Source organism: Nicotiana tabacum, chromosome 10 (assembly GCF_000715075.1).
Source record: "Nicotiana tabacum cultivar K326 chromosome 10, ASM71507v2, whole genome shotgun sequence".
Taxonomy (NCBI): Eukaryota; Viridiplantae; Streptophyta; class Magnoliopsida; order Solanales; family Solanaceae; genus Nicotiana; species Nicotiana tabacum.
Window position 1 is genome coordinate 87,060,399 of NC_134089.1, and position 72,089 is coordinate 87,132,487.

Genomic DNA, 72,089 nt, shown 5'->3' on the forward strand with positions numbered 1-72,089 from the left:
TGACCAATAGACTCAAATCCCTAGCTCATAAGACCAGTATAGTAAGTCTGAATCCAACAGCCAAACCCAACGTCATATAGAATCAAATACCAAGCCCAAACGAATGACTTACACTCGAACATGATCACACAAGCAACTGGCTATATGTTAAGTTAATTAAGCAGAGCAGGAAGCCCATCCACTTAGTTCTTAGGACTATAAAACTAATTATCACTAAGACATGTAGACAAATTCGTGTGGCATGCTAGAAGGGCACACATAAGACAAGTTCATGTTTGTATTTTAAAGGTTTAGGGGACATGATTGATCATCATAGAATGGCAGACTCTTTCAAGAGAAGTTTCAAACACTAATATGGTCAAGAACAGCTTAAGGCAATTTTCAAACAAGAGATCTAATCGTGAAAGCTAAGGGATCAACATAGAACAACCTTAATATAGTAGGTTTAACATAAGGGCTGACAATATAAATTCATGGTCGAGTAATTACTTAACAGGAGAAAGTTATCATACTGAAAATTAATCAAAGTATAAGAGATGATATCAAACTTCAATAGTAAGAGAAAGCAATCATTAAATCTAATACTATTGGCCATGTGTGGTGAAAGGATGTCAACTCTAAGATTTACTCCTAAGGTCTTGACTAGTCCTAAGGAATGCGGGGTTGAGCAAGTTAGTAGATACATAATAGTTTCACAAACACATAATAACAGGTCCTCATGAACAACAGGATCAGAAGAGTAACAAGTTAAGCATGGACTTCCTAAGCATTAGTTTGGTTGACATAACAATCTAGGACAAGGTAGGAAAGCAAACAACAAACATCAGCATAGCATAGCAGATTAAACATGTTTAGTAGAGCCAAACCTCTCAATAGTCAAGGGCACATCAAGGACTAGATTGCCACATAAAGGCTGGAAATTACATTTCACCTTATAGACTATAAGTATAACATAGGATTGAATTAAGCATGGAACACACAGTAAAGCTCACAATTGGCTAACACCACAATTAAAAATTGGTCGCAGTAGTGTATCAGATACATTAGAACATATGAGTTGGTCTATTGTAAGGATGCAGAACAAAGTAGGGAATAAACTCAGGGAGAGTAGCAGGTAACATGCATTCGAACACACATATTAGGGTAAACATGATCAAGAGGGTCAAAAATCATTCATACTGAGCACATGTAATAGACAGATATCAAAGTTGGGAGTTGTAGGCAAGTTCAAATGCTAGAAAAAGAGTTCAGAGTCACAAAACAATGTCAGAGCTAATAAGGTTGCAAACATAGACGGCATAGGAACATATTGATTCACAAAAGTTTCAATGGCATGAATATACTTAGTATGAACACAAACGAAAGAGGATGAACTGCTAAGGTCAAAGAACTTACCAGATATCAATTGACAGACAAATAAATCGGCATAACAGTCTCAGTGGTAATTCAAACGTCAATAGAGTAGTAGAACCAAAAATAATCTTAGAGATTCAGAGTTCCCAAGGGTTTTAGATGAACACCGGGCAGTGCTCCCACTAAGAAAGGTTAACTAGTCAAATTTTAGTGGCCTTGACTTTTAGCCAGCCAAGAGCTAAAGTTCAGAACAATATAGAATGAGGGAATAAGAGACTAATAGTGGTTAATTTCAGTGACTAAGGTCTTAACTAGGGAATTAGGGGAGGGATTTATATAGTGTTGAATCAGGCGAGTAAACAAGGAAAGAAATCAAGCAAACATAAATAAGAAAAAGTAAAACATCACATGCAATCAGTAGAGTAATTGGAAAGGAAAGAAATCGAACATCAAAACCCTAGTTAGGGTTCGAAACTCAAAAATCGGCAAACTGGTATGAAAAATCAAGTCTTTCTTTATGTATATAGACAAAATATTGTCCAAATAAGAATGAGGTCGATTCCAGTCCGATTTAGAGATGATACTTGCCAAAATTGTGCAAGTACCTAAGTAATACCATAAACGTGTAACCAGTGACGAAGAAATATAAATATGGTAAGCAAATAATGGTGGAATCCCATTATCAACGGGACTATGAGAGGGAATTAAGGAAGAAGCGGCTAGGGTTCTTCAGAAGAGAGAAGAGAAGAGTAGCAAAGATTTGGGTCGGCTGTCTCAGGAGAAATGGGTAGGGTTTCGTGGGGTTTGTTTAATTAAAGGGGTAGGGTGATCGTGGGCCTGTTGATCTCGAGAGATCAATGGCCAGGATAAAAAAAAATGCGGGGCATGTCGTTTAAATGGGTTTCGATCAGGTTGGTAACATGGATCGTTTGGTTTGGGCTAGAGTTATTAGGCCAAGGATTTTGGGGTATTTGGGCTGCCTATTTGGTCCGAAAATTGGCTTGGGAATTGAGTTGGATTTTAAATACGTGAAATTAAGGGAAAATAATTTAATAAAATAGTTAAATAAATATATACAAAATATTATTTATGCAACTTAGCATTTTAAAATAACAGATGCAGGTAATAAAAATATAAGAAATTATTTTGACTATGAATAAAATGACAAAGTGCAATTAATTGTAAAGTACATGTTATTATTGCAAAAAATGCAATAATAGTTCGAAAAATGCATATGTAATTATATAAAACGAAGTAAAATATTATAAGGCATATATGTATATGCAAAAAATAAATTTGGATGATTAAGTCATTACAAAATAATCTGAAGGAGTAATTAATAAATATTTGAACAATTTAAATATAAGAAAATCAATTTTAAATCTTTAAAAATTATGGAAAATTATAAAAAATATTTATATGACCCTTGTAAATTAGGTAATGATGCAAAATGATATTTTAAAAGTATATAGGACACATTATAAAATATGAGGGCAAAATTGGGTACCAACAGTTAGTTGTTTGGATTGAGTGTTGTTCCGGTTGATTGAAAATATCAAAAGAAGTTCAAAATTTAAATTTGAAGTGATTTGGAGTAGATTTGAGTTTAATTTCAGCAAAGACGCAAGGAAGAAGACGAAGTCATTTTTTTGTATTATTATGTATAATCTTGTATAATAGTGTATATGAGTGTATAAACACATCTTATACACTATTATACACTTTTATACACCTTTGTACAATCGTTTGTAAACGAACTTCTTTCACGACATCCAGTTGCAATTCTTGTTCAAAACCAATCCAAATCTCCATTAAATGACTTCAAATTTTATATACAACCTCCTTATACTATTTCTAACAAGTCTAAATAACACTCACTCCAAATTTCTCACAAATTCAAAATTTAAATTCACATATTTTAGCTTGTTAAATATCTAATTTTCACCACCCAAATAGAGTTAGTTTGTTGAACTAATATTTCAGTCACAGTTTCTGATTCGAAAATTAAATTAAAAGTTTGAACAATCTTTTTTTTTTTAAAATTGAATAGTAATTTCGAGAATCTATTGGAGTTGGATGTTGAATCTTAGCCTATTATTTTTGGGCTGATTTGTTGTAAATTGAAATATGGGCTATAAAATTAAAAAGTAGGGAGCTCAATTATTTTTACGTGAAATTTTCCCAATATACAAATCATCCTTCAAATGCAAGTTATGTGACACATTTGTCTTAATCTATTTATAAAATAAATAAAAAAGATAATAACTTTTTTATATTTAAAATAAATGAATTTTAAAATTTTTATTTTACTTTTAATGAATGAAATTATTTATAGCAACACAAATATTCTTGACTTATTTTAAGTTATAATTTTCAAATATCTTTCTTCCTTGCCTGAACATCATCTCTTCTTTCCATCAAACAAAGCCACAAGAAGTAGGACAGAAAGAATAACAAAAAGAAAAATAATCAAAAAGTCATTTTACTATTCGGAGGTACTAAAAATTTTGTACTTTAATGTATCATTAATCATACATGAAATTAATCATGGCCATCAAAGTTTACCGATCTTTTTTACAAAAAGAATTTACAGAGAAGAAGGTTCTTATGCGCGGTGTTGTGAATATCAGTACATACATACACACATATTATGGTTGATGCTGAAAATGGATGGTTCTCAGTCAGAGGCGAAGCTACCAGAATTTAAGTTCAAGATTCAAGCGCTTCAAGTTACTGAGTTCTAAATTAATATTATATACATATTAAATACAGAAATTTTTAGTTCAAAGTTGTTAGGAAAAAACTATATATTAATAGAGAAAAACGCTCTGGCGGCGGCATGATTCTCTCTCGGCGCAGGTTACTCTAACGTGCACCAGCCATGAGAAGGAGAGCTCGTGTACCATCTCAGAAGGAATTAATGGCAATGTAGGCATCAACACATGCCAAATTCCAAGCAGGAACGAGTACTAACACTAGATCGAAGCAGGAAAGATCAAATTCTCCAAACAATTCCAATGAAACGGTAACCAATGTAACAGTAGAGGACATTGCAAATGGAGAGAAATTGAAGCAAAAGCAAGCGATGAATTTGTGGAATGAAGCTATCCACAACCCAAGGAATGAAGGACCGAGTAATTCTCCTGGTAATGGAAGGAAATCATGGGCAGAAGAAATGGAGGAAGAATTAGGGCTACCGGAAAAGAGGAATTCAATTTGGGATGAATTCAACATTGTGAAGCTTTCAATGCTGGATTCAAATTAGAATATGTTCAACCTAAGCTACATGGTGAGTCTCGTGTAGGTGCAATTGAACTAGAAGATGTTTCTAGTGAAATTCAGTATTGACAGAATGCGATAGTTTGCTACGTACTACGTGCACATTCTCCTTTTACAGTGATTCAGGGATATGTTAAGAAGTTATGGGCTAAGCTTCGTATTAACAAAATCTCAATTCTTAAAAATGGAGTTGTACTTGTTAGGTTTGACTCTACTGTAGCAAAACAAGAGGTATTGAATGTAGGGATATACCATTTTGACAATAAACCTTTTATTGTAAAAGCATGGAGCCCAGATTTAGAATTCACTAGGGAAGAATTGCTCACTGTGCCAATTTGGGTGAAATTCCAGGCCTTGACTTCAAGTATTGGAGTCCTAAAAGAATAAGTATGATAGAAAGCTTGGTAGAGATACCTTTAATGGTGGATCTAAACTGTCACGACCCTAAAACTGACCCGATCGTGATGGCGCCTAACGTGAAATTAGGCCAGCCGACACAAACCCCAAAACCAACCAGAAATTCGTAATAAGTCATTTTAAGCTATAAATTAACTATAATCCCATAATGTAAGTTAAAATAAGCAGTGCGAAAATATAACACAAGCCCGACAACGGGGTGTCACCAATCATGAGCAACTACAACTCATCTAGGAACAAGAAAGGACAACATAGTTCGAAAATAAAATACTAAGACAATCTAAATAAGACAGGAAGGAGAAGCACTGGGCTGCGAACGCCAAACAGCTACCTAGTCAACTCCGGAGACCTGTTGGAAGACTGATCAGCACTCACTATCGCGCCCCGAGACTCCTGGATCGGCACATAAGGTGCAGGGAGTAATGTGAGTACGCCAACTCAGTAAGTAATAAAAGTAAAAGCAACTGAGCAGTAAGAAAATAAGAAATTTCACGTCATAGCACTACAACAAAACAATATATGTGTAGAACAATATAGTAAATCAATAAAACTCGTAAAAACAACTCTATTCAGTAAAACCTTTTTAAAACATCTTTCAATAGTTTCAAACGAGTGATGAAAACAGTGAGTAAAAGGATAGAAACATAAACAACCCCTCGAGCAAAACATGTACCACAACCGCTCCTCGGGCTATCTCACAATCACTCGTAATCATCCTCTCGGGCAACAACATGAAACAACAACAGCCCCTTGGGCAATATCACATCTCTCACACTGGTACCCGCGCTCACTGGGTACCCGCGCTCACTGGGGTGTTTAGACTCCGGAAGGGCTCCTACAACCCAAGCGTTATCACAAGTCATCTCGTGGCATAACAAATCAGGCCTTCGGCCTTTCATATATCACAAATCCGTACAACATGCTGCGGCATACAACCCGATCCCATAATATTCTCACAACACAGGCCCTCAGCCTCACTTAGTCAGAAATCTCTCAAGCCCCCATCGGGCAACAATAAAACATGATGCTCAGCCCAAAATATCATTAAAAATATCAAAACGGAGTAAATACGGCTGAGTTATGAAAACAGTAGGATACAACATGACTGAGTACAGATATTAAGTCAAAACAGTAAGGAATAGCAGTAAAAAAAAAGCCCCTAAGGGTCCAAAACAGTTGGCACGAGGCCCAAATATGGCTTTCAGCCCAAAACGTGGTAATACTTTCCAAAACACGATGATATCAAACAGTTTTCAATCAAATACGCGACTTAACAATCGTACGGGACGGACCAAGTCACAATCCCCAACGGTGCACGACCCCACGCTCGTCATCTAGCATGTGCGTCACCTCAAAGTAACACAACGATGTGAAATCCGGGGTTTCATACCCTCAGGACAACATTTACAATCATTACTTACCTCAATCCAGCCCAAACTCTAGCCCGTGATGCCTTTTCCCCTCGAACCGGCCTCTAAATGCTCCATATCTAACCAAAATCAGTATCATACCATTAATAAGTGCTAAAGGAACCAAGCCTAAGCGAAAATAATCAAATTAACTCAAAAATTCCGAAATTGGCCAAACCTGACCCCCGGGCCCACATCTCGAATTTCGATAAAAATCACATCACTAAAATCCTTATCTTCCCACGAGTCCATACATACCAAGAACATTAAAATCGGACCTCAAGTGGTCCCTCAAATCCCTAATTTATACTCTCTAATTTCAAACTCTAATTCCCCAATTTTAGGCTTTAAATCTCACTAATTTCATGTCTAATTAGGTAAAAATCACCATAGAATCGAGTATTGAGTTCAAAAATCTTACCTCCACGTGTTTCCCTTCGATTCCCTCTTCAATACCTCTCAAAAAGCTTCAAAATCGCCCAACAATGGTGGAAAATAGACTAAAATCCCAAAGGCAACTATTTAAACATTCTGCCCTGGGATTAATTCCTTCTTCGCGAACGTGGTAGCTCCCTCGCATTCGCGAAGCACAAAATTCCACTGACCAAATATTCCTTCTTCGCGAATGCGACATCCTCCACGCGAACACGAAGCTTCAACTGTCCAAGCCTTCGCGAACGCGACCTTACCTACGCGAACGCGATGCACAAAACTCCTAGGGTCCCAGCTGCTCCAATTACCTTACGCGAACGTGACTCCTCTCACGCGTTCGCGATTCACTGGAATCCAAACCTACGCGAATGCAACTCAGGCTCGCGAACACGAAGAACATTTTCTCCTCTAGGCCCAGCTCTTCTTCGCGAACGCAGGACTATCTTCGCGAACGCGAAGAACAATTTCTTCTGCAACAAAAACCAGAAAATCTGCAAATCTCCAAAACCAAGAATTGGTCCGTTAACCACCTGAAACTCACCTGAGGCACTCAGGACCTCAACCAAACATGCCAACACATCCCATAATATCATTCAAACTTATTCCAACCTTCGGAATGCTCAAAACAATATCAAAACATCAAATCACCCTCAGATTCAAGCCTAAGAATTCCAAAAACTTCCAAATTCCGTTTTTGATCAAAAAGTCTATCAAACCTCGTCCAAATGACCTGAAATTTTGCACACACGTCCCAAATGATACAACGGACCTACTCCAATTTCCGGAATTCCATTCCGACCCTTATATCAAAATCTCCACTACCAACCAGAAAACGCCAAAATTCCAATTTCGCCAATTCAAGCTTAAATCTATCCTGGACCTCCAAAATACTTTCCGATCACGCTTCTAAGTCCTAAATCACCTCACAAAGCTATCCGAACCATAAAAATTAAGTTCTGGGATCATTTACTCACAAGTCAACTTTCGGTTGACTTTTCCAACTAAAAGGCCAACTTAAGAGATTAAGTGTCTCATTTCTCTACAAAACCACTTCGAACCCAAACTAACCAACACGATGCAATGAAATACAGCTGAACAACACATAAAGAAGCAAAAATGGAGAAAACGAAGCGGTAACTCATGAGACGACCGGCCGGGGCGTTACATCAACACTGAGAAGAAGGTAGGACTACAGTTTGCAAGGATAATAGTAGAGATGGAGTTGGATGCTCAACTACCTGATACGCTGTTATTTAGAAATGAGAAAGGTCAGCTCATTGAACAAAGAGTGAGCTATAATTGGAAACCAACTATGTGTACCTATTGCCATGCCTATGGGCACGTAGAGGAGGTATGTAAGAAGAAGAATAAGCCAGTTGTGCAACAGGATAGGGCAGTGTCAACAACAGAGTTAGTGCAAAAGAAGTAGTAGGATAATGAAGCAGGGGAGATAAAAAAGGGTAAGGAACAGACAGAAGTGCTTCAGAAACAAGCATCAACTAGTTATGAATGGATCACTCCTCTAAGAACTGGAAGAGGCCCACCTAAACAGATTTGACAAATTGAAAAGTCCAACTCTTATCAAATTTTGGATAAGCCTGCAAATGTCAGCCTTGTACAAACTGCTATCAAAAGTGTCAGTGGGAGAAAGGGGGAGGAGGAACCATGCCCTATACTAGGAATGGTTAACTTATTGTGTTGGAATGTTAGGGGCTTGAATGCCCCAAATAAGCAGAAGGAAGTTAAAATCCTTTGCACTGAAGCTAAGGCTGGTATAGTAGGTTTGTTAGAATAAAAATAAAGAAGAATAAGATTGAACAAATTGATGGTAGTTTGTTTAGAGGTTGGCATTATATTATCAATCTTGAAGCACACTATAATGGTAGAATTTGGTTGACATGGAGACATGATTACTATGATGTAGTTCCTACAAATATTACTGCCCAAAATGTGACTTGTGAGGTGACTTACATTCCACTACAACTGACTTTTCTGCTCACAGTGGTATATGCCTTCAATACAAAGAAGAAAGAAGAGAGTTATGGGATAGTATTATGTAACAACATGGAGTTTGTTCTAGACCTTGGCTCATATTAGGAGATTTTAATGCAGTATTAACATAGGAGGATAGAATATGAGGTAATCAAGTCACTTGGGCAGAAGTGATGGAGTTCAGGAATTGTGTGGATTATTATGGTTTGATTGAGCTTCCTCAACAGGGCAACAGATACACTTGGAATGATAAAAACTCTAAATAGAGAATATTTTTCAAGATTGATTGGGCTTTCATCAATGACAAATGGCTTGATATAATGTCAGCTTGTCAATATAAGTTTCTACTTGAAGGAATAAGTGATCACTGCCCTATGCAGTTAACTTTAGAAGGGATTAAGAAAAGAAGGAAGAAATGTTTTCAGCACTACAATGTATAGGATCAGCATCATTTGTTTGACATCACTGTCAAGGCTGGGTAGGAGGTGCAGATTGAAGGGTGCAAAATGTTGAGAGTTGAAAGAAGATTGAAGCTGTTAAAGAAAGGACTGAAGCAACTAAATTCAAAGTACTTCAAGGACTTAGTAAATGAAGTAGAAGAGATTAGGGAGGAACTCAGGAGGATACAGGAGAAGCTACAAGCAAATCCACTGGATAAGGGCATGCAGCAGAAGGAAAGAGAGGTGTATCAACAGTTTAGAAAGATTTCACATATGGCAGAAATCTACTTACAACAGAAAAGCAAAGCTACTTGGCTAAGATTGGGAGATGACAATACAAGGTAGTTCCATGCTGTGATTAAATACAGGAGAATGAAATTAGCTACAACACAGATAAGGGATGAACAAGGCAATTGGCAGAATGATCCAGATGACATAGCTTAGGTATTTGTAGACTATTATGAGAACTTACTGGGAAAGACCACAAATGCTAGAGTTAGAACTTTCAGCAACTTTATGAAAAGAGGGCCAGTGCTACCCTTAGAGCAATAAGTAAGCTTAATCAGACCTTATTCCGGGAAAGAAGTCAAAGAAGCAATGTTTCAACTTTGACAAAAATAAGAGTCGTAGACCAGATGGCTTTGGTAGTAGGTTCTATAGATCAGCATGAGGAATTGTAGGAGCAGACATCACTGAAGCTGTCCTAGAGTTCTTTGAGAATGGTCAATTCCTGAAACAACTAAACACAACCAACATTGCACTGATTCCTAAGGTGGATAGGCCTGAGTATGCTAGCCATTACAGACCTATTTCTTGTTGCTATGTCTTGTACAAGTGTATATCTAAGATGGTATGCAACAGATTGAAGCAGACCATAAGCCACATTGTGGCTGACAATCAAGCAGCATTTGTTCAGGGTAGATCCATGATATATAATGAGCTAACATTCCATGATCTATTGAGGCATTACAGTAGAAAGACTTCTGCAAGGTGTCTTATGAAAATTTATCTAAGGCAGGCTTATGATATGGTGGACTGGGGATTTTTTGAGGAAGTTCTGATTTGGTTTGGGTTCCCATAGAGATTCATTCACTTGATTATGGTATGTGTAACAACTACCAAATTCTCTATCAAAGTAAATGGTGAAGGACATGGTTATTTTGAGGGGAGAAGGGGACTAAGGCAGGGAGATCCTATGTCTCCTCTACTATTTGTGATAGTAATGGAATACATGTCTAGAGTTCTATCAACTATGAGTGAACTCCTAGATTTTCAATTTCATCCCATGTGCAAACAGTTGAAGCTAACACATTTGATCTTTGCAAATGATATCATGAGCTTCTGCAAAGGTAATCTGGCATCAGTTACTAGGGTGGTTGAAGCTTTAAATCATTGTAGTGAGGCATCAGGACTTATTGCTAATCAGGATAAATCTTATATCTTCATTGCTGGGTGGATGAATTGACAAAGGAGTAGTTGATAGCAAAAACAGCATTCGCCCAAGGTTATTTAACAATTAAATATCTTGGTTTTCTCCTTTCATCAAAGAAATGGAACAAATTGGACTGCATTCAGCTAGTAGACATAATAACCAAGAGGATAAAACTTGGCTACTCAAAGCAACTTTTATATGCAGGCAGACTGCAGGTGGTTAACTCTATGTTATTTTCCATTTATAACTTCTGGAGTGCAGTATTCATTTTGCCTCAAACAGTGTGGATAGAATATATAGGTATTACCTATGGGGGAATACTGAAGACAGAAAAAAGCTGGCACTGGTGGCATGGGAAAGAATATATTTTCCTAATAGGTTTGGAGGGTTGAATGTTAAAGGTAGTAAACTATGGAATGTGGCCTATGTTGAGAAATTATTATGGCAACTTCTCAATAACAAGGAAGCTCTATGGGTGAAGTGGGTGCATATATGAAAACTGATACCAATAACTGGACCCATAAAATCCCGTTCGGCTGTAATTGGTATTGAAGAAAATTAACTCTCCGAAGGAGGACATGCATGAGTGGTTTATACAAGGTGCACTCTGAGTAGGGGTGGTGGCTATTCCATAACGAGGAGCTACATTGCCTTATTAGGGGGAATACAAGGACTGCATATAGCAGATTTGATATGGACAGGTAGCACAACCAAAACACAGGTTGTCACGACCCATTTTCTGAACAAGCCGAGACCGGCACTCGATCACTAAACATGACCGAGCGAACCATCTTTACTTATCAACCCTATTATAACTCCAAACTTTATATGCAACAAAGCAATACTCTAAACAAATACTTTTGATCAATTCAAATATTTAAATAAATCAACTCGAAAGCTTTATTCGTAGTAACTACTGAATTACTGCTAAGTTATTATAAAATAACACCTGAATCTCAACCCAATGACTATGTCTATGAAGCCTCTACTGATAAACTGACGCACTGCTCAGGACATGAGATTTTCTGGCCAATTCTCTAATTAAACAAAAAAATAGCTAAATGAAAATGACTCTAAGAATACTCCACGAACAAAAGCGGAGCTCACCAATATCACTGGAAGGGAAGGAAATCCTAACTCGTAGCCTGCTCGCCTGCAAATCCGGTTCCTACGTTGTACCGCAGACCAACGTAGGTTCCCAAAAGAGAACGTCAGTACCATCCACTGTACTCAGTGAGTCTCAACAACAGGGGGAGAAACCTTTAATAACATATACATTACGAGCAAAGGTTCTAAATGCATGTAAAACATAAAGCTTATAAGAATAATTCTAAAATAATTGCATAATAGCAATTTATGAATATTCTAAAAGAAATTCTCTTTTTTTTCTTTCTTTAAAAAAAATACTTCATTTTATACTTTGGGAGTTCCAACTATCCTGACTTAATTCTGTCTCAGTCACCGTGTGATCAGCACGGGTTCGATCCCAACCTGATCGAATAGGCCCAATCCACGAGGTGTGACTCGCTTCATGGTTCTCAGCACTCATGTATCATACCTTAGCATGGCTAAGTAAATTCTCAGCAATGAGACCCTCAGCTCGTATGCTCCCTACTTTGGCACAAGTAGTCTCAGGAAGTCAACGCTTTGGTCAGGACCCTCGGCCTGGACGATGACCCCTTCTCAGAATAAAGGATACTCCCAAAAATCTTTTCTTTCTAAAACTTCTTCTTGTGACTTTTCAAGTCTAAATCTTTTCTTTATAGAACATTATGTACGTGCTCATATTGGTGTCCTTAAACGTAAAGCATGACATAAGAATGAAATAAACATATAAAAATATTTCCAAAGATTCTCTCTTCTTCATAATTTTCAACATGAAAATAGAATATAAGAACAACACAAAAATCTGAAAATTTAAGCACATATAGCATAATAGATCATCTAAACTTTTGCTAAAACAATTCTAAATTAATGGGTACTCACTCGCTCTAATTAAATAAAGATAAACTCTTTTAAGTAATTCATCAAACACCTTGTATGCGTGCTTTTGTGAGTTAAACCACTTTAGTAAAGGGTTATATCAACTCACCTCAAAATTTCTCGAACCAATACGTAGGTCCCAGTCCAATTGATACCAGTCAAATAATCGATTCTACAACAACCAGTGTATTTTAATCAGTTTTAAAGTACTACACCTAAATATGAAATTTATTGATGATATAGAGGAAGAAGGGAATTAACTACTCAATTCTTAGCTAATACTACTGTAGGGTACTTGACAATAAGGAATTTTATATACCTGAGTTCAAGGATTAGTGGTTTGTAAGGAACCCTTGAATTTTCTATTTCTCTGCTGCGTTTGCTGCGTTTGCTGCGTTAAAAAGCAGCGTTCTGTTTTTTGTTTTTTTAGAAAAAGTGTTCTGTTTCTCTTTTGCTATAAGACTTTGTTTAAGTCTTATATTTCACAACCCTTTTGGGCTAGGTCACGTGCACCGTTTTTTTTTTTGTGTGTGTTAACTTAACTAATAATTAATGATACCCACTTTTAATAATTAATAACACTAAAATTATTAATATTTTCCTAATTGTATATTCAATTATTTAAGTGTGTGTATATATATTTATTCACTTTAGGCAAGAATAATAATAACAATAATAATAGTAATAATAACTTAATTCAATAATTAGCGTATCTTGAAACTTTTATAAATTTAAGGAGTGTTACACAGGTTTTTTCTGTGGCTTGGAGCTCAAAGGCGACTGTTTACAAAGGAGAAGCTAGTGAAGTTGTAGATACATATAGAAAACCTGCACTGCTGTTTATGTGAAGAACAAACAACTGAAACATATCAACATCTATTTGTTGAATGCAATTGGCTAAAAAAAGTTCGAGTTGAGGTTCTGCGATGGCTCGGTGTACAACTGCAAGAAGGGAACATAGCGAGCACACTGGACAACATTAAAAAGAAACGATGGAAACAGTAAAGAAAGAAGTGGTTGCAGCAACTATGGGAGCTGCTTTCTATCATATGTGGAAGGCAAGAAATTGGAATTCAAAGGCGCATGTGTAATGTTACGCGGCGCCTTCCTGAGATTCCTTGGAAGGGCGACGTAAGGCTAAGCAACTGATGTCAGTGCAGTTACTGTCCGCCAGCTGAGGTCCCCTCCGTACGCTAGACTAGATTGTCAGTGCCGTACGGGAAAACCAATGTCAAGAGAAATTGAGAGAACAGGAATGAGAATTGAGAATGAAAGAAAGCTTGATTGCATTAATGAAAGCTATTACAGAAAGGAAATGCGGTGTCGAGGGGGAGAGACACCAGTACAGAGAATTGTTTGCTTGCTAGAAAGTTTTGATTGTTTGGTCCCCCTTAATAATGCTTAAAAAAAATAATCCAAAGCTACAAGACTAGACTTGATTAAGCTAGAGAAACATAATGAAATTACATGGAATAAAACTACTCTATATTTACAATGAAAAAGACTTAGTTTGCTATAAGGCAGAAAACATGGCCGTTGTCGGCAGCATAGTCTTTGGCATCAGGATCTGCGCGCGCGGCATTGTCTGCGCGCGCGGCGCTGTTGGCATCTGCCTGCGGTTGGGCGCTGGCGAGGGATATCGGTGGGGCGACAGAGGCATATGCGCGCTTGTCACTTGGCGCGACCAAGACCACGGGGTCGTCCGTGGCGCTAGGCATTGGAAAGCTTGCTAGGACGCCACGGGGCGCGCCCAAGGGGTCATGGGGCACGGCTGGAAAGCCGCCCATGACATTCTCCCCCACCTGAGTTGGCGACGTCCTCGGCGCCTTACTTGCAAGATAATCTTCAATTAGGCTCTTGTAGGCTTTGAGGTTTGTTCCCCTCTCCCAAGTGTTCTCCTCTGTATCACAGCCCTGCCATTTCACCAAGAACTCCTGGTGATCTTTCCTTGAGGCATGAATCACTCTATCATCAAGGATAGCTTCAACACGCCTCTTCCCGGTTGAATTGGGCCCTCGAATACTGGGTATTGTGAGCTGGCTCCTTGAAGGATCCTCTGTATCTTCCCGAAAAGGTTTTAGGAGGCTGACATGAAAAACAGGATGAATTTTCCACCAAGCTGGGGTATCCACCCGGTATGCAACTTTCCCAATACGCCTTTCAATGGACAAGGGTCCAATATATTTTTGTAATAAGCGAGGGTCATGGACCCCTGCAAATAAGTAACGTTTTGGAATTTTGACCATCACTTTGTCTCCTACTTGGTATTCAACAAAGCGACGATTCTGATCAGCATGCCTCTTCATCCAGCTTTTGAGCCTTGACAAGATAGCTCCGCACTATCTCCAAATTTTGCTTCCACTCTTTAGAGAAGCTAGCAGCTCGAGGAGATTTAGACATATTTGGTGCATTGACGGTGTGTGGGAGTAGCGGTTGCTGTCCGGTAACAATTTCAAAAGCGCTTTTGTTTGTACTAGAGCTCTTTTGTGAATTGAAACACAGTTGAGCAGCATCCAGAAGCTTCACCCAATTCTTCTGCGATCCGGTTACAAAATGACGCAAATATTCCTCCAACATACCATTGAACCGCTCCGTCTGGCCATCAGATTGCGGATGAAAACTTGAGCTGTGATTCAGCTTCGACCCAAGACACTTAAAGAGTTGGGTCCAAAAGTTGCTAGTGAAGCGTGAGTCACGATCACTAACAATATCTTTGGGTAGGCCCCAATATTTGACGACATGAGAGAAGAAGAGTCGAGCTGTATCTTCTGCTGATATATATTGTGGGGCAGCAATAAAGGTAGCATATTTGGAAAACCGATCTACCACAACCAAGATAGTTGTTAGATCTCCGACCTTGGGCAATCCGGTGATGAAATCCAGGGAAACACTTTCCCAAGGTCTCTTTGGGACAGCTAGTGGTTCCAAAAGTCCCGCCTGTGTTAAGCGGTCTGACTTGTCCTTCTGGCATACTAGACAAGTCTTCACATACTGAGCAACGTCATCGGCCATTTGAGGCCAATAATATGCACGGCGAAGTAACGCCATGGTGCGTTCTTCACCGGGATGGCCGGCCCACAGAGTATCATGACATTCCGCTAGAAGAGTCCTTCGTAGATCTCCTCCTTTAGGAACATAAAGTCGGTTCCCTTTCACTTTCAGAAAACCATCTTCCATGTAGAACTGGCGAGTCTTGCCTTGTCCTACCAAATCAACCAAATACTGTGAAGCAGGATCTCTGATGAGTAGATCTTGTATCTGGTCCTTGATGGAGGTGGCTACCTCGCTCCCCCTTAGGGTGGCGAGTAAGCACACTGATGCTAGATCAGCTCTCCGACTGAGCGCATCAGCAACATGATTGGTCTTCCCACTTCGGTATTCCAGGTTGAAGTGGAATTCAGCTAGGAGTTCCTGCCACCTGGCCTGTCGACCATTCAACTTCGGCTGGGTCATGAAATGGCTAACAGCTGTGTTGTCTGTCTTGACCACGAACGGGGTTCCCAGCAGATAGTGCCTCCAGAGGCGCAAGCAGTGGACGACAGCCAATAATTCTTTCTCATGGGCGGCATAGCGCCGCTCTGCATCTTTTAGCTTCCGGCTCTCGTACGCCACAGGATGCCCTTCTTGTAGCAAGACGCCACCGAGGGCATAGTCAGATGCATCTGTTTGTACTTCGAATGGCTTGGCCAGATCAGGAAGGGCCAAGACGGGGCTACTAGACATAGCCGCTTTCAATGCGTTAAAGGCCTTCGCTTGCTTGGGTCCCCATTCCCAAGGCGTGATCTTCTTGAGGAGTTCTGTCAATGGTACTGCAATGAGGGAGTAGTTTTTCACGAATCGCCGATAGAAATTGCATAGACCAAGGAACGCCCTCAAGGCATGGATATCCTTAGGTGGCGGCCAATCTGTGATTGCCTGAATCTTCTGCTGGTCCATCTTGATTCGCCCTTCCCCAATGACATGTCCGAGGAAGTCAATTTGCTTTTGAGCAAAGGAGCACTTAGATAGCTTCGCGTATAGTTCATGCTCCCGCAATCGAGCTAGGACCTTCCGCAAGTGCATCAGGTGTTCCTCCAATGTTTTGCTATATACCACAATGTCATCCAAGTAGACCACCACGAATTCATCAATGTACTCCCGGAAGACTTGGTTCATCAAAGTGCAAAATGTAGCTGGGGCGTTAGTCAAGCCGAATGGCATAACTAGGAAATCGTACGAGCCATATCTTGTCACACAGGTCGTCTTGTGCTCATCACCCTCTGCAATCCGAACTTGCCAATAACCTGTCTTCAGATCTATTTTGGTGAACACTATCGCGCCACCCAGTCTATCGAACAAGTCTGCCATTAACGGAATAGGGTACTTGTTCTTCACAGTAATTTTGTTTAGAGCCCGATAGTCCACACAGAGTCGTAGACTACCATCATGTTTCTTTTGGAATAGCACAGGGGACCCGTATGGGGATTTGGAGGGCACGATAATCCCTGTGTCTAGCATTTCCGTCAATTGTCTCCGAAGTTCGGTGAGTTCGGGTTGTGACATTCTGTAAGGCGCCCGGGCAGGTGGCTTCGCGCCCGGCACCAGCTCAATTTCATGATCCACAGTGCGCCTAGGCGGTAGTCGCTTTGGCATGTCTTGTGGCATGACATCTTCAAACTCTAGTAGTAGCTCCTTCACGGGTTCAGGAATGGGACCCGAGGAGCATTCTACATCTTCGATGCAGAGGGTTGCCAGGAACGTAGGTTCGTTTCTTTTGACCCCCTTCTTCAACTGCAAGGCCGAGATGTTTTCAACGGCCATCTTCATGGGCATGCACGGGATAACGCAGGGCTTGGCCCCGTTTGCTCCCATCATCAGTAACATGTCAGCATACGGTACAGGCATGGTGTTGGTTTGCCTCAGGAATTCCAATCCAACTATCAACTCGAAGTCATCTATGATCACCACACGCAAGTTGAATTTTCCTTCGTAAGGGCCAAGCTTCATCGGTACTTCTTTGGCTATTCCACCCACTGGCTGGGGAGGTGAGTTGATAGCCTTGACACGGCCTCTACCTTTCCCTACGACTAGACCAAGGCGCTCCACCTGAGTCGAGGCTAAGTAGTTGTGGGTAGCACCCGTGTCTACCATGGCCCGAATGGGCTTGCCATTCACCTTCATCTCAACGAACATTAAGGTCCTCTCGTGCTTAAGAGGAGTCTCATCATCCGCCTTCTTTTTCCCTTTCTTGGTGACGGGACATGGGTCCTTCTTCTTACGGATACCAGCACTAGTCTCTGCTAATGCCTCAGAAATGGAGCCAACAATTGCATTGAAGGCACCTACGGGTTCAGTCTGATCCGCATCGTCTGAATCGTCATCTGTCCCATCATCAAAAGTCTGATGGGCATTCATCTGTGCATGTGGGCACTCATTGTTCCAATGTGGTCCGCCACAATGACGGCACCCTGAAGGAGGCTTCCTCCCCCGATCATTGTTGTTAGATGCAGCACTGTTGCTGCCTGTGGAGGGAGCCTTAGGTTTGGTTGAGCTCCGATCTCCCCCACTTCTGCTAGGGCCACCATTGCTAGACTGGCCCCCTTTGAATCCCGCTCGGGTAGGCGGTTGAGGCCTATCCTTCCGGGCTTCCATTTGATAGTCCCCAAGGCATTCAGCTGCTTGGATCGCCTTGGGCAGGGTATCTACCCGTTGCCTTTGTAGCTCCATACGGGCATAAGGTTTCAGCCCTTCTAGGAAGGTAAAGAGCTTGTCTTTGTCCCCCATGTCGCGTATGCTTAGCATGAGCGCGGAGAATTCCCGCACGTAGTCCCGCACAGATTTGGTCTGACGGAGCTCCCGTAGCTTTCTCCTTGAATTGTATTCAACATTCTCGGGGAAGAATTGTAGGCGGATGGCTGCCTTCAGTTCTGCCCATGTTTCGAGAGCATCTTCACCGGCCTTGATAGCTTCGTATTTCACCCGCCACCAGAGTTTAGCATCACCCTGAAGATACATGGCAGCAGTTGCTACCTTCTTGGCTTCTTCTAGGCCCCCAACAGCATCAAAATATTGTTCGACATCAAAAATGAAGTTCTCCACTTCCTTGGCATTCCTAGCTCCACTGTATGGCTTTGGCTCAGGAATTTTCAATTTTTGTGTCGCGGAGGTGGGGTTTGCAGTGCCCCCGACCTGGTTTCCACCGCCTCGCAGTAGGCCCTGTAAAGCAGCATTGACAACATTGAGCTTGTCTGTCAAGTCGTCAATAGTTTGTTGCATGGCAGTCACCCTATCTGCCTCTTGTGCCCTGTAAGCTAAATCCTCGGCACGCTCCTGTTGGAGTCCCTCGAATTTGCCAAAAATTTCGGCTGCCTCTGTGGCTGCCGTTTGTCGATCTCCCTCGGAGTCACGACTGATGTTTTCTATGTCAACTTCGGCCTGGAGCACCCTGCGGTCCAGGTCATCCAACCTTTGCCCTAGGCTGGTTCTTAGTTCAGGCATCGTATCCATGATGGGCAGTAATCCGTCAACCGTCTGTTCAAGGGCCGCAATGCGGTCCCCATGATTCACCATGGTCAGAAATGGTGGTAATGGCAATGCGTTCCCTCGTCCGATGTCGAGCCTAGGCTCTGATACCAACTGTTACGCGGCGCCTTCCTGAGATTCCTTGGAAGGGCGACGTAAGGCTAAGCAACTGATGTCAGTGCAGTTACTGTCCGCCAGCTGAGGTCCCCTCCGTACGCTAGACTAGATTGTCAGTGCCGTACGGGAAAACCAATGTCAAGAGAAATTGAGAGAACAGGAATGAGAATTGAGAATGAAAGAAAGCTTGATTGCATTAATGAAAGCTATTACAGAAAGGAAATGCGGTGTCGAGGGGGAGAGACACCAGTACAGAGAATTGTTTGCTTGCTAGAAAGTTTTGATTGTTTGGTCCCCCTTAATAATGCTTAAAAAAAATAATCCAAAGCTACAAGACTAGACTTGATTAAGCTAGAGAAACATAATGAAATTACATGGAATAAAACTACTCTATATTTACAATGAAAAAGACTTAGTTTGCTATAAGGCAGAAAACATGGCCGTTGTCGGCAGCATAGTCTTTGGCATCAGGATCTGCGTGCGCGGCATTGTCTGCGCGCGCGGCGCTGTTGGCATCTGCCTGCGGTTGGGCGCTGGCGAGGGATATCGGTGGGGCGACAGAGGCACATGCGCGCTTGTCACTTGGCGCGACCAAGACCACGGGGCCGTCCGTGGCGCTAGGCATTGGAAGGCTTGCTAGGACGCCACGGGGCGCGCCCAAGGGGTCATGGGGCACGGCTGGAAAGCCGCCCATGACAGTAAATACTGCAGAGGTTGTGGAGCAGATAAAGAAGGAAACATTAGTTAGATTAAATGATATACAAATGTCAAAGAAGGCAAGTAGATGTAGAGATTTCTTAAGGAGTATCATTGATGTATAGAATTTGTGTTGAGGCTGAAGGAGATTATAAGGTAAAGTGCTTTTTAGGCGTAATTATTTGGTTGATCAATGGTAATATTCACAATGTTACCAAAAAGAATACAGAGTTTGAATTAAACTACTATATTCGGTCAAGCCCATACTTTGTTCTAGCTCTGCCCCGGTATTCGGTTAAGATTCTATGCTAGTGTCACTTTTTTCCCAAGGTATGGGCATGCCTCATTTTTTTTCTTTCCTTGTTGAAGTGGATGTCAGCATCAACACACACTTGAAGACTGTCAACTGTAAGTGATCATAAAAGCGTTCAGAGGCAACGATATTTTTGAATCTTGAAAGTTGGCTTGTGGACTAAACTCCTCAAGTCAAGCCCAAAAAGCAAACACCAGTTATTGCACCATTTGAAATTGCATCCATGGCATCACTTCCTCATGGTGAAAACTTGTATATCTTCCCATGTATTCACTAGAGATCTCTAAATATTTATTTTGTATGTTAAAGCCAGCTGAAGAATGTTGCATTATCACCCCTTAAATTCAAATGGACATGTTTGAACTAGTAACATGCAAGATGAGCAGCGCACTTAGATGCTTCTGATCAATAGAACAAGAAAAGAAGGAAATAAATATTATGAAGAGCATCTATTTGAGTCGATCATATCCAAGGCTCGGATAACTAAGATACAGGACCAATAGATCATCGCTATGGGAATTTCCAGCAGATTGATCAACATTGGTGCAAAGCTACAACATCAGGACCTCAATGACAGATATCGCCCTCTAAATTCAAAATATGAGTAACTGGAAAAGAGAGACTCAGTTTACAAGTCTTCACCTCATCCGACAATTAGTCATACATCACAATGATCATCTCGCACTTTTCATACTTCAAAGTTCAACCCTTACGTCCCAAGCGTATAACTCTTTGTCAGGAACTCTAAGAGCCAGAGTGACTAATCCAGAGGATTTTTCATAATCAAACTGTAACTCTTTATCGTCCACTTGTATTCTTTTAGGCTTCACAGATGAATAAGCTCCAAACATGCCACATCCGCGAACTTTCATGGAGATTATTCCGCTTCCCTCTGTTTCATACTTCAATTCTTTGATTGCTCCTCCTGAATTGAACATATTTACAAGTCCAATTGGAGCAAATCTAGATCCAGTTGACATTACCTTGATTGGAACCACGGTAAAGACTTCATATTCTCTTGCCTTAAGAGTAATTGGAAAAGATGCATTTTTAGGAAGATGGACCAAGTCTCCTGCAGTGGGTAATACAATCAATCAGGTCAACAAAATGCACTTTTCCTCTAGATGAAAGCAGTAATCATAATAAAAGATAATAAATTTAGAAAAAAGGTTCATACTGTGAAGATGAGAATAGAGAATGGCATCCCCAGTCCATCCATCATGAGCAATCTTAGGTAAGTAGTTGACATCATTAGCCCGGACAATCCCAGTTATCGTCTCTGGTTGATAATCGTGGATTAGATTCTTCTTGCCGACCTTACACCACCCAGCTCCTTGACAATTGAACACACCAACTACGCCATTGAAATCATTCAGATTCCAAATCTTCAATAGACTGCATACATAAGGAAAATAAAACACATTACAAACTGTATCACTGTTGAAAAAGATGATTTTTTTGGAAGAAGACTGATCAAGCAAATACCTTATTCCATCTCTTGCTGGATCAGAAAACAAGCAGTCTCTAGTTGGCCTTCCTGGAAGTTTGGCGCGTAATATGGAACCATCTGGAAGTACAAGCTTCTTTAAAAGATTAAAATCGTGTTGTCCAGGCTTGTCACTGCATGTTAATTGGCAGCCATGAGAAATGCTAACCAAAATTTAACTGTTTACCAAATAACTAAACAGTGTATATAAGCAGCACCTGACATAAATAGCGCAGCCTCCAACAGCCCGTGCTGCTCCATGGTATTCAGCCATTGGGTGCACACTCTTAACATATTAAGAAAAAGTCAATAAGCATTTTAGTCAGTTGAGCTTTTTTAGGGGAAGTTGGGAAGTATATACACAAAGGAACCAAAAATCATGTCAACTCACATGAAACATGTCCCAATCAGGCTGCATGAACTCCCCAAGGAAAATAGTATTATAAGCCACCGATGCTATGTGAATGGTGTGTGATGCAGGATCTCTTGGCCAGAAATCATCTGAAGCTCTAATAACAGCTGAGCGTTTCGCACTACACGATATAAGAGAAACAAAACCAAGTCAGAATTTTGCAAAAGAGTGTCTATTCACAATAAGTACCGTTTCTTAGAACAACTAGTCCAGCTTCAATTTTATAAGCAAGATATAGAGAGAGAGAGAGAGAAAATTACCTGAACAAATTATCAGTACTATGGCTCATGCATGAAATAATTCCATTATCAGGAAAGTTTTGAGAAATAGATGCCTCTAATGCTTGATGATACTTTCTTGCAAGTTTTACTCTTCCACCATGACCTGCTCCAAGTGTTTCAAGGATGTTCTGAACATCTACTTTAACCCCGTCTATACCCGCAGAAGCAAGGTATGAGTGCAGTTCATTATAGAAATTATAGACTTTCTCAGGGTTCACTAGACCAAGACCATTCTTTGTCAAGCTATCCAAAGCATCATCAGGTTCTTGTGACTCGACCCCAGGAGATGAAACTGGGAAAGATAACTTGGATTCATAGTGATCCATCTCAGGGACCCCAGGTTTCACACCGCCCCAGTAACCGGCGAGTGCATGCCACACGTACACATACCTAAAGTGCAAAGGTTGAGATAAGGAAACAGAAAAGCAGATAACTAAAAGGCCAGGACCTAAAAGTTGACGATATTACAGAGCATACTTTAAATTGTGCTGGTCCTTGATATTGGTAACAACATGTCGTAGTCCCATTGCAGGATCATTAACCCTATGCCCTTCCTTTCCATCTTTTTGAAATTTGTGGTTCTCTTTAATATGAGTTAACCTGTTAGCAAAGCTGAAAATGAGCCAAAGAACAATCAGAACGTTTAGCCAGTAGAAAGGGATTGCTAAACAAAAAGGAATTAGGATGCAAACTTTCAAAGAGAACATCAGAAGGAGCAACAGCTCCTCAACCAAAAACTGAGAAAGAATATGATGACAATGATACTAAATTGGTTCAATCTACTCACTTTGCATGGTTATCAGCAATGGATTCGATACTATTGGGATCCATACCCACAGATTGCCATCCATCATCAATGAGTACGAACTTTGGGGGTATACCTCCTTTCTCCAAACTGTAAAAGTCATAAAAGTGTAAGCACTATAAGCAATACAAGAATTTAGAATCATAGGCAGTATCTAAAGATTAAAGTTGTGACCTCTCTAATCCTTGCTTCACTCCCTCGGCAGTAACAGTAGTATAGAAAGCATCCCATGTACACCATCCAAACCAGTTCAACATGTCTGGCATCTGAACCATGACAAAAACATGCCTTCATATATACATATATACAGAAGAAGTAATGATGCCAATAATACTTGCAGCAGTCCAAAGACATTCAAACTGTACCTTCTTTCTATCACGGTGGCAAAATGTCTGCAAATGCCTCTCCACCGTCCTGTGTTGACAAAGTATTTCAACCATCAACTCCGATTCAAATAGGTAATGTCTATAACAGACTCATACAGCTTTCATAAGTTGTGCCATTATTATTGCAAACTTCAATTCGTGCATCCCACATAAATAAATTTTGATGAATACTTGGTATTGATAATAGGTCTAAAACGCATATAGGCTAGTTGATACATCAACCCCCACGGCTGGCGTAATTTGTGAAGCTCACCTCGACTATGTGAATAATGAAAGACATAAATATCAATTACTGATATTTGTACCATGTCAAATTTAAGGGACCGTGGCAAATAGATTTGTACTAGGTTCCGTTTGGGTAGAGTTGGAATTAGCACTATCTCGTCCAAAAGTTCTATACATCTATTTTTCTCAAGGCACTTCTTTTGCAAAGCCCCCTTTTATCAGTTACGACCATGTTCTGGCCATAAGCCGACCACATGGATTTTGTGAATGCAAAAGACATGTTGACAGAAATAAGTTAAAACCAAACATTACTACTGCAAATATATGCAAATCTACATGAGAACAATGGATTGGATATTTGAATAAGGAAACTTCAAGAACAGTAACAATCGAAGAAAGGACAAAAACATACTTGACTGCATTAGTGATGACATCAAAAGGGTCTGGCCCAGCTGCTACGAAAACCAAATGGCTTCCTTCAAAATCTTGCACAGCAGGATCTCCTGCAATCGACCATTACCATTAGCATCATTGAGAATTGCTAAAGACCATTCCACAAAACCCAAAAGGCATTAATAGAGATCATCCCAAAAAAGAAAAGATCAAAATACTCATACCACTTTCCAGGCATATTTCTAACTCGTCGTTTGAGTTCCCTTGAAGAACAGCCCTAAAATCTCCCTCCAGAATAGGCAAGAATACAACATACAATGCTGAATTTTCATGGTTATCTTGATCAAAATTTGAACCATCATTTCCTTCCACAATCAAAAATTGAGTCTCAAATGGTATGTCTTGTCCGGATGTACCCATCCTCTGTGTCATCCACCATAACTTGAACCGGAAAACACACATAAATCTCAATCCTCTGCAAACCGTAATCAAGCATTCAACACATAAATAATTTCCAAGTTAAAACCAAAAAATGCATAACTCAAAATTCCAAGAATCAAATTGCAATCTTTACAGCCAAAACTAGCAAATCTTACATTATAACTCCAAATATTATCAAAATTTAGATTCAAAATAGGGGAAACCTCAATGAAATTAAAATATAAAAATCCACCGCATACCATAAACAAGCACTCAATATGTAAAACAATTCCTTGTAAAAACCCACATGAAACTCAAAACACTAAAAATCAAAATGAGGTGCAATCTTTAAATCAACAAAAAGATGCAATCTTTACGGCTAAAAAATGCAAGCTTTACATTAGAACTCCAAACAACCTCAACGCTTTGATTAAAAACAGGGTGGGATGCCTTAAATAAAGTTAAAACCATAAGCAAGCATCCAACACGTAACTATTTCCTCGTAAAAACTCACAAATTAAAATACCTCAAAATCCAAAATCAAAATGCAACCTTTAAAAGAAGTTGCAATCTTTACAACCCAAAAAAAAAAAAGAAAAAAAGATATGCAATCTTTACATAAAAACTCCCAAACAATCTCAACACATAGATTTAAACAGGTGAGTAAAGTTAAAAACATAAAAGCCATCATCATAAATAAATAAAAACCACTTTGATTTATTAATGAAAATTCAAAATTTCAATCTGCGGCCCCAACCAACAGAAAAAAAAGAGAGAGAGAGAGAGAGAGCTTAAACACATGCAGAGAAAAAAGCTAAGAAGAAGAAGAAGAAGAACATACTGGAGTTTGCCAACAGGAAAAACTCTGCGACTACCAATTTTGTCGGAATGAACACCAAGGAATGCACCATTAATGAAAGCTTCACCTGTTGGCTGTGTTACAATTATGTTTTCATTAACATCTGTGAGAATGCTCTGTCCCAACACATTCAGCTTCCTTTCAGCTACACATATTCCTGCTCCCACTGTCATCTTTCTTTATCTTCCTATAACCCAAAAAAACAATAAAATCCACAAACACCACCCAACAAAAATCTGTCTTCCTAAACCAAGAAAATCTACAAAAAGAATGATCTTAGCTATATAAGACCGAAGACAAAAAAAAATGTCAAAAACCCCACATGAAAAGAGCAATGACAGGATCAAAACCTGTAGAGATTGATAAATATGTAAGATTTTTGAGAGTTGAGAAAGGTGTGTGTGGAGAAAGAGAAGGTTGAGAGGTTGAGAATTGGCCGGGGTTTGTGCTTTTTATACAATGTTTTTAGGCTACGGGAAAACCAAACCAATGTTGGATCATTACAGAATTATGAGCTATTGCCAAATGGTAGGTGGGACCAGCTGCACAGTAACCAATCCAATCTGGCTCTTTAATTATATTTGCGTTTTTTCATTTGTTTTCTTGATCTTGTCAAAAAGAGTTAGGTTTTTATGATAAATATTATATTATGGTGGATATCTACTCTTCCTCCATGATTTTCATGTCAAATGCTTAATAACATATTCAATGACATATTTTCTATGTTCAATGACATATTTCATGACATATTTTCTTTATTTTTCATGCCTATATAAAGGTCTTGTAATAGATAGGAAAATACACACAATTGAAGAAGAAAATCTCTTCCTTCTCTCTATCTCCATTAATTGTTCATGTTTTACTAAATTGCTTTTATTTCCTTGTTCCATATTGTTACTTTGAGTTATATTTCATAACACGTTATCAGCACGAATAGCTCATTTCATAATCTTCTATCAAGATTATGTGGCAGGTGCTCTTTAATTTTCATGGCGTTGGCCAATACCAATTTTGGCGGCAAGGTAACTTTATTCTAATTTTTCTTTATAATGGTAAGAGTTTATACATTCATACCACTACACAAATCTATTTTAATGTTCTTTAATCCCAAGAAATATATGGCATCTTAGAGATCATAATGTTTATTAATAATACATAAATCTAATGATTTTAAAAATAAAAAAATTTAAAAAAAGGATAACATAGCACCAAACTATAGCAGTATCTTTGGTCTTTCCCTTCCTACTTATTTTGATTCTTTATGCATGAGATTTGGTTTTATATGTTTGATGTGGATTTAGACTTACATTTATAAGGATGATCATGGCATTAAAATAATTACCAAGTTGGAGAGGTACGATGACTATCAAAATTATTATTATAATTAAAGGTGTATTACGACTCTATATTTATATGATTTTAAAATTATAAGTACAATTTGCCCACAGTCTATTTTCAATTAAAATTGTATGGATAGAACATCACCCCGATACATACATTTGGAAATATTCTTTATGTTCTTTGTCTTAAATTAGCCCCTACAGTAGCAATATCCTAAAATTGATTCAAAAAATATTATGACATTGATTTATGGTAGATCTGAACTACAATAGAATTTACAACAAATGTTCTGATCATAAGAGTTATTATATTCTATATGTCTTGTTGAAACTTAATTCACTTATGCATATAATCGTGAATGGTAATATATTATGGTCCAGTTTACTTTGGCAGATTATGACATTGATTAACGATATGCCATTAGATTCAAGTCTTGATGCTCCATGATAATAAGAGTTGGGTTTGAGTCCCAATTTATTATGGCCTAACATGCCTTTATATTGGTAAGACATTGGGTTTGAGTCCCAATGTACCGTATTGATGATATAATGATGACTAAAGAAAAATAATATATTTTTCATTAAAGGCATGAAGATTGTCCCACTTGATTTGCTCCATTCTTGAAGTGAGTGTGGTAGCAGTGCATAATAAGTTTAAATGAAGACATGTGGTTGAATAATGAACGTGGGCGTTCCAAAGATCAAAATAATAATAATAATCATTACAATGATTATAAAAGGAGAACAATAAGGGTTCTCAAAATAGTCCTTCAAAATGTGAAGGCAATGTTTACCATCAAATTGGTATGAAGCACATTGCTGATTATGATCCATTCCTTGAAGAGAATGTGACTTGTGATAATCATTGAAAATGCAGACCCATTCCTAAAGGTGAATGTGGTAATATGTGATAAAAATAATGAATAAAAACATGCAAGGCATGATTGGATGAATACAACACAGCTCACTTTTGAGGGAGGTTTGAGTGAAATAAAGAGAATAAATATTATTGTGTGGTTACATGAATATGTCATTGGTCTCGTACATGTGATACGCCAAAATATTTTGGCATGCCTTATAAAAATTATTAGAGGCAAAATTAAAGCAAAAAATGATTTTACTTATGATAATTTTGACCATGACAATTTATTATGATATAATTTTCTCAGTGAAGAAGACATTTACCATATGAATGGTATGATAAAAGATCTTGTAGTACAAAAGTTGTTAAGAGCTCCGGAAAAACTAATTTGTTATTATCCGGATGAATAAAATTATTCATGACATTGATATTGTAAAGTCTCAAAAGAAACTTTTTGAATTTCAAATGTACAAGTCAAAGTAATTGATATATTGAGACTATAAATGAAAGGAAGATTGAATATCTTCATATTTCTACAATCATACCGAGTAAATATGAAAGATTACCCGATTTTCTTTCTATTTGTACTACACAAATATAAGCATGATGCTGGAATCATATGCCACAAGTAAACTAGAGGTTTACTAAAATAAATATTAGTTGGCATGATCGGTTAACCATTCCGGTTCAATTATGATGCGAAAAATTAATTAAGAATTACATTGGCATATATTGCAGAATAGAAGATTCTTCAGGATTTCTCTTGTGCTGCTTATTCTCATGATATACCAGTTAAGGTTGGGATTGAATCCCTTGATTTCTGGAACGAATAAAAGGTGATAAATATATGGGCTCGGTCACCTGCCATGTGGACCGCTTACTATTATATGATTTTAATAGATGTATCTATTCTATGGTCACATGTGCATTTGTTATCAACTTGTAGTTTGGCTTTTGCAAGATTGCTTGCTCAAGTTATTAGAGCACAGTTCCAGAATATAAATTATGATGATTTATCTTAATAATACTGGTTTGAATCCAAGTTGGTTTAGCAGAAATTGTATGCCTCCAATATAGCTAAATCATTAGTTATGAGAACAAAACTCCTAAAAACAAAATTTGGTATGAGATGTATTATTTAATATATAACAGCACTTGTACGCATCTAGCCAAGTTATAAAAAATTTTCCCTATCACAATCGGTTCAGGGTCAGGAACCAAATAATTTCTATATAGAAATATGGATGTGCTATATGATTTAATTATGCCACCAAAATGCACAGAGATGAGTTCCTAAAGAAGGTTGGGAAATGGGTTGGTGATCCCAACATTAGGGAGAGAAAATGGGCAGCTGAGAAAGTGATACGTGAAGTGAATTATTATGAATACATATAAATCCTCGTACAAGAAAATATGAACTTGAAGTTCAAGTAATAATACATTTACAAATTATTGCCAGACGCATTTGCTGACCCAAAGCTAAATATCATATTTCAACTGTTAATGCTCTAAATAGAATAAAGTCCATGAGGGACAGAGTCTATGGCACGCATGAAGCGTAACATACCAATCGGTTCCACAGATAACACTCCTTGAAGAAGGAGAGGGGAAAATATTCAAAATGGTCATAATAAGGAGGCAAGTGCCCTATAAGAGAACCACGACATAACACTTCATAAGACCTCATGGGAGAGGCTCAGGTATCAGAAAATAATGAGATAAAGAGATCTCAATAAGTTATGTCTTTATTATGTAATAATGGAACCGACGTAAAGTGATCGTCGACGATATTGTTAACATAATGTAGCGCTCAATATTATTAATATTGACGAGGATCTTGAGCTCAAATCTTTCATGAAATTTGGACAGATAAATGATTGGCCAAATAAAAAATACGCAATGAAAATTGACTTCACTTGAAAAAATGTGAAGTTGGGCGGATGGTCCCAACACTTTAAAGTATAAAGCCAATGGAGGTATAAATGTGTTCTTGTGCAAAAAGTTCAAGTCGATAGGCATAAAGACGACTTGTGACACAAGAAAATTAGTAAATATCCTCACATTGATTATATGGAGACATGTTCTCTTGTGTGGATATAATCATTTCAGATTTTAATCTGGCAATACATGAAAACTTAATATGTGTATAATGGAAATCATTGAAGGATTAAAATTGTTCTGAAGTATATTAATGTTCCCAAAAAATTTATTAAATAAAGCTTCCAAAAAAAATTCTTATACGGATTGAAACAATCAGGACACATATGGTATAATCGCCTATGTGAGTACCTATTGAAAGAAAGGTACAAGAATGATTCAATTTGTCCTTGTATCTTTATAAAAAGATCTAGATTTGAATTTGTTATAATCTCTGTGTATGTTGATGATTCAAATATCATTACAACTCCCAGGCAGCTTCCTAAAGCAGTAGACTGTTTAAAGAAATAATTTGAAATGAAAGATCTTGAAAAGACTTTTTGTCTTGGTCTACAAATTGAGTATATGAAAGATGAAATTTTTATCAATCAATCATCATACACTAAAAAGATTTTAAAGCTATTTTATATGGATAAAGCACATCCATTAGTACCCCGATGATTGTGAGATCACTCGATATAAATAAAGATCCATTCCGATCTCATAAAAATAATGAAGAACTTGTTGGTCCTGAAGTACTATATCTTAGTGCAATTGATGCACTAATGTATCTTGATAACACTACAAGGCATGACATAATGTTTTCAGTTAATGTCTTAGCAAGATATAGCTCTACTCCTACAAGGAGACATTGAAGTGAAATCAAACACATATTGTGTTATCTAAAAGGGACTACCAATGTGGGCTTATTTTATGGCAATGATTGCAATCTCGATCTTGTTGGTTATGCCGATGTAAAGTATTTATCTGACACACACAAGGCTTGATCTCAAACATGCTATGTGTTTACATGTGGAGACACTGCCATATCTTAGCGATCGACTAAGAAATCAATCGTGGCTACTTCTTCTAATCATGCTGAGATAATTGCTATTCATGAAGCAAGTCGAGAATGTATTTGGTTGAGATCTATAATATATCTTATCCGAGACAAATGTGGTTTGAAGTGTGACAAACTACCCATAATTTTGTATGAAGACAATACAACATGTATAGCCCAATTGAAGGGTTGATTCATAAAAGGAAATAAGATAAAATACATTTCACCAAAGTTATTTTTCATACATGATCTTCAAAAGAATGGTGATATCAATGTGCAACAGATTCGTTCAAGTGATAATATAGTTGATTTATTCACCAAATCTCTACTGACGTCAACCTTCAAGAAACTGGTGTACAAGATTGGGATGCGAAGGCTGAATGATGTGAACTGATGCTCTCATCAGGGGGAGTTAATACGCGGTGTACTCTTTTTTCCTTACAAGGTTTTGTCCCACCGAATTTTCCTTGTAAGGTTTTTAACGAGGCAACCAAAATGCGTATTTCTAAATATGTGTACTCTTTTTCCTTCATTAGAATTTTTTTTCCCATAAGATTTTTTCCTAATAAGGTTTTAACGAGGCACATTATTTATGGACATCCAAGGGGGAGTGTTATGATAAATATCATATTATGGTAGATGTCTACTCTTCCTCCATGATCTTCATGTCAAATGATTAATGACATATTCAATGACATATTTTCTTCATTTTTCATGCCTATATAAAGGCCTTGTAATAGATAGGAAAATACACATAATTGAAGAAGAAAATCTCTTCCTTCTCTCTATCTCCATTTCTTGTTCATGTTTTACTAAATTGCTTTTATTTCCTTGTTCTATAGTGTTACTTTGAGTTATATTTCATAACATTAGCTTCTTCTTTTTTTTTTGTATTTTCTACTCCTTTTTTTTTTTGCTTTTCCTTTTTTTTTTATATGGTGGGAAGCAACACAATGAACTGGAAATATCTTCCAGATAATTTAATTCATTTATTTTAGGTGATATTCCGATTATGTCATAAAGCATGTTTGAATTTCATGTGAAATTATTTCTTTTTAGTCTATCCCAAAAAAAAAAAATAGGAGTATATTTTTTTATATTAAAAATAATTTAACTTTAATTTATTTTATTTTATTTTATTCTTATTCATATGAATTTATAGCCATAAAAATGTTATAGCATATTTTTAGAACAATATTTATTTATTTTCTTAAACTTCAAGTCTAGTCTAATAAGGAATGACAATGAAGGGATTAAAGTTTAATAAAGGTTATCCGCTGATAGTAAAGTTTTTCTAATTAAAAAAAACGATGAATTACAAAAGGTTTAAGGGAAAAATAAAGGCCATTATGGAGTACTTATAACCTTGTTAGCAATTTAACAAAAAAAAAATGTATCTTTTAGGAAAGCAAAAGCATAGGTGTCCATTAATTCTTAATATAAAAGCTTGAATTTTAAATTGCTTTTATGTTTGAAAATTAGAACATTCTCACTATAAAATTTTTTTTGGAAAATCTTCAACCATCTAAGGTACTTCTAGTGCTATTATGCTATCTGCACTTTTCATTAATGGACTGGAAGAGGATCAATTCTCTTCTGGTTAGATACTGTTAACTTTCTTACATTTGAGTAAGAAAACAACTTGATGCTGAATCAGAGGTGGCTTAACCCCATGTCACTAGAGCGGCCGCTTCATACCTCACAAAATTAGAGGTCCAAAAAGTTATTCTTCTTACGTGTAATTTAAATTAAATATTTATTGTACTTATTATAAAATAGTAATAAGAAATCTTTTCAACCATCTATTTCTATCTTGACCGATTGTTAATCACATAATTTTATATTTTATATTATTCTTTTTTGGAGTTGGTTGAGAAAATTCAAATGAAAATGAAAGACAATTAAATTAGCAGTTACTTTCTAGTTCTTCTTGCTCCAACTTGAACAAATTTTATTTACAACTCTAATTTTGTAAAATATTTTCTTTCGAGGTCTGTATAGGCACGCCTACAAGCTAATTAATTAGATCATAAAAAGCTATAGTTGACTTGTTTCTTATCTTTGTAAATACAAATTTCCACATGATTATTACTTTGAGAGGTAATGTTATACAATGAGTTAGGTTGACGATCATGTAAAACGAAAAAATTCAAAATTAAACTTAACAAAATCTTAAGGCTAATAATATTTCAACAAAGATTAAAGGGGTTGATTATATCAACAATATTAAATTGTATCTCACAAAAGAAAAAAAAATATAAAAAAAAGATATCTAAAATTATTAAACAAGTTTAAGACCTTATATTACAGCTTGAATTTAGGTCTCCAATATCATTTAGCCGCTTCTGGGCTGAATCTGTAGCTTGAAATTCATATTCAATCAGTGCAATCCAAATGGATGAGAATGGCTTGTCTGATCAATTGAGCTGATATTTTCATAGGTTTATGTCTTTTTACTTAAATTTCCAAATATTATTACGATTTGTCAAAATATGTGTGTGTTCAAGATAATTGTTTTCAGTTTTCGCCATATCGCACTTTGATCTCATAATAATCTTTTCTTTTCTGTTGCATGGTCGAATTTTTATGTTTAAACAATCTTTTCTTATTTTAGCTTAAAATCTCAAATCGCACTATCTCTGTAATAGGTAAATGCCTCTCTCTTTTTTTCTGATAGTAGAACCATATAATTTTCCTCTGATAAAAATAAATTTTTACCCCAAAATTTCAGTCTAATAGTATTGGTGAAAGTCTCTCACACAATAATTATAGATACAATTCTCATAATTCTCCGATATAATATATTAAGAAAATGTTAGACGGAAAAAAAAAAGAAAAGCAAAATAATCAAATTTATTTGTTAGAGACGACACAAAAACTAAAATTAAAACCAATTTTTTCAAAGAACAAACCTCTCTTTTATTTCAACAAAGGCAAGGGAACTCATTAATTTAAACAAAAAAGGCAAGGGAACTCCGTGCATCAATTACAAAGTGGAAATAACTTCTCACGAAAACAGATTAGATTTACAACTTAATTTAAAGACATAAATTGATGGTTTTACTGCTTAATCATTTAAAGAGAGTAAATGTTGGCTTAAAAAAATCATAAACAACGGATGGATAGAAGTTAAACTCTTCATTTAGTTAATTTATGATCAAACATTATGTTTTAGATTGAACACAATGTATGTATTGGGCATTATTTCAAATTAATTTGAGGACCTTTTTTCTTGTTGTTGCATCATTACTGATCAGAAAGGGCAGCTGAAAATATCAGGAGAAAGACAACAAATTAAATTAGCAATCACGAATCAGATGAAAATATCTGCTGTCTTTTAGTTTGGTAATTAAACAAAACGTGAAATATAGGAAAAGATATCGCGGGGAATGCAACAAATTACAAAGTGTTTGACTCAAAAGATATCGAAACCTTTTTGAACAAATCAATCAAAGAAAATGAAGGAGTAAATCTTAGCTAAATATAATAATCTCTAGAACGAAAGATGGATAAAGAGAATAAGGATAACAAGACTTGTTTATTTATCTAGATCAACTAATCTTTTACAATAAATCTTCTCACTCGTTTTTGTAAGCAAATTTAAAACAAATATTATGAATCAGACCAGAAGTCCCTTTACAAGGTTGTTATTCTCTCTATATATAAGGAGTGAAAACCTTCTAAGTTATAAAAGACAAGTTATAAGGAATACTCGAAGGAATATTCCTAGTATCTCCTTATGGGCATGTATTATTACAAGGGTCATACAATCTCTTGTTTGCCTTAAGGTCGTCCTCCGCATGACGTCGAGTCACGAGGACCTCGTCATTTGTCGTACTCATCGACGGTCGTGACTGTTCAAATTTGGACCCATACAGTTAGTCCCTCCGCTTATCGAGGTTGCAACTTGGTGCGTCCTCGGTGAGTGGACACCATGCGTTCCTACGGAGAAATTTGATCCTCTGAGGCGTTACGGCATGGCCAACGGTGGGCGGTCAGCGTGCTTAGCAAGACACCAGGTAATGCATTTTACCAGGAAATGATGTCATCTTCACGTGCGTCATCATTACGTATGTTTTCGAGACAGGAGTTGATGGCTTGTTGCTTCGATTCTGATGCCACTCTGTGACCTTCCGCTTCAGTTCTGGCGCCACCCAATCCTATAAATAGGTAGAGGGTTTGTTTTTTCAAAAGTTCTTTGGCCATTTCACTTTCGAATACCCCTCCTCATTTCTCCGAGCTTGCTCGGTCAATATTCTGCTTCTTCTTCTCACCTCTTCGTTCACAACTTCTTCTTCCTCTCTTTTTTCTGCTGTGTAAAAACCCTTTTTAACGAAAGCATGCCAAGGTCACACCGATCTCGTGAAGGGATTTCTGAGGCCGCCCCATTGTCCATGGGGCCCCCTTCGGGCGGTGATGATGCGGTGGTAGAAGAGGGTGATAGTCTTCCTATGGTAGAGGAGTTACTGCCGAGACACCCCATGTCTCAGAGTGACGTCCTCAAAGATCCCCCCTCTACTCCTACCCTCGTACTCTCTGAGACGGAGCAAGTTCACATTGACGCTCTTCGTGTAAAGTATGGCATTCCCGCTCATATAGACATGGTTCCAGCGGGAAGGGATTTATGGAGGTCCACAGACCTGGGTACTGCGCTTTCTACGAGTACCCATTTGTGATTGGCTATTATTTTCCCCTCCTCCCATTAGCGGAAGAGTTCTGTAGGTTCTACCAGGTTTGCCCGGCACAGCTTTCGCCATATACGCTCAAGATACTTCTGTTGTTGACCAAGTATGCAGAGTTGGCGGAATGTGATGTTTCTATCCATCACCTTTTGCACCTGTTCTCGCCCAGCTTCCATAAGGGTACTATGGTGCATTTGAGGCATCGCGACACAAAAGGGTAGGTGGTTGGGACCGACGACCGATCAAGTTGTAAGTTTTGGCACAAGTACTTCTTTGTCAAAATAGAGCACATTGTATCTGATTCTGCCAGGTTCCCGGAGCGGTGGAATAAAACTCGTAAGTGTCGCCTCTCATTCTGTTATTCTTTCATTTATATTCATCATAGAGTTCATTCATTTCTCGTTTTGCAACTATGGGACGTCTGCCCCGCCCTATTGCCGGCATTAGGGATTGGGTAATCCGTCTGTTGTCCCATGCAGCGGAAACCCGAGATTGGCCCACCTTCATAAAGCGCTATGGCCCTAGAGTTCCATCCGGTAAATGTTTTTCCCATTTACCACTTTGTTGGGTATATACCGTCGTCTATTGATACGACTCTTCGTGACGACAGGTCGAGGAGCTTCGAGGTGGAGGGCGCCAGTCCCTGCATTCCGATAGGCCGTTGCTGCCGCAGGAATACAGTTTACTATGAATGAGTCTGTTCGAGAGGGTCGCCCTCAACTGATTCAAATAGAGGGTCCATCTCGTGTCATGGTCATGAGGGAGGGGGCTTCTTCAATACCGACCCCACACCCTTTGGACGAATCCTCTAACGGGGACGAGTCATCGAGAAAGAGAAGGAGAAAGGAGCTTGAGAAGGATGTGGCCATGGACGTTGATAGAAGTAGGGTGTCACAGACGGCACCTATACCCATGTTTATGGTCGACGCCTTTTTAGCGGGGAGATCTCCCCAAATGGAAGGAGTTTATCCAGGGGCTGGCTCCGTGCGCTCCGCTGAGGGCAGCACATTATCCAACGTTGGCGGCCGTCGTGTCGAGGGTGAAGGCTCAGGTTCAGATGTCGACCTGGAGGACGTTCACAAGTTCGTAGGTCGTCATACTCACGTGGAGGTCAGAGCGGAAGGATCTGATCGTCGCATAGTCATCCCGGGGGACAACAACTTATTGTTGACTACGATCAGGTGGCGTCTGCTTTGCCCCCTCTATGCACTGCCCCGGAAAACGAGGTGCTTAGGGCTATGAGTGACATGGAGTTGTCCCAGAGCATCGCCGGTATGGCCTTACGGGTAGGTGACTTTCTTTTCCTTTTTGTCGTTGGGCTTGTGTTGTGATTGTCAACCTGTGTTTTTGTCTGTTTTTAACTTCTCATTTTTTGTGCTAGACCCTTATCATGGAGACCGAGCGTGAGCGTCGGGAGAGGAAGAGGATAGCCATCTATGGGAAGATATCATCCAAGTATCAACGGTATATCGTGCTAAGCATTGCGCGATGGCTAATATTTATAATCAGGATCCTGAATTTCAGTTGTTTCGCGAAGGGCTCAAACAGAGGGAGGACCAACTAGAGCGTAAGATTGAAGAGCTGAGGGAGTGGGATGAGGAGCTTATGAAGGTTGTCGCCCATAATAATGAACTGGAGGCCTCCTTTAAGGTGAAGGAGGACGAGTTTGAGTTGAGCAGGGGGGTGATGGCCGAGAATACCGACTTACAAGCAAAGGTGTCCAGTTTGATCGCCGAATTAAGTGTGAAGGCGGTGGATATTAAGGGGCTTAAGGAAGAGCTGAACGTCGGTGCTGATAAGCTGGAGGCAGCTATTTCTGGAACGCCGTCTTGGGAGAATGCCCTCCGTGTTTGTAGGTTGGAGCTGACTGAGGAGAAGAAGGCCTCTAATCCTAAGGTCGCGGGGGCTTGAAGGGCATGTTAAAGAGTTGGAGGCGGAGCTATCTGCGTTGAATGGACGAGTGGCCTCGTTGAGAGCGGAGGATATAAGTCGACGCTCTCAACCTTCTACATCTCGTGCCTCAGCCGATCCAGTTGTGCCTCGTCGTTTATATGAGTTGAGGGTCCTTGCCGAGGCCCGGCTTAACGTGTACAAGGCTTTCCACGTCGAGTGGAGGGCAACTGAAGTGGAACTTCAGGCCGTGCATTCCGAAGCTTGTGCAGCTCGTGAGGCATGTGGGTATGAACCTCTTACACCTGATGGGGATGACATCAACTTTGATGATGCGAACCATCTTGCTTCGGACTCTTGGTACGAAGATGCTTACCCTATCGGGGATGATGTATAATCTTTTGTTTGTACTCATTCTTGTTTTGGGGCTTTTGTAGGGGCGTGCTTGAGCCCATTTGTAAGGATAGGTGTAAGTAACATTTTGATGCAATGTAGAATTTATTTTGTTGGTGCAAGTTGTTAAGTCGATTTAACTTTTGGATGAGGATCACATCATAGTTCGAACAAGGTCGAACTCATACTTTCATTAATGGCCTTGTCCATTGGGATGTTGCTTCGAACTGTCGTCGAAGTAGGATCTCGTCGTGGTTCGAACGAGGTCGAACTCATATTTTCGTCGATGGCCTTGGCAGTTGGGATGTTGCTTCGATCTGTCATCGAAGTAGGACCCTATCGTGGTTCGAACGAGGTCGAGCTCATTTTTTTCGTCGACGGCCTTGGCCATTGGGATGTTGCTTCGAACTGTCATTGAAGTAGTATCTCGTCATAGTTCGAACGAGGTCGAACTCATTTTTTTGTCGATGGCCTTGGCCATTGGGATGTTGCTTCGAACTATCGTCGAAGTAGGATCCCGTCGTAGTTCGAAGAAGGTCGAACTCATTTTTTCGTTGATGGCCTTTGCTATTGGGATGTTGCTTCAAACTATTGTCGAAGTAGGATCCTGTCGTAGTTCGAACTAGGTCGAACTCATTTTTTCGTCGATGGCCTTGGCCATTTCACGTTGGTTCGAACGAGGTCGAACTCATATTTTTGTTGATGGCCTTGACCATTGGGATGTTGCTTCGAACTGTCGTCGAAGTAGGATCCCGTCGTGGTTCGAACGAGATCGAACTCATATTTTCGTCGATGACCTTGGCCATTTTACGTTGGTTCGAATGAGGTCAAACTCATATTTTCGTCGATGGCCTTGGCCATTTCATGTTGGAGGTTTGATCATATTCCAGTAGGAAGATACATGTCGACTTTATTCATATAATGGAGATTTAATTATATTCTTATAAGAATCACATGTCGACTCTAAACACACAATGGAGATTTGATTATATTCTTATAAGAATCACATGTCGACTCTGAACACACACTGGAGATTTGATTGACTATATCCAGTCCCTTCATTACTTTGCTTTGGAGACCATGTCGACGGGCGGGGTAATGAATAATACTTCAAACCTCGAGACGTCCCCCTTGACGCCTTATTAAAAACCTCATCGAGAAAACCCGATTGGGACAAAATCGGGATGAGGGAAAAAGAGTACGACTTGGGTGGCGCCTCCTCTCAGAAGTGAAAGTATTTGAGATGAGCGACATTCCAATTGTTTTGGAGTAGTTTTCCCTCCATTGTTTCTAACTGGAATGTTCCTTTGTTTGCTGCTACCGTGATTTTGTATGGTCCGTCCCAGCTTGTTCCTAGTTTTCCCTCATTAGGGTCTTTCGCTGCTTGTGTTTTAGCCTTGAGGACGAAACCTCCGACCTTGAGCGGTCGCACTTTGGCCTTATTGTTGTAATACCTTTCTACTTGTTGCTTTTGGGCTACCATTCTTATGTGGGCCATGTCTCTCCGTTCTTCGACTTCACCCAGATCTTGTAGCCTACTTTCATCGTTGTCTTGTCCTCTCTCATTGGAGTATCTCAAACTAGGCTCTCCGACCTCGACAGGTATAACTGCGTCAGTCCCGTAGACTAGTGAATATGGTGTCTCACCTGTATTGGTTTTTTATGTAGTGTGGTATGCCCATAACATTTCCGACAGTAGTTCAGGCCATAGACCTTTGGTGTCCTCGAGCTTCTCTTTCAATATACTGAGTAAGGATTCGGCTTGACCATTGCTGGCGGGATGATATGGCGTGGAGAGTATTCGTTTGATGTGCCATTTTTCAAAAAACTCGGTCGTTTTCTTTCCGACGAACTGAGGTCCGTTGTCGCAACTGATTTATTTGAGGATGACGAAATGACATATTATATTTTTCCATATGAACGCGATGACCACTTGCTAACGTATCTGAGTGTATGCGCCTGCTTCCACCCATTTAGAAAAGTAGTCACTTAAAATTAAAAGAAACGTACCTTTCCTCATCCTGCTGGGAGGGGTCCGACAATATCCATCCCCCACTTTATGAATGACCATGGTGAAGTGACGGAATGAAGGAGTTCCCCTGCTTGATGTATCATAGGGGCGTACTTTTGACACTGTTCACATTTCCTCACGTAGCCCACAGCTTCTTTTTTCATGGTGGGCCAGTAGTATCCGGCGCGGATGAGGCATCGAACGAAGGCGTGGTTTCCCGTGTGGGCGCCGCAATTCCCCTCATGTACTTTTTCCAGTACTCGCCTTGTTTGGTTTGGCCCAAGACATTTGGCTAGGGGGCCGCCGTACGTCCTCTTATAGAGATCACCATTTACGAGGCTGTATCTAGCTGCCTGTATTCGAAGCTTTTTGGCTTCTTTCTTATCTTGTGGGAGCGTTCCATCCTGCAAATATGCTACGAGGCGGTTGCGCCAGCCCTAAGTTAGGTTTACAGAATGTACCTCGACGTGGTCTATTGTAGAATGGAGAAGGGCGCCCACGTTTTCCTTGTTGATACTTTTGGTGAATGCTGCTAGTTTGGCGAGGCCATCTGCTTCGATATTCTGTGCCCTGGGTATTTGGTAGAAGCGGCATTCATCGAATTCTGGCAGCAGTTTGTGAATTTCTGACTGGTACTTTTGTAGTCTCTGTTCTTTGATTTGGAAAGTCCCGGTGACTTGGTTCACCACGAGTTGAGAGTCGCAGTGGAGGACGAGTCGTCGAGCGCCATATTTGAGGGCTAATTTCAATCCTGCAATCACAGCTTCATACTCGGCCTAGTTGTTAGTCATCTTGGGGCATCGTATGGACTGACAAATTACTTCGCCGGTAGGAACCTCGAGGACGAGTCCCAATCCCGATCCCGATGCATTAGATGCACCATCGGTATAGAGGACCCAGAGGTCGGTATGTGCAAAAGCGCGGAGCGCCTCCTGCTCTACTTCAGGCAATATTTCTGCGCTGAAATCAGCGACGAAATCAGCGAGCACCTACGACTTAATGGCAGTTCGCGGTTGGTATGTTATATCATGATCGATTAACTCTATGGCCCATTTGGCCAATCTACTCGATAATTCAGGTTTGTGTAGGATGCCCCGCAGGGGGAAGGTTGTCACCACTTTTATGGGGTGACATTGAAAATATGGTCTAATCTTTCGCGAAACTACGACTAATGCCAAAGCTAGTTTTTCAAGGTGAAGGTACCTTGTTTCGGCATCAATTAAGGTTTTTCTAATATAGTAAATCGGAGATTGCGTACCTTTGTTTTCGCGGATCAAGACTGCACTTACCGCGACTTCGGAGACTGCTAAGTACACTAATAGGCATTCACCCGGGGTCTGCTTTGACGAGTAGCGGTGGCGAGGATAGATACGCTTTCAGCTTCCTCAAGGCGTCGACGCATTCTGCATTCCATTGGAGTCCATGGTCTTTCCTCAGCACATTGAAGAATTTATGGCATCTATCCAATGATTGTGAAATGAACCTCGACAGGGCGGATATCCGTCCTGTTAATTTCTACACCTGCTCCTTGCTGGTCAGTATCTCCTACAACTTCAATATCTCAAAGGCTTCCTTCAGATGGCCAATGTGGTCCACTTTCTTTTTCGACTTTACCAGCATGTCGTCGATGTAAACCTCCATGGTCTTACCGAGTTGTTCTTTGAACATCTTGGTGACTAACCTTTGATATGTCGCTCATGCGTTCTTGAGTCCGAACAACATTACCTTGTAGCACTACGTTCCTTGGTGAGTGATGAAAGTGGTCTTTTCTTGATCTTCTTCAGCCATTAGAATTTGGTTGTAACCAGAGTAGGCATCCAAGAAGCTCAGTAGTTCATGCCCCATTGTTACGTCGATGAGCTGGTCGATGTGTGGTAATGGAAAAGAATCTTTCGGGCATACTTTGTTCGGGTCGGTGAAGTCGACACACATCCACCATTTCTCGTTCTTCTTTTTGACCATGACCACATTGGCGACCCATTGGGGGTATTTGACTCTCTGATGGAACCATTAGCGAGTAATTTATCAACCTCTTCGCTGACCGCCTCATTGATGGGGGCATTGAACTTTCTCCTCATTTGTCGTACTGGCGGGTAAAGAGGATCGACATTCAACCTGTGTGTGGTGATATCCCTTGGGATTCCTGGCATATCTAAGTGGGAAAAGGCAGTTGTTAGTTAAAAACTCACAATATTTACCTGGATCCGAGAGGTTGTATCCGACATAAGCCTTTTTCCAGCTATCGGTGTTGTCCAGTTGGACGGGATCGAAATCTTCTACAGTGGCCTTGCAAGCTTCTACGACATTCGGGTCTTTGATGGCCTCTATTTGTATGTCGGGTTTGGTTCCCGATATGGCTTATTGCTATGCTTTCGCATTTGGCCCTTTTAGTTGTTTGGTGTGTGTGCAATCTTGGGCAATCCAGTAGCATTCTTGGGCGGTGCGTGGATCACCTCGGATGCTGAATATACCCTATGGGGTAGGAAACTTGATTACTTGATAGAAACTTGACGGGATGGCTCACATGGCATGTATCCATGGACGTCCTATGATGGCATTGTAGGTTGTTTCCTGGTTCATGACCTGGAATGTCATCTCCAGGGTGACTCCTCCTGCCAGTACGGGTAGCACTATCTCTCCAGAGGTTCGTTCCACTGTATTATTAAAACCCGTTAGTGTTATGCAACGCGGTATTATTTTATCCTCGAGCCTCATCTGCATGAGAACTGTCATGGGCTGCTTTCCAGACACGCCCCATGACCCCTTGGCCGCACCCCATGGCGGCCTAGAAAACCTCACAATGCCTAGCGCCATGGTCGGCCCCGTGGTCTTGGCTGCGCCAAGTGACAAGCGCACATGCGCCTCTGTTGCCCCACCGATGCCTCTCGCCAACGCCCAAGGGCTGGCCAATGACAACAACGTCGCGTGCAGATCCTGATGCCTCGCTAGCGCCCAGCTGCAGGCCCATTCCAGCAGTGCCTCGCGCACAGACCCTGATGTCGAGCACCAGTGCCCAGCCTCAGACCAACACAACAAGTGTCGCGCGCGCCTACAGCAACGCGCGCACAGACCCTGACCCGTAAGACAAAGTTGCTGCCATCGGACTTAGTTCTACCTTGTAATAAACTAAGTCCTTTTCATTGTAATTTTAGGCTAGTTTACATCATTTTCATTTAGTGTGCTTCTACAGCTTTATTAGGACTAGTCATGTAATGTTGATTTATTTTTTTTAAGCATTATTAAGGGGGACCAAACAATCAAACATTTTCAAGCAAGCAATTTTCTGTACTGGTGTCTCTCCCCCTCGACACCGCATCTTTTGTAATCAGCATTTCAGTCATCAATAAAATCATCATCATCATTCAAAACCCAATTCTCTCTCAGCTTCCGCAATTGCTCGTGACATTGGTTTTCCCGCACGGCACTGACAATCTAGTCTAGCGTGCGGAGGGGACCTCATTGGCGGACAACAACCGCACTGACATCGGTTGCTTAGCCTTACGTTGCCCTTCCAAAGAACATCAGGAAGGCGTTGCGTAACAGTTGGTATCAGAGCCTAGGCTCGACATCGGACGAGGGAACACATTTGCCATCATCGCCATTTCTGACCATGGTGAATCATGGGGAGCGCCTGTAATCCCTAGAAGAGACGGTTGACCAATTACGACCCATCGTGGATACGGTGCCTGATCAAAACAACAACCTAGTGCAAAGGTTGGACGACCTCGACCGCCGATTGCGGCAGGTAGAAAATGACATTGCAAACATCAGTCGTGACTCTGACAATGACCGACAAACGGCAGCCATCGAAACTGCCAATATTCATGGCAAATTTGAGGACCTCCAACAGGAGCGTGCCGACGATTTAGCCCATCAGCAACAAGAGGCAGACAGACTAACTGCCTTGCAGCAAACCATAGACGACTTGACAAGCAAGCTCAATGTTGTCAATGCTGCCCTACAGAGCCTACTTCGAGGAGGCGACAACCATATCAGGGGTGTAGCAAACCTCACACTCATTCCACAAAAGCCTAAGATACCGGAGCCAAAGCCATACGACGGATCCCGGGATGCTAAAGAAGTGGAAAACTTTATCTTCGACATCGAACAATACTTCGATGCCGTGGGCCATTTGGAAGAATCCAAAAAGGTAGCGACTGTTGCCATGTATCTTCAGGGCGATGCTAAACTTTGGTGGCGGGTCAAATCCGAAGCCATCAAAGCCGGTGAAGATACCCTCCAGACATGGGATGAATTGAAGGTAGCCATACGCCTATAGTTCTTCCCCGAAAATATGGAATACAATGTAAGAAGAAAGCTACGGGAACTCCGCCACACCAGATCAGTGCGGGAGTACATGCGCGAATTCTCCAGACTCATGCTAAACATATGCGACATAGGAGACAAAGACAAACTCTTCGTATTCATAGAAGGTTTGAAACCTCATGCCCGTATGGAACTACAGAGACAATGGGTAGACACCCTGCCCAAGGCCATTCAAGCTGCAGAATGCCTTGGCGATTATCATTTGGGAACTCAGAACGACAGGCCCCAGCCGTCTGTCCAAGGGGGATTCAATGGGAACCATCCCAGCAATGGTGGCCCAAGCAAAAGTGGGGGAGATCGGAGTGCATCCAAAACTAAGACTCCTCCCTCCAGCAGCAACAGTGTTGCATCCATCAACAACAATCAGGGGAGAAAGCCTCCCTTAGAATGTTGTCATTGCGGCAGGGAACATTGGAACAATGAATGCCCAAACATAAAGGTCAATGCTCATCAGACTGTCAAGGATGAGTCAGACACATCAGAAGAAGACCAGGTAGGCACCTTCAATGCAATTGTTGGCTCTATCCCCCATGCCTTAGCGGGGACCAGTGCATGTCCTCTTAAGAAAACATCAGTCCCAATCACCAAGAGACGGAAGGAAAAGATGGACGAGAGGCCTCCTAAACAAGCGAGGACCCTAATGTTCGTCGAATTGAAAGTGAACAGCAAGCCCCTTCACGCATTGATAGACATGGGTGCTACCCACAACTACATGGCTTCAACTCAAGTAGAGCACCTGGGTATTGTCGTGCAAAAGAGCAAAGGTCGCGTCAAGGCTATCAACTCACCACCCCAGACATTGGGTGGAACAGCTACAAATGTCCCAGTGAAACTTGGCCCATACAAAGGAAGCATCGACCTGCGCATCGCAATCATAGATGACTTCGACATCATAGTGGGTTTGGAGTTCATGAGGCAAACCAACACCATACCGTTACCATATGCCAACATGCTCCTGATGATGGGAGAAAATGGGGCTAAGCCCTGCACCATACCATGCTTTCCCATAAAGATGGCCGTTGAAAACATCTCGGCCATGCAGTTGGAGAAGGTAGTCAACATACATGAACCCCTGGTTCCGGCTACCCTTCGCAACAACAATCAGCCATCGTGTCATCGGCCTCAAAAGACTGGTGATGCTCCTTGGCGTGTGAAAACTTGTCAGCGATGTCACAAGGACAAGTCGGATCACCCATCACAGACAGGACCCTTGCAACCATTACATGTCCCTCAAAGACCATGGGAAAGTGTTTCCCTCAGATTCATCACGGGATTGCCCCAAGTCGGTAATCTTGCATCCATCATGGTTGTCATAGATCAGTTTTTAAACTATGCAACCTTCATAGCAGCCCCGCAAAACGCATCAGCAGAAGATACAACTCGACTCTTCTTCTCGCACATTATCAAACATTGGGGCCTGCCCAAAGACATTGTTAATAGGCGCGACTCACGTGTCACTAGCAACTTTTGGACCCATCTCTTCAGGTGTTTTGGGTCAACATTGAGTCACAACTCAGACATCCATCCACCATCGGATGGCCAGAGAGACCGGTTCGATGACATGCTGGAGGAATATCTCCACAACTTTGCAACCGGATCACAGAAGCATTGGGTGAAGCTCTTGGATGCTGCTCAACTGTGTTTCAATTCTCAAAAGAGTCATCATACAAACAAAAGCCCTTTTGAAATTGTTACCGGACAGCAACCGCTTCTCCCGCAAATGGTGAATACATCAACCGTGCCGAAATCTCCTCGAGCTGCCAACTTCTCAAGCGAATGGGAGCGCAACATAGGGATAGTGCGGAGCTATCTTGTCAAAGCCCAAGAGCGGGCAAAAAGATTCACCGAACAAAATCTTTGCTTTGCCCAACATCAAACAGGGGACAAAGTAATGCTATGTATCCCAAAGCGATACTTGTTTGCAGAGAGGACCCATGACCCTCGCCTGCAACAAAAATACATCGGGCCCCTGCCCATCGAAAAACGCATTGGGAAGTCCACATACCAGGTGAAAACTCCATCCTGGTGGAAGATCCATCCAGTCTTCCATGTCAGTCGCATGAAATCATTGTGTCGCTACAACAACAAGCTCACAGAACAAAGGGGCGCAGACCTCCCATCCAACAACCACCAGAAGCACCATCATCATCATCATCATCATCATAAGGCTCCGAGGACGGTGCCAACTCAGGTGGGGGAGAATGTCATGGGCTGCTTTCCAGACACACCCCATGACCCCTTGGTCACGCCCCATGGAGGCCTAGCAAACCTCATAATGCCTAGCGCCAAGGTCGGCCACATGGTCTTGGCTGCGCCAAGTGACAAGCGCGCATGCGCCTCTGTCGCCCCACCGATGCCTCTTGCCAGCGCCCAAGGGCTGGCCAATGACAACAGCGTCGCGCGCCCTGACAATGCCGCGCGCGCAGATCCTGATGCCTCGCCAGCGCCCAGCTACAGGCCCATTCCAGCAGCGCCTCGTGCACAGACCCTGATGCCAAGCACTAGCGCCAAGCCTCAAGCCAACACAGCAAGTGTCGCGTACTCCCACAGCAACGCGCGCGCAGACCCTGACCCGCAAGACAAAGTTACTGCCATCGGACTTAGTTCTACCTTGTAATAAACTAAGTCCTTTTCATTGTAATTATAGGCTAGTTTACATCATTTTCATTCAGTGTGCTTCTACAGCTTTATTAGGACTAGTCATGTAATATTGGTTTATTTTTTTAAGCATTATTAAGGGGGACCAAACAATCAAACATTTTCAAGCAAGCAATTTTATGTACTGGTGTCTCTCCCCCTCGACACCGAATCTTTTGTAATCAGCATTTCAGTCATCAATAAAATCATCATCATTCAAAACCCAATTCTCTCTCAGCTTCCACAATTGCTCGTGACATTGGTTTTCCCGCATGACACTGACAATCTAGTCTAGCGTGTGGAGGGGACCTCATTGGCGGACAGCAACCGCACTGACATCGGTTGCTTAGCCTTACGTTACCCTTCCAAAGAACATCTGGAAGGCGTTGCGTAACAGAACTCGTGGGTGAATAATACACGTGTCACTTCCGTCATCTACCATTATTCTTTTTAGGCCGGTATCCGCGATGCGTAAAGTTATAACCAAAGCATCATAATGAGGGAAAGATAAACCGTTGGTATCTAACTTATCGAAGATGATACTGTCTTCGAGGTCGTCATAATGTTCGTGGGCGACGGTCCGTTTTGAGTTTTTGTATGGTGGTGAATTTCACATGGTTGGTTATCTTGTGTTATCGTCGCCACCAATGATCATCTGTATAGTACGGGCGGGCGATGGTGGTTTCCATTTCCTCGTGGCTCAATTGCTCATTTGCTTCTTCCTTTGGGCATGAAGTGTTTGGTGAGGCCTTTCTTCACCGCTTGTTTAATAGATGTCGAGTGCCGCTTTTCCCCGTCCGAGAATCTCCATCTGCTCTAAGTGGGAGCGAGCAGGTATAAAGCCTCTTCAATAAAGACCTCTTTTTTTTTCTTTCTCCCCCATTTCTCATTTTGTTGATTGAAAGAGAATAAGCGCTATCCATTGAGTAAAGAGAGGGTTTTCGGTCGGTTCCCGTTCGCCTTCCCCCCTCATAGTCCATTAGTGGGTAGGGTGGTCAACTTAGAGGGCACCCCCTCCTCTTTAGACGTGTCCTCGACAACTTGACGGTTCTTCGGTCTCTGCTTTTGGGGGCGGGAGTGCTTGGTTGCTGGGGTTTCCTTTTCCTCAACCAATTCGGTTGTGTCAGCCCTGAGATTGGTCTAACATTTTGTTATGAGCTAGCTGGATTGAAAGGATGGGTGATCTATAAGATCATTTGGCGAGGTTTATCCCTCAGCGTGGGGATCTTTTTGGAAATAAAAACTTATTTTGTTAAGGCAATTTCCCTCGTCTCTTACCCGTATTTCTCTTGGTATACCCACCTGTGTGCCTCCTAATTCCGTGAAGTCCTTGAAGCATGTGCGATTTATTCAGGATCCTTGTCAAGAAAGAAGTCAGTCCCTTATTCTTTATTTTAAGTTAAAAGGTCTGGACTCGAAGAGGGGGAGCGGAAAAAGAAAAGTAAATGAATCAAAGCAATGGACTTGCTAATTTCAGAATACATCACATCTCTAAGGTTAACCCTGTCTATTGCCCTTCTTGTGGCTTTTAGGGCTGGACATGCCAGAAATCTAAATTCCATTAATATAGGGAATAAGCTCAATCAATTGACTATAGATACGCTAAAAGAAAGAATCGTATCCAAAGTAGAAATGCTTGTACGGGTTTATAAAGAAACTACTCCAGGTTTGGACTTTGAGTTGCCTTCCATAGAACTTATTGCTCAGCAGCGCCATCCCTTCTTTCTCTCACAATCACAATAGCCGTATAGTCGAATAGTTGAGTGAGACGGGGGATAACGGTCAAACTATCAAAGAGGTCCGCTACCAAAGAATTTTGAGTTATAACATTCATAAAAGAAAGAAAAAAGCAATATAGGAACTTCAACTAAGAAAGAATAAGAATAAGAAGAATTGCTTAAGTAAGGTAGTCGTTTCTTTTTTTCAGTATACCGCTCTGCGAGCGGAGCGAATGAACATAAATCTTTCCGAATATGTTTTTCTATTTTTCGCTTAGATGTGCTCGGCAGATGCTAAATCCAAAGCGTGATGTCAAGAATTGATCGGGCGAAGAATCACAGTTCTCAGCTATCACATTCAGAAAGACTACTGGCCTAATTTCACTCAATTAAATAAACTATACCCTTACAAAACTTATTAGTACTCCTACACAGTTGTTCAATTTTAATGTCATTCTCAACTCTATCCCAATGACTAGTCTAATCTCTTTTCTCTACGTGAACTTTTTCTTATGTAAACCCGGTGTATTATCTAAGTCTTTTAACTAGTCCAATGGAAATCTCCTTTATTGCAGTAAAAGTCAAAAAAGGGTACTCGCGCTGCAGCTTGCTTGCGTAAAATGAAAATCCTTACTAGCCGAAATAAGGGACTTTCTTACTGGAGCATACATAATGGACAAGGACTTATAAGACTATTCTTAGCCTGTTATTCAAGAATCTTTCCTCAGAATGGATGATGAATGGAAGCGAGATTGGATTGACGTATAGAAACTACAACTACAGATTTGATCCCTTTCTCTTAGGGAATCTCGACTAGACGAGGGAGATATAAAGGTAACGTTGACGCTACGAAAAAGAAAGTCATTGCATAAGTAATGAATGAGCTAATTTCTTATTAGAAGCCTATTTGACTAGACAGGTCTCCTTTACCGGGGGGTTCCCACAGAGAAGTCTTGCTCTGGCTTGCCAAAAGCGTTTAATATTGAGAATGTTGGATGTATTACACACTGGTGGAATTGCGTAAGTAATAAGGCTTTTAACTAGCTTAGTGAATCGATTTAAACTAGTACGTGCCTACCATTTCTATATACTTTTGAAAATAGAGATGTAGTCGCAGCAGGAGAAGCACCCCTAAACCCTTGAGATCACTCGACCCCGACCCCATTTTAGTAGTCCTAGCTATCCACTCCACTATGTGGTAAAGTGTTTGTCCCCACCCCTTCGTAGGGGTACCTTCCCTTTTAATTGAGAGAAGGACTCGGAATTGACTCCCATCGATTCGAGATCCGAAAGAAGGGTATGGAGTTTCTCCAAGGAAAAGCAAGTCCAAGCCCATGCAAAAATGACCTCATTGTCATGGGAGCCCTTTCCTTACTCTTCAATATAGTCGCAGGTTCTATACATTAAGATTTGCATCACCTATTCAGGAGCTGGGGAATCGGCTGGAGGTGATGGAAGTGGTCCTAGCTTATCAAAAAAACCTTCCTTTGATCTCAACAAAGCTACTTTCTTTCTGGCTTTTATACCCAGGTATAAAGGGATAGACAGTCTAAGAGAGTGCCAAGAAACAACACATACCTATCACTTTTGGAAGGTTTGGAACCCTCGATTCATCCGACTCAAGGAGAAAAAGAGAACAAGATGGGGGGGCTTGCCTCCTCGTTCCCTTTTACCTATGCCATGATGCTCATGGGCAGCTTATCTCTAATTGGATTTCCTTATCTTTCTTCTTCAAATTACGAGTAGAGATTTGGGGAGAGTGGATAGGACAGGGTGGTGGATGACGTAAAGGAAGGGAAGGCCCATCCCTTTCTCCCCGAGCTGCGGAACTAACAAGTCTATTAGAAAGTCGAATTAACAACTTTTACACCAATTTTCAAGTGGATGAGATTGGTCGAGTGGTCTCAGTTGGAGATGCAATTGCACGTGTTTATGGATTGAACGAGATTCAAGCTGGGGAAATGGTTGAATTTGCCAGCGGTGTGAAAGGAATAGCCTTGCATCTTGCTTTCCTATACTTCTCCTAAGTGACATCAAAATACTCTTTAAGCCGATTCGAAAGCAGCAATAGATGAGATTGAATCAGACAGAAGGTTTACCCCTCACCTTGGGGGATTGGGGAGTTGAGACTTTGAACTATGAGCTAGAAGTCTTTTTACTTTTGTTTGGGCCATGGCGGCCAGTGCTCCTAAGATCATAGAAGTAATGCTGCAGAAAAAGAAGATTTGTTGCAATGTAGCTCCATAATAACCATAAATAGAAACACGTGAAATATTAGCAGAAATAGAGATTTTAGGCGCAATAGAAAGGAATGTTGTAACCGGGGTGGATGAACCCTCATAGATATCAGGTGCCCACATATATAGAGTCAAAAGATATATGGAGTCCGAAGGGTAGGGAGTTTTCTTCGGGACTCGAGAGATGGAATAGATAGGGCCCCACAAGTTTTGAATTCGCCGTTGGGGAATTCACACGAAAGGGAACGAAGAATTTTCAACGAAAAAAGTGCTCTCTGAACCGAACATGAAAGTAGTTTTCCATCAGACGACTTTTCTTGTAACTCTACTCTCGACTTGGATTATATATCCAAAAAGGTCCTCTCTCGGCCATTCCACACGCTGCCTAGCAGAGACGTGGTTATCTGAAGTGGATTCTCTCTTTTGTAGTAGATGCCGAACTTGTTGTGGCCCATTGACTAAAAAGGGGGCGGACACAACAGCTATATGGACCCCTTCCTTTCTGTTGTTGCCAACGCTTTTCCGGGCCGAGCCAGAATTTTTTATTATAAGGGCAGGCAAAGCTCGAAGGCATCTATCCCAATAGGAAGGGAGGAACGAGGAGAGGGCCCGACAATCATACAACGACGGTCAAAAAAGCGTGTTCCCTTCAGATAAGACGCACCGTAGGCCATCCTCGGCCTTCTTCATTTTCGATGAAAAAAAAATCTCGATCTATGAAAGCGTTTTCCTTCCCCCGCCGCACCTCCCTACCTTCATCGAGCCTTTCCTTTAATGGTTTGGAGGTCCCTGAGGTTGATCGCATCCACGAGCGAAGTTGTCCCGTCCTCGGTCACTCAGCAGTTCTTTCAAGTATCCCTAGTTCAACATTCTCGCCACTTCATATCGTAGACCTATGCAGTCCTATGTCTTGTGTCCCCTTTCCTGATGGAATTCATACATAACGTTCGATCTCCTGGTGCTCGGATCTGATTTTATCTTTTGTGGCCACTACACCTTTGTGCCGAGCTTTTCCAGTGCGTACACTATTTCTGAAAGAGAAACACAAAAGTATGAAAAGATAACAGTGGAGGCATACCTCTTTCACTTTGGGGTGGTGCGATGTGTCGAGGCACGACGTCTGTATGCCGTGGAGGAGACGGGTTGGATGTTCGGACATAGGGCTGGTGCCTTTCTCGGTTGAAACGTGGTAGCTGATCCCTTCGGCCGTCGTTGCGACAATCTCTCCTTGTCTCAATTTGGACCGAAGTTAGTCGCTGGATTGGGCCGTTCAGATCATCCTCATCTGCCCTCACTTCAGCGCAGTAGGCATTATGGATCTCTTTCCACGTGGTGGGGAGGTACTTTATGAGTCTACTTAGCAGCTTTTTGGTTGCTTTTGACCTGTTTCTGTTTAACCCATTTTGAAAGGCTGCTACCGCCATCCTTTCTGACACGTTCGGTAGGCTCATCCTTACCCTGTTGAATCGGGCTAGGAAATCCCGAAGTCCCTCGCCTGTCGTTTGCCTGACGGCGAATATATCATATACTTTGGACTCTGCCTTTTTCGCTCACGAACGTATGAGCGATAACGAACTTATCTGCCATTTTTTCGAACATTGTTATCGATCGCGCTGGTAGTTGGGAATACCACGTCAGCGCTTCCCCTGTTAGAGTTTCGTCAAAAAATTTCAGCAGTACCGACCGCACCTGTTCTTTTGACACTACTAGAAAAACATTAATTTGTGACTGAAATTTCCGACTGAAAATGAAGTAGTCGCTAATGGGACTACTTTTGTGACTGTTGTAGTCGGAAAAAGACTGATTTTTTATTACTTTTTTTAAAAAAGAAATTTGATTATTATTCCAACGAAAGCAGTGGAAAAATAGCGGGCCAATTTCCCGCCATCACTTTTGCGACCGACTCGGTCGGACAATAAAAAGTCAAAAATATTAGTTGACCAACAAAGCGACTGTGTCGGTCACAAAGTTAAAATTAAAATGGTAAAAGAATATTTAAGTGGGTTTGCGACCACAGTAGTCAGAAATCTAAATTTAATATTTCGGATTTATGCCAAAGCCCTATTTCCCCAATTTCTGTCGCGCCCTATTTTCCCAATTTCTGGGCGCCCAATTTCCCTCCTCTCTTTCCCTCTCATATCTTTTTTCTTCTTTGATTTCTCTTCCATTTCACCCGTGAGGCTGATTGTTTTCGAGTTCATCTATGCGACTGACAGAGGCAAACGACTGAAGGAGACAAAAGGCTGACAGAGGCAAACGGTTGAAATCTTACGGTAAGAAAAGATAGAAGTAATTAGTTTTGTTTGCTGGTCACATTATTTTTAAATTGTTGCAAATTGAAAGCTTCAATGTGCTTTTGTCATGTATAGATTTCCATATATGAACTTTATTCATAGGACCAATTGACTTTTTGGGGTACTTTGTTAAAGAAATCTGCCTGTGGTATACATTATTGATAGTAATGTCCACCATGTCTGTAGCATTTCTGGCTCCCTCTGCCAAAACTTTATCCGACTATATGCTGTGTCGAACATTAGTTCCTTGTATCGTACCAGCAAAGTAGAAACCTAAAAGAGAATTATGCATCACTGTCTTTGAAGGAATAAAATAGTGGACACACACTTCACTTGCATTCAAAGTGAAATTCAGCTTGGACTTTCAACTTTCTGGTGCAAAAAAAAAGAAAAGAAAACTCACACTCGAGTTCTCACGCGCTTTGAGCTTGAATTTAGACAATTATAAAGACACATATTCTTGCTAATGAAACAGAAAACTTACAATTTCACAGAAGTAAAACATGGCTTGTACATAAACTTCTATCTTCATATTGATAAGTAAATTCAACTGTAAAAGAGATTTGAGAGGAACATTTTACAAAAGTTGTGCTAGTTATATATGAAATGAACTAAAGACATATTTAATACTCTAGGATTCTAGTAGACTAGAAGTCCTTCCGAGCCCTAAAAAATACGAGCAAAAATGCATACTTGTTGACAACACTATAGGAGAAAACATACGGTAAATGCTCAACATAACCTGGAATCTGTGATGATTATGTGCAGAGCACATCAGATTTCTATACTTTAAGAGTCTAGATCAAACGTGATAAGTATAAACTGAAGCAGTAGAAGATTTAGGGCTATATTTGACTGCATTATATGGCAATTTACTAAATCATGACTGCATTATATGGCAATTTACTAATTAATATGTATTGTTTTACATATCTTGGATTTATTTTGTGTAGATGGAGCTTGCACATCGTAGATGGATGTATAATCGAACTTATCCTAATCGTAGTGGGTTGAGGGAGGAATTTATAGAAGGGGTTGCCGAATTCATGGCTAAAACAAAAACACTTCATGAATTTCTCAGTGAAGGGGTGATTAGGTGTCCTTGTATGAAATGCAAATGCGGAAAGTTATTACAACCAGATGTTGTTAAAATTCATCTTTATAAAAAAGGGTTTATGGAAAATTATTATGTGTGGACTATTCATGGAGAGGATGTTTCTAGTGTTGGTAACGTTGATTTTAAAAAAAAAATTGATAGTGAGGGTAGTCTATTAGCATGGTGGCTCCTCATCTATGCCTCCGTCATCCTGCACTCCATACCCAAGCTACCATGTTAGTCAGAATGGTGGTTCTGCATCTGTGGCTCCATCTTCACCTCCATCATCATCCACTCCTAGTGTTTCTAGGCCGCATGTTTGAGACTCTACCATACCATCATCCCCATCCATTAATACATCTACACCTGCTCCTGATGATACACAGAATCAGACTTTTGAAGAGATTGTATCATATGATTCCTTTCATAGACTGATTATCATTCTTGATGGGACTACTGGGTAAGCAATTACTTTAATATTCGTTTGAATTGTTGAATATATTTTTAACATATGTTAATTTTAATGCAGGTTTGTTCCCTCCAATGAATCTATGAAGGTGGTTGTGGATTGTGTTAAAGGATTTTATCGAGATGCTTGGAGTAAATGGTCAGATATACCATATTATTATAGAGATCAGATGTGGAATCAATTTAGGGTACAAAATCCATAAATTTTTTATTATTTATCAAACTACCCTTATTTCATCTAATGTTTTAAATAATTTGCAGACAAGTGTGCATGGATTCCCAAATATCATCAGCAAATAAGTCATAATTTCGAGAAAAAAGCTGCTGATCGGCTTAAAAATCTCCTTTATAAAGCTCGACAGAAGGGCGAGAAGCCCGGTTGGATGCTAAAAGCCATGTGGGATAGACTTATTATGATATGGGCTTCTGAAGAATTTAAGAAGAGGAGCAATGCTGCAAAGGCTGCCCGTACCTCCAATACGGGTGGCTCATTGCACACTGGGGGTTCAATTAGTATGGAGACCCATCGAAGGAGAATGGTAACTTTCTTATTATATTTATTTTGATTTTAACTAGTTGCAATTGAACTTTATCTAACTTAATTTGTTTTTGGCAGGAAAAGGAAAAAGGGAGAGTTATGACTTATGCTGAGGTCTTTGAGGACAAGCATTTGAAAAAGAAAAAGGATGGGACAAGAGAATGGGTCGAGCCGCGTGCTGCGAGGGTATATGTATGATCCTTCTATTTCCTTTTTGTCTCTTCTTCTTTCTTCTTCTTCTTCTTTGATTTGTTGGGGTTGATTATTCTTTTAGTCATAAGACAAGGACCTTACACAATCTATGACTTTTATACTGTATTTTATATATGTTACAACTTACTTTAGGTTAATTAGCTCAATCAACATGTTGTTTCAACGGACATGGTTTGAATGAAACTTAAAGTTTCTTCCACCTTTGCCAGTCAATCTTGTGGCAGAACACCAGTGACAACTCGGGTTACTGATTTCAACTAGTAACTCAAGATATAGTGGATCTCATATAGTTCAATTGGGGCATGCGTTTTGAAATATTGTCCAAGTTAGGGAATGTTTACATTTTTCGAAACTATAGAGCAAGGTTTGGCACCTTTGGTATGAACATCTTTATCTGTTGGCAGGACCTCATATGTGCCCCAAATGGAAGGACCTCATATGTGCCCCAATTTTTGTTCACCATTTCTTGAACAAGAACCTTCCTTTTGTTTCATAGAAATGCAATGACTGGCAATTTGCACAGAATAAGTGCATTTTTCATGAGGTTGGAGTTTTTTGTATACAGATCATTCAAATATAAGGGAATACAAAAATTGGTTATACATTAAGTCACCAAGGACTTATGCAGCTATAACAAATTTTGTTCTATCAAGCAATATGTCTAAATACACATCCCCAAAAATTCGTAGATGTTAACATGGTTTTGTTGTAAAACATGTTATTATTTATGTCTAGATATACATTCCCGAAAATTCGTAGATGTTAACATGGTTTTGTTGTAAGCATTTTCCTTGAGGAAATAAAATAATTTTCTATCACTCTAATTTCCAACTTCCAAGTGCTTCTTAGTACATATCCAGTCCACACCTTGATTAGTATATATCCAGTCTATATTGGCTTGTAATTGTGCATTTGTTGCCTCTGGTTTTGGCATGCAGAATTTCTTCATGTAGATTCACATATCCATGTACTTTTAGAATGGATGTTGGCTCTCAGAAGCAGCAGTAGTTTGAGAAAAAGATCCTGTAGTGCTTCCCTAAGAAATGATTCTTGACATTAATAAGTGAGAAGTGGATTGGAGGAATTCAAAAAAAATAAAGAAAGATCATGGCATTGCTTGGGGAAGAAAGAAATAGTAAAGGAAAAAGAAGGAAGCATGAGCTAGAAAAAATGAAAAAAGTATTGTTTGTTGCTTAAGTATAAGTTTTTTCTTTCTTAAAATTTTACTTTCATCATACTTGTACCATTTCATTCCTTGTTTATGTCTGTGTTTGTATTTTTATAGATACATGCTTCATCGAAAAACTGTGAAACATACATTTTAATTTCTTCAAGTATCGCTTTAACTCCATTTTAATTTCAGGAAGCCTATCAGCAACGTTTTAAGGAATGGCGTCAAAGTCAACCCGATTCTGAGGATGGTAGCTCAACCCAAGTGTCACTCAATGATGTAGCTTTAATATGGACGCAGGTGGTTGGTGGCGCAAAGAAAGGTAGAACCTACGGTCTTGGATCACAATATTCTGTAGGCCGTTCTACGACATTGTTGTCTGGTGATGCGAGTTATTTGCAAGATCACGAAGAGGTGGAAGCATTACGAAAAGAAGTTGAAGAGTTGAAGGAGGAACGGAAAGAAGACCGCGCAAATTTTAACAAATTGCAGAGTCTAGTGGAGAAATTTATGAGCGGACGTCCATTTGGTCCTTCGAATGGCGAGGATAGCGGGGATAATGAGTTTTAGTTTGTTATGGTTATTGATGTTTGAGACATTATTATTTGTTGTAGTTGGATGTTTAGACTTGGTAATATTTCACTTGACTATGATTGTAGTATTTTAGACTAGATTGAATGGTGCCACAATGTTTAACTATTTTTGGATATTTTAGTTACAAATATTTATGTTTTGCATTTTATGGATTTGATTAGTTGCAATGGTGGATTGATTGGTTAGCATGGTAGATTAATTGGTTTTTGTATATTTGAATTGGTACGTGGTATTGCTTTAAAAGAGCTGGAATTTGGCATAAAATTCCCAGTTTTCTGACTTATTTCCGACCATAGTAGTCGCAAAATGCATCAAAATATTCCAGATTCAGGAACATCTGCGACTACTGTAGTCGGAAATACAAATAAATAAATAGTTTTAAATTAGATTTGCGACCACGATAGTTGGAAGGATAAATAAATAATAATTTAAAATTAGATTTGCGACCACCGTAGTGGAAAAACTCAAACAAAATTAAATATTATTATAATTATATATACCGTTTGCGACCGAAGTAGTGGAAAAGTTAATATAAAATTAAAATTTAATTTAACCTGTTTGCGACCGCGTCAGTCAGAAACTTGAGCACATTTATAGTCGTTTTTCTATTTGGCCTTAGCGACCGCTGTAGTCGCAAATTACAGACGGATTTGGTCGCAAACTATTTCAGACCAACTATTTTGCGACTACGACTTTTCGATTTGAATGTAGTCGGAAATTAGCATTTTCTGACCACTTTCTGACCGTTTTTGCAGTCGCAAAATAGCCATTTTCTAGTAGTGTGATAGATCGTTACCTTTTACTACAGTGACATAATGGATTAGGTGATCCTCCGGGTCCGTGGTGCCATCATATATTTTCAGCTATGGCGGCATTTTGAAGGTTTTGGAATAGAGTGGGGAGTTGCCCCTTCGCTATATGGTTGTTCGACGAATCGGCCCACATCACGTTTTGTTAACAACTTCGGAGCGCCCAGTATTTTATCAACCCTTTCCTGATGTTCCTTCATCTGGCTGCGGAGTGTTTTGTTCTCATTTTCCATCTCTTCCATTTTCTTTAAGATGGCCGTAAGTGCATCGTTGCCTGCATCAGCAACAGTACGGGTGTTACCTGTTCATGTAGTGTCTGGCTCATCGGCAACAGCTGCGATTTATGCGGGTAATGTGTCTTTGATATCTCTCTGAACGGGTTTCTCGAGCATGTTGCTTAGGGTGTTTGTCAATCATTCTTCTAATGGCCTTTTCACGGCCGGTGGTGCTTCTCCTGCTGCGGATGTTGAGGTTTCCCTCTCGCGCAAGACCGTTAAACCCTCGTGTGTATGGGGGGTGTCTCTCCCTCAGGTGTAGCACTTGGCGTTGCGTTTTCGTTGTCTTCTCCATTGGCTTCGTTGAGGGAATTCAGGAGGTTGTTCGTGACACCTACTATTGCCTTTAGCCTTGATTCTCTCTTCCCTGTCATTGTTGGCCTTTGTGAAGCTAAAGAGAGGTGATTATTTCTTTCAAGAATCTAGATGAAACTACGATTTCAGCTATAGAAATCCCCACAGACGGCGCCAAATTATTTGACTCAAAAGATATCGAAACTTTTTTGAACAAATCAATCAAAGAAAATGAAGGGGTAAATCTTAGCTACATATAATAATCTCTAGAACGAAAGATGGATAAAGAGAATAAGGATAACAAGACTTGTTTATTTATCTAGATCAACTAATCTTTTACAATAAATCTTGTCACTCGTTTTTGTAAGCAAATTTACAACAAGTATTATGAATCGGACCAGAAGTTACTTTACAAGGTTGTTGTTCGCTATATATATGAGGAGTGAAACTCTTCTAAGTTATAAAAGACAAGTTATAAGGAATACTCAAGGGAATATTCTTAGTATCCCCTAATGGGCCTGTATTATTACAAGGGTCATACAATTTCTTGTTTGACTTAAGGTCGTCCTCCGCAGGACGTCGAGCCATGAGGACCTCGTCATTTGTTGTACTCGTCGACGGTCGTGGCTGTTCAAATTTGGACTCATACACAAAGTGTACGATTTTAATTATCATGCACTAAATTGGATTTTATGATTCTGTTTTTACATTTAGTTCCATTCAAATCATATCTTCAAAGTAGCTGAAACGTAAAATCGTAAAGACTTTCATATGACGTGTCCAAAAAATATATAAACGAAGAAATTGTGAAACATAAGCAAATGCTGGAGACACATCAGCTTGATAAGTTTATGACATAAACACGTCATCAACAGCTCGGATCCTACTAGGATATAATGCACCCATCTCCCAAAGGTTACATCTTGTTAATAAATATTATATATTTTTAGTTTCAAAACATGAAAGAGATTAGAAGAACTCTTGTGATATCTTTGTTACACTAGTCAAATAAGACTAACATTTCGAACGTGCTAGTTTTATCTTCTAGTAGCGGGCACAACATGAAATTATATTTTCATTTTAGTTTTACACTCAAGGGGTCGTTTGGCAGGGAACATGTTAACCCCATATTATAATGATGAGATTATACTACTGGGATTAATTAATAATGGGATTATTTGATGAATATATTTTTATTTGATATTTGGTTCATTAGACTAAAAATGGGATATACAAAGTATAATATAAACATGTATTTAGTGTATACTAGATAAGTTTGAATAAACTTTTTTATTTTCAAATCTTAACCTTGGATTATTTAAGACTTTGGGGGAAGAGCCGTGGTGAAGAGCATCTTTATCATTTTAGTATTTATCTTGGAATAATCAATCCCCGAATTATTATCTCACTCTTAATATGGGATAAAATAATATCCAATTATGGGATTACTTAATCTTGGAATTGCTAATTTCGGATTCAAAATACTTAACCGAACGCAAGATAAAATAACTTTGCATTTAATCTGGATATTATTATCCATTTTCCTGACATACCAGACGACCCTTAAAAGTATGTATCAATGTGAAAGCTCCCTTCTAATGTGTGTGTTATAAAGTGATTTCTAGAAAATGTTTTTTTATTTTTCATTTGTATTGTTAGGTTAAATATTGAGAAAACATCTTTCCGCTAAAAGTATTTATGTACATCGATGACAAACTTTAATAGAGTTCGGAACCTAAATATTATTTTTTTGGACTCAAATTATGTTAATAGGTGTTTAAAAAAAATACATTTCTATATATAGCGTGCAAAAACAAGACGCTATACATTAACGGTAACGTCTGCCGTTAAGGTATAGCGTCTTTTATTTGCACGCTATACATATAGCGCCCAAAAAAAATGATATACCCTGTATATGGACCCACCAATAAGTGAACTGACAAATATAATAATTTAAATGTGTATAGCGTATATTTAAAGAACGCTATATGGCAAAAAAAATTCATATCTCGGGCTAGCCATTTCCTATATAAAGTGGTTAGGATTTTAGGAAAATTCGTTCACATAAAATTCTAACTCCCGTTCAATTTTTTCTTGTTGTTAAATTCTGAAGCATTTTTTTCGTAATGTCTGAAGAGCGTAGAATAAGAGTTTCATTATATTGGGGGAGGGTGAGGTTGTGATGGAGAATAATTCTGTGAGGTATAGTTTATCTCCACAGGGTCATATTAAATTACCACTTACAATAGAGTACGATAATTTGATATCGTTGTTATGCAAAAAAATGGGTGTGAGAAACATTTAGTGATACTTAAATTAACCGAAAGATATCTGTATTCCGTCACTCCGCAAGGGGCTGCTTTTTACTCGGAGTTAAACATTTACGATGATGAAACTTTGAGGGATTTTCTGAGGACTCCGGATGAATACCGAAAATATCTTGTAATAAATATGTTGGATATGTACGTTAAGGTCGAAGACGTTCCAAACAATGAGGTTGCCGGACAGGTTTCGGATAATCCCTAGTCATCGGGTGGCTATTCTGGAGGAGTTTTTGCCGGACAGGTTCCGGATGAAAGAGTTTTCCTTAATTTAAACTTATCCCCGCCTGCTTTACATAATTCACAAGACGAGTGGTAAGCTTTAATTTTCCTTTGTGTTACGATGTACACTTTTGTGTATTGAATTTGTATTAACGCTCATATATTTAACAGGGGGTACAAGCCGGATATGAATTTTATAAATTATGAACCCAAGCATAGTTTTGGTGTGTTGGATCATGGTGGTTCATCCGGGAGCCATCACCTAAATGAAAATGTCCATCATGAAATTTCATCACATTACGACTTGTAAGTGAAGTGATACGGCTATATGGAAAGTATTTATTAAATTCAGCATCTTATTATTTTTTTGATTGTGTAGTGAAAACGAGCAAGTTGAACCAAATGTACTCACTCAATTGCCCGAAGATGACGTATTAAATCGAGATCTGGCAGATGCACAAAGTGAGGAAGAGAACAGTGATTACGACAACAATGCTGATGAATCTGGAGACGAGACACCCTTTCTTTGTGAGGATGGTGATGAGGAGGATGGGAAGGAAGGACCTGATTTGACGAGAGAGTATGCTCTGCCCCTCCCCCCTATACGAAGAGTGTACGAGTCCCAAGTGCCGTTTCATTCAAGGGAAATTCCTTACCTTGATAACTCGCCAAACATGTCGGATGTGGAAGCTCTCACAAGGGATTTTGATGAAATTCAGACAGCAATGTGGGATGAGTGTAGACCAATGGTGCTGGTAAAGGGCATGCTTTTTCCTGATAAAGCGCGCCTAAGCAGACCTTGTAAAATGCACAACGTAAAAGAGTGTCGTGAGATGACGGTATGAGAGTCAAGTCCGGTTGTATCCAAGGTTGTTTGTCGCAGGTGGTTTTGGCCATGTCATTGGATGTTGCGTACGCGCAAGAAGAAGACAGGTCTACGGAAAGTGGGTAAATACATTCCCACCCACACATGCGAAATGGACACATTCAACGGGAATCACTTCAACTTGGATATTGACTTGATTTCTCTTGTTCTTATTCCATACATCAAAGCGTCCATAAGGTATAAAATCAAAGAGTGCATTACAGCAGTCCACTAGGAACATGGCCATACCATTACTAAAAGAAAGGCATATCTCGGGCGCAAACGAGCATTTGAAATATCTATGGTAACTGGGATAAGTCATTTGTAGATCTACCTAGGTACATGACTGCACTGCAGCAGCTTAACCTCGGGATGGTTGTTGAATGGAAGCTTGAGCGGATTCTAGGTAAACCAGAATATACATTCAATTACATGTTCTGGGCGTTTAAACCAGCAATTGATGTTTTTTCGCATTGTCGGCCCGTAATATCCATAGACGACACTCATGTCTATGGAAAGTACGATATCAAGCTGTTGATATTCGTGGCAGTAGATGCTAATGGACAGATATTTCCTCTAGCTTTTGCTATTTGTGCCAATGAAAGCCAAGAGATGTGGATGCTGTTTTTGAACCACTTGAAAGAGTACGTTGTCAAACAGCGTTCCGGTATTTATCTAATATCTGATCGGCACGGTGGTATCTTAAGTTCTGTGGAGAACTTGCTTGCATGGCAAGAACCTTATGCCTACCATCGTTACTGTGTTAGGCACCTTAAAGCCAATTTCCAGAAGGCACATCCCAACAAGGATCTGCATGATTTGATGTGGATGGCAGCAACAGACCACCAACAGCATAAATTCCGGAGGCACATAGAATATATCAGGCAAGAAGACGAGGCAACCTATCATTGGTTAATGCAACATAACCCTGAAAAGTGGACTTTGCATGTGGATGGTGGCAGACGATGGGGAACTCTAACTACAAATGTGTCAGAGTCTTTCAACGGGTTATTGAAGTCAGCAAGAGGATTGCCTATCACAGCCATGGTGCGGATGTCATTCAAGCAGATGGCGGAGAGGTTTGTTGAAAGGTCTGTAGCTGCAATGTCATTGATGGAAAAGGGTGTTGCATTTATGTCAGTGTCGATGCAGAGATTTGAGAAATACAGACGGCGAGCGCATTGACATTCATTTTTGCAGTATGATAACGAAAGAAATATTTTTGAAGTTCGCACCGCTATCCATCAAAATCAGGGTAATAATGTACATACTGTAAATGAATCTACAAGGTTATGCTCTTGTGGGAATGATTCCTCTATCACATGCCTTGCTCACATGCCATCAAGTGCTTTCAACAAGTTGGTTTAGGTGTAACCAACTATATTGATCAACAATATAGTGTTGCGAAGTACCTAAATACATATAGTGGGCAGTTGCAGCCAGTGGGTGCTGAGCATTATTGGCCGCCTGAACCATTTAAAATGGTGTGTAATAAGTCCTATTTGCGCCGAATACAGGTGAAGAAGAGAACACGTATACGGAACCAAATGGATGTTATTGATACCGTTTATGCGCGCGGATGTGGTATATGCTCGCAAACAGGACACAACCGTCGAAAATGTCCTTTGGGTGGCAACAGTAATCAAGCTCGAGGTGGGTGTTCTTCTATTGTTCCTAACTATCAATGAGTTTGTGTTGTAATATCTAGTTATTTTGTTTATGTTGCATGATTTATAAAATAAAATTAGGTTTGTTAATTATTAGTTGAATTTCTCCATTTCAGTTTTTTAATGATAATAAAAAAAATTATATATTCGGAAGAACTGGAAACAACATTGAACTTTCATAAATCTGATTAATTTATGAATGTGTGTTGTCTTGTCAATCTGAAAAAGCTGCCCAACTGATATAAAGCTGTTTCGTACCCGTTAGAACATTTAACACGCAAAGCATAGCGCAGGTAAAGACTACGTTATGTCTATATATAGCGCGGTTAAATACTACATTATGTGTGTGTGTGTGTTATCTTGTCGATCTGATATAAAGCTGTTTCATAACTGTCAGAACATTTAACACGCATGGCATAACATGGTTAAATATTATGTTATGTCTATATATAGCGTGGTTAAATACTACGTTATGTGTGTTGTCTTGCCTATAAATGACGAGCTTATTCTACATATTTTCTTCTCTCAAAAATAACTAATAGCAAATCTTCCTTGAAAAACAAGTTTTTTTAACAGAAAAATGTCTCAGCCTATTTATGTCCTAAGGTGCAAGTGCGGAAAAAAATGCCAGATGCAAAGTTGTTGGGATAATGGTGCAGCTGGACGCAGCTTCTGGGAATGTTTGAACAAGTTTTATAAGGTTTCCGGCAAACCTATTTGTGATTTTGAGGTATGGATTGATGAACCTTGTCATCGGGAATACTACAAAGGATTGTTGAACGATCTTAATGATTTGTGTTTAAAACAGTGGGAACGTGAAAAACAACTTAAAAAAGAGGTTGTGGAGTTGAAAGCGAAACTTAAAGAGGTAGAAGAAGAAAAACAATAAGCTGTTAGAACAATTTAAGTGGTTGGAGCAGAGAATAATGGGCGGCAGTGACTAAATGTATGTGTTTAGTGTATCAATTTATCTTTATGTGTGTTGTCGTGCATTTTCATTAAGCTAAAGTAGTTGTAATGAACTTTATTTTCAGTCATTGTAATGGAATTTTACTTCTTTACGACTTGTGTTTGTGTTGTAGTACGAAACTAGCTAATTAACGAAGTAATAAAAAAGTAATGCACATATTATATAAAAGTTGTTGTTAATGTATATACAAAAATATTATTTACATATAATACAAAAAAATAATAATAAAATCAGTGTGTCCCGCATCCAGTGTTCTTCAACGCAGCCGCTGGCCTGAGACGCATCGTATCCCGCCTGGGTACGCTATCGGGATCATCATCATCAAGTGGCCTCCTTATAGCCGGATGCGCCACTGCATGATCATCAGTGGTGCTGACAGGATCAGAAGAAGGGGCCATCCGTCCAGTAGAAACCTACATAAGAATAAAAAGCTTAGAATAACAAAGTATATAATAAGTCACAACAATTTGAATTGTCGTACCACTATCTCGTCGGGCTCCTGAATGTAATCATCTATCTCAGCCATGTCAACATTGCGTTCAGCCTTAAAAAGGAAATTAACAAAGTTATGGAAAATAAAGACAAATTCTAATTCAATACTATGAAAACCATACCTGCGAACGTGATGATGAACCATAACTCAGTCGGCGCCCATTATGTAAATCTCGGGTCGGCCGCTCCTCAGCAACAGTAGACGGGCCTGAAAAGTATGTATCCCAATCCACTCCAGAAAGGTATGTGTCCATGATCAATAATTGACCCGACGGGGTCACTTGCAAAGTCCCTAGAGTGAGATCCATCCCAAGGCTGTATGACGGCATGTCTGTCTCATGTAGGCCACTCGGCAGATCGGCAACAATATAATCAGCATGGGCCTTAATGCCACCTTGCTGGGGACCACCTCCTCGCCGCCTACCGCCACGCCGTCCGGCACCCCCGCCTCGTCGGGCACCACCACCTCGTCGGGCACCTTCACCTCGTCGGGCACCTTCACCTCGTCGGGCACCACCACCTTATGTCACACCAGGGCCTCGCTCATACTGCTCTGGCTCCATATAATCAGGCATGTGTGCCAAACGCTGATCCCCCCGGGCTCGCTGTAGTGTCCGGGCAGCCAACTCTACAAATCGACGGCTATAATCCTGCAAGGCGTTTGCAGGATCGCCGACATAATCCTGCATCTGTAGTCCCATCTAATAGACTGTGTGTAGTCCAATAGCCTGCACAACGTATGAAATATAAACTACGTATATTGCACTAAAATACAGTTATATAATGAATAATAATAGAAAACATACTAGGACCTCGTGTCGCCCGGCGTATGGAACGTACCGACCGCCAACCTGATGAATAGGGTTCTCGATAAAAATTCAGATAACGTGCCGGTACTAGGACATATACCTCTGAAGATCAACCTCCTCGATATGTATAGGTGGGGGCAGAATCATTTGATCTCGATGGTCCCAAATATGGATATGCGCCGCTAACCATGCCATAAATGCGTCGTCCGCCCTGCAACGATCATCCCTATAATAATGTGTAGGCTCCCATATAGGCACCCTCGGTATATACTGCAACGGCCAAACTGTCGAAGTACCCGCTCCGAGGCATGATGCTCTAAAATATCGAGGCATATGAGTGGGGCAAAAGTGCTCAAAATCAATAGGTCGGCCGAGCAATAAGGTGGCAGGGAAGCTATCAAATCGTTGTTGTATGGCGTCCAGATGAACTATCAAATAAGAACATGAAACGTGAGTATGCGCAACACTAAGTTAATCTACACCAGGTAAGTTTAGGTATATATTTACCTGTGCGCCCTCTAGTAGATCCAACACATCCCTGCATAGGGGGAGATTATGATGAGCATCATACTGTCGTGTAAGTGTACGGCGGAGAACCCACCTCCTGGCTAGAGGGAGAAACGAAGGTGCTACAGTAGGAGGTAATTGTGGTCGCGGTGGCTGAAACTGCAAGAACCGCTCCCAGTCCCAAACCTAACTTATAAAGTTGACATAATGTTTAAGATAAAGTCTAACTAGGTAGAGTTGGAACTGATGAACACTTTATTTGAATATGTTGTCACCTGTAGAAGCGGAATAAAACCACAAACATCTCTCTGAGTGTCCATGCTTGCCCGGCACATCTGCCTATACATGTAGCCGAGAATAGCAGCACCCCAGCTGTAATAGAGTAACTCATCTAGCAGCTGAAGATGATGCAAAAATCTCAGGCTGACTAGGTTCCCCGAAGTGTTCGGGAACAAGACCCCTCCAAATAGAAGAAGCAACAACAACCTCGTATATTGGGTGATATGTACCTCCTCTGTATCGTCGGTGATATCGGGGTGGAGTAGCTCCAAGTGCTGTCTAATAGGGGTCAAAGTCAACCGACTAGCACCCGACGATGCAGTCTCATCCTGTGGCCTGAAATCTGTTTCACTGCTGCAGCATGTCCAAATAAGCATCACGCGACATAAATCTCATAGCAATAGGCAGTGAAACGGGCAGGCCATATAAAACCTCAACGTCCTGCAGCGTGATGGTAGCCTCGCCAATGGGCAGGTGAAAAGTGTGTGTTTCCGGTCGCCACCGCTCAATCAACGCCGTGATCAAAGCCCAGTCAACCTGTATCCGCCCAATCTTAATAATCCTATAGAATCCCGTGTCCTGGAGGCGATGGATTACACGCTCGTGGAGAACTCTGTGCCTCAGAAAATCCCACAGGTCGTCCACTCTCCTAGCACAGAGAGTCTGGGAAAGTAACTCTCCCTCCCATATATGGGCGGACCTATGATCGCCCTGAAGCACTAATAGCTCACGAGAGTAAGGGTCGGGATGTATAGGCGCGTCCATGTCGTCAACTGTAAATTAAACAACATTAATTGTATGTTTATTATTTAATTGTGCAAAGTATATATAACAATTGGGTTTCAGGCTCGATATTTGAGGCCCAGTAGCACCAACTTATCATGATTATTTATGTGTGTCAAATTCAATTTTTTGATAATTTTGTGTGTGTTTGTTTTATAATTTTGAGTATTTAATTGTGCGAAGTATATATAACAGTTGGGTTCCATGCTCGATATTTGAGGCCCAGTAGCACCAACTTATCATGATTATTTATGTGTGTCAAATTCAATTTTTTGATAATTTTGTGTGTGTTTGATTTATAATTTTGAGTATTTAATTGTGCAAAGTATATATAACAATTGGGTTTCAGGCTCGATATTTGAGGTCCAGTAGCACCAACTTATCATGATTATTTATGAGTGTCAAGTTCAATTTTTTGATAATTTTGTGTGTGTTTGTTTTATAATTTTGAGTATTTAATTTTACAAAGTATATATAACAATCTACCATTATAGAAAATACTTAAACTACAAGCATTTTACGCTAAAATACTATACAGTTTACTACGCTAACATATTAGTTTCGCAAATAAAACACAAAACGACTTGGAAACACTAATATCTAAATTTGGATATTAACATAAAAAATTAAATCTCAATTTTACATTTTTTTAGAACACTAATATCTAAGTTCGGATAAATATAACATACTAGTTTCGCAAATAAAATACAAAACGAGACGAAAACTCAACTTTAATAACTCGGATTCTGCTAAAACCAAATCTTGAAATATTAGAATTAATAAGTTGTTGGGTGGTGTGCATATGACGAAGTGAATAACAATCATTCTCCAATTATTGCTCCGATCTCTCTCTCTCTCCTTTCTCATGCATATGGCTGAGGGCCCATAATTTTGTTAGAAAGATACATGCAATCAATCATGTTACGTGAACGTCTAGTAATTGCAAAACTGTCGTGTTCATGACCAGTACGATAGTCAACTCTCGACCATTTCGTTTTTTTGCATTTTGCAATATATACGCAATTTAATTATGTTTCAAGACAAGTTTGAATTTTTTTTTCTACAACAGCCCGCAATGTTTCTGCTTTGCGTAATTGCGTTGCCCAGAAACTAAGGTTTATCGATCGGTACGTCATTGTTGCATATCTCAGCAAGTCTAATTAATAGGAGCAAGCGTAACCCCATAAGTTAAACAAAACTGTGAATACCTTGAAAATTCACCACCCCAACATTTCAGGCTAAAAAAAACTGTACGTGATAAACTAGGAGCTGCTTATGGTAAATGACAATGCGAATCAGATATTCAGATCAGCTACAATTGTAAAATTATACAACATGAGGGAATTCACAATCACATCGTTAATTATTCTGTCCAAATGATTATCAGCACCATATTGACAATTATATACATCAAGCAACTCCATTGAAGTATTTTATGTTTCGAATTTTAACAAGACTGTCGCAACATAATTAATATTAGTTGATTAATCGAACTACCTTTTGGGTCTCTAGTCTCAACCATTTGTCTTGTGGATAAACACCCAAGCTAATTAATGTGGGCTCAAGTTGTCCTTCAGTCCCACCTTTTAAACAACTTTAGCCCCCTTTCTTCCCCTCCTTCTCCATCACCATCACCGGACTAGAGAGAAAAAAGTCACTATCTCAATTATTGTATACTAGCGTCTAACCAGTGAAAGGCTTGACTTCCTTCATCTTCATTGCTCAATTTTTCGCTATCTGCTTCTCTATTTTTTTTTGTACCCATTCAATTAGAATGGAATCACAGAGATGTATTTGTCACAGAAATACACCCAGCATCATTATCACATTTTGTTTCTTATTGCATAACAATGAGTTGGAAACCTCAATTCCAAAAATTAAATTTTTGAGCATCAATTGCAGTGTTACTTGTAAGTAAGATTGACAAAGACGACAGTGACACAGAAATGCTTCGTAACGCTTGCTCATGTGTTCAACGATGACGTCGATAATGAAAATGGTGTTGCTGACACAAGAACAATGTACTTCAGCTCTTCGCGAGTTACAAAACAAAAACTTCAGCTCTAGAGCTGAAGTTCGCCAGTTACAAAAACAAAAACTTCAACAAAACAAAAACTTCAGCCTAGAGCTGAAGTTCGCCAGTTACAAAACAAAAACTTCAGCTCTAGAGCTGAACTTCAGGCCCGTCTACTAGAATGCTGAAGTTTTGTGTGATTGCCTTTGCTACTTCAGCCTCGTATGCTGAAGTTTTGCGAAAAAGCGAGTACGCTTGCAATTTTTTTTTTTGTAAAACAGGCACAAGTTAAAACGTGATACAAAAAGCGGATATAGATGCAAATGCCCCTCTTAATCCACAAAATTGGATGGCCCAACAAAAAGTAGGAATGAGAAAATTTATGCAATTTTGGAGTCTGCTGGGTAGGCATAATAACCGAGAAATCGAAAAGCTAGACCGAACCAAATTAATTCGATTCTTCGGTTGCCGATACGGTCTTCACTATTGGGATATCGATATTTTGGTTCTTCGGTACGTTATTTCATATGAGGGTTTCGGTATTTTGGTATATCGAAATACCTAACTTTTTTACTATGCATATTAAGTAACTTAATTTAAATTTGCATCCAACCATAAATTCAACCCAAGCCTCATTTTTCTTTTTATCTTGTTAGAATACATTGATATTATTATTTCAATGAAGTGCTAAAATTAAGCTTGAGAAAATTAATTCGGGTTTATGTGTGCTGCTACTATCTCAATTGAATGATATATTTTATTTGTCGCATCAGCTTTTACTGATCTTTATAAATAGAAAATGTTTTTAGTCTATCATTAACTAAGAAGATTGACGTTCAATAGCTACTGAAAGATGTATTTACTGCATCTAATAAATTAGCAAGAACGATATGTACTCGTCCCATAATGTAACAGAACATTCAACTTTAAGTAATCTGGTCTAGACTCAAAACACATGGAATGACTTTTGCTTTGAACCTCCTAAATAATGAGTAGAATTCTAGAATTTCGCAAGGTCAATACCACATTTGATATGCACAATTGATAGATCGAATACTGAAGTACTAAATCAAAATTTTTAAATACTGAATCGAAGTACCAAACGCTACGGCTAACAATTGAATGACTAACCCAAAACCCATAAGTCAAACTGATTGTGGGTTGAGAAATGGACAATCAATAGTGCTTATAATCCCATAGTCTAAACATCATTTCTTTTAATTATTGACATATCGATTTTATATATAAGTTAACTCATCAAATGCCACTTATTTAATGATTTTCATTATATATAAAAAGAAGAAATAAGAGATCAATTTCAGCAAGCATGACAAGTATAACAATCAAAGACCAGCAAAGTTTTTTAATGTATTACTTAGGGTGTAGAAATGATGCATTTTGTTAATTAATTCAAGAATTGTCTCATCAATCAAAATAAACTATTGGATCAGTTTCAACTAAATTGACAAAAAGAGAAGAGAAATATTGAAGTAGTGGTAGACCTCAACTATTACAGGCATATTATATTACTCCAATTTCGTTGGTTTTAATATGAATTCTTTTTTTTTTTTTAAATATTTAGAAATGGTTCTAGAAAAGGTTTCTAGACGCGTTATCCCTTTTGCTTGAATACAACTATCATTCATGCTACTATATGTTATTCATGCTACTATATGTTAGTGCATGTGTATATATCAATGGGTCCACTAAAATTGAGGTCCAACCGTACAACCCAACATAGATTTTGCAACTTTTTTTTTTTTTTGTAAAAAAAAATTGAAAGGGACGGCAACGGTCGATAAACAATTGTGACATTTCTCCAAATTATATACATATGGATGTGGGTATTTTGTGGAGTGAAAGTGAAGGGCTTCTAGATGCATTGCCACGTCAGAAAGGATCGTCCTTTTTTTTGGACACTAACCATTTATTACCCCAAACAGTACCAATTTATCATGGCCTAGTGATTTTATTAGGTGAAAATATATTTAATCATAACCTATTATAAACACGCATTATACATCTATTAATTTGGATAAACGCAAGATATATAGATAAATATTTACCGAGAAAGACTGTCCTTAACAATGAGCTTGTGACCACGGTTTTGCATTATTCTGCCCTCCAATAACTTAGGGTTACTGATGATAGAACCTACATTTAAAGGTTGTAGTTTGAAATAAAAATTCTCAATTAGTGGGAGGATTTCAAAACCTAAACAACTCAATTGATAACTTCATAACTAGTCCAAGAGAAGATGTTAACAAGCTTATTAATGTTAATGCAGTGAGATTTGTAAGGATAAATAAGATTACCTGTGTGGATGTGACTATATTTTTATAAATCTATTAATTGGGGATTTCATTGATACCATTTGTATACATAATTCATTGAAGTCGGGAGTCTAATAAATTGTAGAGTATATAAATTTTCTGCATCTTTCATGTCTGAGACGACATTTTAAGACAATATATTTCACATTGAGCATTGATATGAAAGACGAGTGGAGTCAATTACTCAAATGATCACTCAACTATCCCAAGTTATCTCCTAAAGTTACTTTTCTTTCGTTTGTAACAACAAAGTCACTGAACTATGCTTATAACACTCAGAAGATCACTCAATTAGATTTTTCAAATTTTGGATTGCCAAATACCTATCTTATCCTCTAAATTATAAACATTTATCTTCTTTTTATTTTTTT

The 72,089-nt window shown here is 39.7% G+C and overlaps 1 protein-coding gene and 1 long non-coding RNA gene across 3 annotated transcripts; both read right to left on the reverse strand.

Moving 5' to 3' along the window:
* Window positions 1-5,152: 5,152 nt before the first annotated feature.
* LOC107824902 (uncharacterized) lies at window positions 5,153-13,186 on the reverse strand. Of its 2 annotated transcripts, XR_001656962.2 has the most exons (5): window positions 13,057-13,186; window positions 12,847-12,909; window positions 11,862-11,922; window positions 6,471-6,538; window positions 5,153-5,442 (listed from the first exon to the last, which is right to left on the reverse strand). It is a non-coding gene; the product is annotated as an uncharacterized LOC107824902 (long non-coding RNA). The 2 variants fall into 2 exon arrangements; XR_001656961.2 differs by lacking the exon at window positions 6,471-6,538.
* Window positions 13,187-20,773: 7,587 nt separating this feature from the next.
* On the reverse strand, window positions 20,774-26,105 carry LOC107772596 (putative galactinol--sucrose galactosyltransferase 1). Its single transcript, XM_075223057.1, has 13 exons — window positions 25,614-26,105; window positions 24,577-24,827; window positions 24,372-24,462; window positions 23,714-23,762; window positions 23,523-23,614; window positions 23,331-23,438; window positions 23,021-23,155; window positions 22,523-22,933; window positions 22,242-22,383; window positions 22,069-22,136; window positions 21,850-21,984; window positions 21,542-21,759; window positions 20,774-21,436 (listed from the first exon to the last, which is right to left on the reverse strand). Exons 1-13 carry the CDS (start codon window positions 25,802-25,804, stop codon window positions 21,060-21,062), a joined length of 2,268 nt encoding a protein of 755 aa, XP_075079158.1. The 5' UTR covers window positions 25,805-26,105; the 3' UTR covers window positions 20,774-21,059.
* Between the last annotated feature and the right edge of the window lie 45,984 nt (window positions 26,106-72,089).

Bases quoted from the DNA above. Each gene is read 5' to 3' on its own strand.
- LOC107772596 (XM_075223057.1), bottom strand. From the start codon at position 25,804: ATGACAGTGGGAGCAGGAATATGTGTAGCTGAAAGGAAGCTGAATGTG. The intron at 23,615-23,713 runs GTACAGTTTGAA...GTCATGGTTCAG, and splicing joins GCCACCGTGATAGAAAGAAG to ATGCCAGACATGTTGAACTG. The intron at 22,384-22,522 runs GTAATTTTCTCT...TATATCGTGTAG, and splicing joins AGTACTGATAATTTGTTCAG to TGCGAAACGCTCAGCTGTTA.